This window comes from Jatropha curcas, chromosome 1 (genome assembly GCF_041381405.1).
Source record: "Jatropha curcas cultivar XTBG-Jc1 chromosome 1, XTBG_Jcur_1.0, whole genome shotgun sequence".
NCBI classification, from domain to species: domain Eukaryota; kingdom Viridiplantae; phylum Streptophyta; class Magnoliopsida; order Malpighiales; family Euphorbiaceae; genus Jatropha; species Jatropha curcas.
In genome coordinates, this window is record NC_143151.1 from 4,304,104 (window position 1) to 4,376,192 (window position 72,089).

Here is a 72,089-nt window from a genome sequence, read left to right on the forward strand (position 1 = left end):
TAACTCTAGCTTGACTGGGTTGCCTTTTTAGTGGTCATAAGTGGTATTTAAACAATAGAGATTTATAGATCAGTGAGGCTATCTCCCTATTTTAAAATCTAAAAGTGTGCTGAGATATTGATATGCTCTCAGGCAAAATATTTTAAGCATTTGTAGTTGAGATTTATGATGTTGATAAGCTTTGTTTATCTATTTTATTTCCATGGCAAGGTCCTATGTGCTACAGTATACTGCAAATTGATTGAAGATTTTAATCTTCCAATTGCACTATGAATAAAAAATATTTTAAAGCTATCTTCAATTATAGAAAGAAATATCAACCCTCCTCCAATTGGACGTAACTACCAACTCTCTCTTTCTTTTTCCCTCGCTCAAGCAATTTTTAGCATCTTGTTGGTTTGTATTTGACTGGATAAAAAGACTCAGGTGTGACCTTAGAAACCAAGAGATCCCAGGTTTTGTTTCCACTCTTAATTGGTTTCCAAATATTTGTGTGTGAGTAGAGCACATAGAAACAAAAATAATTGAGTAGTTTTCTGGTAGGTCTTATGCTAACAGTCGTCTACCTGATTTCATCTATCTAGCCTACTGATATGGTAATGGATGGTGATTTTAACTTTCATCAGTAAGTATATTGTTAAAAGTTGGAATTCTTCAAAATGAGTGAAGTGGAGGAATTATCAGATTGCAAATCAGTTTTGGTGGTTTCAATTGACAATGGATTCGCTCCAACATTTAAAAATTCATTAATTCATAACGACACATATATACTTAATGTCCTGCCAAAGAAAGAAACCCAGGTACTAATTAAAAATCTTGAACTTGGCACCTTTAGCTGTTGCCTGATTGATGTTTGGATGGATGGCTGCGAACTGGTCAAGGTTTTGAAGAAGAGTGGGAAAATATTGGAATAAAATTTCGGGCTCTGTTAGAGGATATGAGAATAAAACTGGGGAGTTTTGCAGCTGGAGAGTGGGAGGATGATATGTTTGTATTTGAAGTTTAAGGCGGAGATTTTTTTTTCCTAGCTGGCCATGTCTGAAGAATCCGGACTGAAATGCCAGTGCGGGTTAAATTGTCTTTCATATATAGGATCTTTGTCCTACTTGCTAGAAAGTTTTGTTTCTACCTTTTGGGTTTGATTATGATATTATAATTGTCTGAAGATTTTGAATTTGTTTTCCTTGTTTTTTGCAGTCGCCCCACTGCATTGCAGGATAGGACAAGAGATAGTGATGAGGATGATCTTCATGATAGAGATTATGATGTAGCAGCTCTAGCAAATAACTTAAGCCAGGCTTTTAGATACAAAATGTATGGGAATGAGGATAATGAAGAGGTGCGCCTCGACTTTTTAATATTTTCATTATTTTCTGTGTTGTTGGGTTTGTGGATCAAGACCATATCACTTATTCTAAAAAAAACATAAAGGAACGGGTCTTTACTTATTATTATCTTGGTTGCAGGATAATGGCGGCCTTGATCGAGATGATGAGGTAACAGTTAGATTCTCATGCCCTTGCCCTATCTCTGTCTTGTGTCTGTGCATATCTTAGGTTGGGTGTCAATGTTTTTCCATATAGAAATATTAGCATTGGTAAGATGTGAAACAGAAACGTAGATAGATCAGAATAGAAAGTTTTTAAATATCTTTCAATATCAGATTAGATGTTGGATATTAAATATAGTGTTTGCGGTTTTGATATGCAGGATGTGTACTTTGATGATGAGTCTGCTGAAGTTGTTATATCATCTTTGAGGCTTGGTGATGACCAAGGGAGGTCAGTCTAAGCAATTGTGTAATTTGACTCCTATTTAATGATCGATATTTCATTGCATTTTCTTTCAACTTGGATTTTGGATTGAATAATGCTAGAGAAAGTTGAATTCAGAGTAACTAAGGATCGTCTAGTGTCTCTGTGGACTTTTGTATTTGGGTGGGGAACTGCATCTCAAATAAAGGTGTTCAAACTGAAAGTTATACATCTATTGAATGTCATGATGCTTTTTGACCTGAACAAAGACCCGTAATAAGAATTTCCCTGTTCAATGAAGCCATTTGGGAAATCTCCTGAACAAAGCAGCAGGCCCACTGTCCACATAGGGTCGCTGTATTAGCATGCCAAATTAGTGATCCATCTCTTGATGAGTGAATAACACCTAATGTTTTTCTTAATGCAGCAGTTTATTCACAAATTCCAATTGGTTTGCATTCCAAGATGACAGAGCTGGTAATGCCCCTGTGAGTACATCACCTATGGAGATGATGGATGAAATAAACTTGAAAGGAACTGCTAACGGTGGTGGTAACAGCAGCAGTGATGATGAGGTGGTAGTTGGAGAAGATGACGAGTTAACAGAGTGCAAAGAGTCCGTCAATTCTGCATCCACTTCCAACACAAACTTTGCCAATGGATTTCCTGGGGGTGTTCCTATTCCACAAAGCGAGCAGGCGACTGCTTCCGATGATATTGGATTTTTCAGATTTGATACTCCGGACAGTGAAGACTTGTTTGGAGACAGGCCTTTCCCTGAATGGGTAGGATGGGGAGAAACATCAGATTTGCAAGTAGGCGGGTCTAATTTGAATCCATTTGTAGATCATGATGACTCTGATGTCAATCTTTCCAGTCAAGCCGAGGTAGCAACACCTGATGTTAATTCCCCTTCAAGTGGTGATTCCCCACTACCAAATGGCTCATCATCCTCCAACAATTCTAGTGATGGGTCAGCGAGCAGTGATACAACCCATAAATCTGCAACCGCACCCTCATTGTTTGAAGAGGATGTCGAATTTGTTGGCGTGGAAATAGAAGGAACTGAGAAGGCAATGGAACAGGCTCTCAAGGAGGGTATAGTTGGTGAAGCAGGCCCTCTAAAGAGGAACATTATCCCAAAGGTTCCAGAAAAGGAGAATTCTAATGATAATGGGAATGGGATTAAAGAGTTCAACGATGCAAACTATTGGAGGGTTGATCAAGAAGTTGCTGTGCTGGAGTGATGGTAAGCTCATTCTGCTAACTGGCAAAAAATTGGATCCTTCAGCCACTGACCCCATTTTTGGTTGGCAAGGGCTCAGGCAGCAGACATATGTACAGTGTATTTTTGTTTCAAAATGGGGTTTGGCTGGTAGGTTGTGTTATGATTTTACTGTTATTAGTTGTTATTGTTACTCCTATTGTTGTTTATTATTCAAGGTTTTGTTTCTTCCCTGTCACTGACTCAACATTTCGCTCTCATCATATTTATATTCATATTTACATTCTGGCTTCTGTTGTCCCTTTTTTTTTCCTACCTTGACCTGATCTACTATTTTTAACTTTTTAACTATATTTAAAATATTAAAGTATTGAGTTTTGGCGAATAACAGTTGTAATTAGTTATTTGTTATGATAACTTGCTTTTTGCCTTTTGGTCTGTATTGTAGTATATGTTTTGATCTACATTGTATATTGACTTTGTGGTCTTTTATTTTGAATTTATTATTTTTTAGACTGAGAATATTTTGAACTTGCATTATTTTCTGTTCTTGGAGATTGAATTATTAATTTTAATTTCATTACTTTTAAAATTGTGATTTAAATTATATTTATGCATTTATGGGTTTTCCCTTTGCCTAATAATTAAATTATCATTTTGATAATGTACACTTTATTTAAATAAATAAAACGGCTAATTATTAATTTTGAGAAGTTTTATTTATGTACTATGGAATTTTTAAATTTTAGAAATTCTGAATAAATTTTAATATTTTTGAATCAATAAAAAATTTTATTAAAAAAAAAAATCCAGAATGAAATGGAATCAATTTCTATATTCCAAAATTCCCCTCATAAAAGGAAACACCTTCTATATTCCAAAATTATTTTGAGATTTTTTTTCATAAGAAATAAGAGGAAATTGTAGATAGACATGGGACACAATATATATATATATATATATATATATTTAAAAAGGTCTAACAATAAACTATTTATATAAAAAATTACAAAATAGAATTTTAATTAAAAGTATTCATGCACTCTTTATCTCAAAATATAAGTCGCTTAAAGTTTTTGCATAAGAATTAAAAAGACAATAAATTCTCTTAGATTAGAGTAAATTCAAGGGTAATTTAAATAAATTATCCTTTATCTCAAAACCAATAGTTACTTGTGAAAATATTTAATGCATCTAATACAAATAAAGGGAACATTGAAAAAATATCATTTATTACTACTTAAAATACTCCAATCGATTTATATTTAAAGAAAAATAATCACCCAAAAATGACTTATATTTTGGGACAGAGGGAGTAATGTATTTTAAAAATTAGATTAATAGTTGATAATGTTGATAAGATTAATTTTGATATGTTGAGACTATAGATATGCATTTAGGTTTGAGTAGGTGTTAATATTTTCTTAATATTTTAACTATCGGGAGTAAGTAAAACATAATTATTCTATTTCTAAACAAATTAAAGATCATTTTGATTATTATTTTGGAGTGTTTGATAAACATTATTTTGTCGGTTCCACTTTAATAATAATATTTGCTTTTTTTGCAAAGATTAAAAAAGACCGAAATTCATTGATATTCTAAAAATATATAATAGAATGTTTACATTACCTTTTTAAAAGTAAATATAAAAATAAATAACAACCAATAAATATAGATAAAATTGAAAAAATAATTAATATGGTTTGAAAATCTTAGATGAGCATTTAAAATATAATAAGATAAAATGACCATTTATTGCTATTAAAGTGAAACCGAATAATATTTAGAAAAAATTCCAAATGCCGATTAATTAATAATTTTACATTAATTAAGATTAACAAAATTCGAGAAAATGAGACTCGTTATTGAAACCGAATAAAAATATTGAAATTAATTGAAATCGTGATAGAATTGGCTACTTCTAGTAAAAGAGAAAAATATAACTTTTTTAAGAAAAATATAAAAAACATTTGAACTGGCTGGAATCCAGACGAAACTTCTAGACAAATTTGAGAAATTCGTTTTTTTTTTTTTTTTTTTTTTATGACCTAACAACTTCCACCACGTGTACAGTTCCGAATCTTCTAGACATGCCATGCAAAAAACGGCTTAGACTGGATATACAACAGGCCATTTTCAATCATCGCTGCGTCTGTTATCTGTGCAGAACAAGGAGAAAGAAAGATCGAGACTCGAAGAAGATGATAGAGGTGATTCTGAATGACAGGTTGGGGAAGAAAGTTCGAGTCAAATGCAACGAAGACGACAGCATCGGCGACCTTAAGAAACTAGTCGCGGCTCAGACTGGTACCCGACCTGACAAGATTCGGATCCAGAAGTGGTACACTATATACAAGGATCATATTACCCTCCAGGACTATGAAATTCACGACGGCATGGGTCTCGAGCTCTATTACAATTAGCTCCTCTGCTTCCTTCCTTTGGTATTTCTTTTCTCTCTAATTCCATGTGTTCGACATTAATAATTATATTAGAATGTGTTAATTAATAATTAATGAACTGGTATATGTACTTAATTGAAAACCTTGTTCGCTTAACAATCTTGTCTTCGTGTTTGTGTTTGTTTGCGCCATTGGAGTTGGATGTTTTCATTGAATTTCATTGATTTGCAGTCACAAACTTCAATTTGAGTGTTTAGGATTTTATCTTTACCAATAGGAATCGAAAATTTTAGCTAGAGTTTTATTACTGTGTTCTATGTTTTCAGAATCTGATAATGTGGATACTAACTTGATTATAGTATTCATTTATGATTAATGAAATTGGATTTGATTATGTTAGATTGCATAAATTTAAATATTTTTGAACCAAATATAAAAAATAACTAGGTGAAAAATGCGTTAGAATGAACTAATGTGATACGAATTTTTCAGTTCTTATTAAAGGCTAAAGCATTTGCATTTAGCTACCAAATTGGGTGTATTGGAGCATTGCCACATATAGGTCTATTGATATTTGGCTACTGAAATGTGAACTTGCAAATTGTAACGTTAGAGCTTTGTAACAGAATTTAGTATGATTATTGGACCATAGTTCATTGATCACTAGTAATGGTTACTCTTGGGAAACTAAGCCAAAAACCTTGAGGAAGTCTCACTCTATATATGTACAGTATTTGATTCTAAGGATTCGACTGATCAATATCCTTATGCCGAGTGCTATCCTGGATTTTATAATTAAATTCTATTCTGTGGCAATAATTTTGTTATTTAACTAAACAAAGATGTTCTTTTGTTAACAAGTGATCAACAATGTTGATTAGTAGTAATTGATGCTCTAAACAATCAATTATTTTCTACTCAATTTTTCATTGGAACTTTGTGAATTAATGTTCATTCATACCTTGAAAAATACCACCTTGTCTTTTCCAGTTCACATTTCTCTAAAAATTTGACATATTTAAAAGAAAAAATAAACAAGAATATTTCTAAGGACAGAAACGCCTTCTGATACTGTTGGTGATCCATGTTTCCATATCGAAATGAAAATTAGAACTAGAATAAGTTGAAGAAATCTGTAACCTATGCCACTGTTATAAGAAGCTGAAAAAAGTCATACATTAGCAATTATTTTCCCAGTTTCTATGATCATTCCTTTAAGAAGGGATGTTACCGTTGTTTGTTTTTATGTAAAATTGCTGAATCTACGTTGGTAGATTTATTTACTTCTCGTATATAGGGCAGCCCAGTGCACAACCTTCCCCTTTTTACCTTTTTTAAGAGGCTGTTTGTATGTCTCGAATCCTTAAACCACTAGCTTTATTGAACTTCTTGTATAATTGCCTGAAATCTAAAATGCTAATGTGTATTCAATTTTTGATCCTTGATGTATTTTATGTGCAGCCTTAAAGATTTTTTTTCCACATTGTTGCATAATGATAAGCTCTATGAATTTACGGTCTAGTTAAAACAAGGATAAGCTGAGTTGAAATTTACTTCCTGTGACTTAATAAAATAATACTTTTCGTTTTCTTTCATGACTTATGTTAAATAGTAAAGTTAAAGTTAATTCAAGCTGATCACATTGAAAATCAAACATATATACTTCCTTTTGCCCTATTTTTATTTTATGTTCATTTTTCAATTTATTTCAGTCTACTGATACATTTGCGAAAGCAAGTGGTGACTTTGAACAAAAAAACGAGAACAAAAATATCATTGAAGATGAACTTAGAAAAGAACTTCATTTATGCTACCCTGGATACTAAAACTTTTTATTTGTCCTATTTAAATTTTGATGTTATGGAATCTCTGTTCCAGATTTAAATTCTGATGAGATAACAGAAGGTAGACTTTCTTTATAAATAGGATTGCAATCTAAAGATTCGTTACCTTTTGGCTTAATGGCCTCTGTGAAGAGTGAAATAAGAAGTATTTCTGATGAGCAACACTACCCTTCGCTCTTACGTGGTGTTGTGATTATATGATCAACATATTTTTCTTTTCGGTGGACTGACTTCAGAAAATTTGACAACCTCATAATTATTACATTGACTGTTCTTAGTCTCCATGCAAATCAATTTTTTACACTCAAGTTTCAACGGACATCATTAGCTTGTTCATCCAGCTCAGTCGGTTTTGTGCAGCTCTGGATGTTCAATGTCTTGATTAGACTGGCGGTTAACTTTTAATAACAACCCTCAAATTTTCCATGATTAAACACTTTTAGCCTCCAACTTGTTTATGAAAAAGAACATACTTTTGGGTATATGTCCTCTGAACAATTTATTTGATGTAATTTGATTGTAATATTGAAATATTAAAATTTTAATTTACAAAATTATAAAAATATTTAGAATTAAAATTTTTCATATTTTAAAATTTTATTGTTAAATATGAGAATTGTATAAAAATAATAAATTATGCAATTTTAGTATTTAATTAGTGGTGGTTATTGATGATAACCGGAAATATTTTATTAAATTGGTTGATTTTCTTGAACACTTCAAACGGTAGAAAATCCAAAGAAAATCAAGTTATTTTTTGGATCCAAAGAAAATTCAAGTTACAAAAACTTAGTTACAAACTAAGGTGAAAAGTATAAGATTTTGAGAAATTAAAGTGTTTTATACTATAATAATTGATCGACCAATATATTATATTTTACAATTTAAGCATCTAAGGTGAAAAATTGATAATTTTATAAGATGATTAAAGTGTTGGGTCGATTAAGAAATTTTATGGATTAAAAACACTACGAAATATCAATGTGTTAATTATCGTAAATCTCGGGAGTGATGCAAATGATCCCTAGCCTAGCCCAGCGGTAAGGGTGAGGTCCCATATTCAATTATTAATAATATGCATTTAATTTTAATTTGTATTTCTCCCTTAGTATAGAGTGTAGAAAATTTATTGTATATAATAGGGAAAATTATAACCATATCCCTATATTTTATAAAAAAAAAAAAAACTTCTTTCCGCTTATTTTTTTTAAAATAAACTGTTATATCTTTATATTTTAAATTTGTTAGATTTTATATTTTTCAAAAAAATCTTATGGCCCTTTATACTTTGCAGGTCCTAATACCTCTATTTTTTTTTTTCGTATTTGATAGGTAACTCGCCACACTGGAAGTGGTGCGTGAATGTCCACGCAAATGTGAAGAGAGTGAAAGCTTGTTTAATTGCTTTGTTGTCACCTCTTTCCATTCCTCCTCATTAACCGACTGTGATGCTGTAGGAGGTGGTGGAACAAAAGGATCCCAGAAATCCTAGCTTGATGATTGAGGCGGTGGAGGTGGCAGCGATGGCAGAAGAGGAGGAGCTGATATCGATGTCCATGTGTCGGAGCTAGGACTCATTGGTTGGGGAGGAGGTGGAGGTGTGAGAGGTAAAAGTGAAGGTGATATTAAAACAGGTGCATCTCTTTCTTGCTTTGCACCTTGAAACCATTTCTTCTCTTTCTAATCTTGAGTAACAATAACTCATTTTCTTATTTTTTTGATTTTCTGGTTTAGCTTTTTTTTTTTTTTTCCCTAGTAGATCAAATTCTGCTCTTCTTTGATTTTGTGCTCTAAAGGTAGTTAACTTTCAGAAAGCAAAAGAAGGTTTGTTTTTTCTTTCTCTCAAGTTGATGGTTTTTGAAGTAGTAGAGGAAGACAGAAGAGGAGGGAGGAGGACATAGCAGCGACGGTAGTGGTGTAGGAAAGTAACAATTTCTTCACTTTTTGGGTAGTAATTGATGGAGAGAGAAAGAGGGAGAGACAATGCCCATAAGAATATTTTTTGCTAAATGCATAATTTGGATCTAATCTGATATGGCGTATGACGTGCTTATCTCTTTCTGACGTGTCATTATATTTTTGCCAGGTAATAAAATTTAAGTTGCATGTACTTTATTTGTTCAGGATAGGTACTTATTAAATACAGAAAAAATAAATAGAAGTATCTTATAGAACTCCCGCATAAATAAGGAATCATAAGATTTTTTTAAAAAAGTATAGGGTCCAAAATATGCATTTGGCCATCTGTTACACTGTATTACTCTTCCATCCAATTTTAAAGATTTTATGGTATAAGTCAAAGAAAAACTTAATAATCTAAAGAGGGAGAAAAAAAAATATTCACCAAAATATCCTCTTCATCTTCCTCTTTTTGATTATTTGATTATGCGGAAATGTAACTTTTCTGCAAAACCCATATTAATTTTCAAGAACTCAATCTGGTTTAACATTACCACTTCAATTACTACAACCACCGCAACAAGCTTTAGCTCTATCTCCTCTGAATCCGTACCTAGTAGCCAAAATGTTCATAACTACGATTATAACTCAATTCATGAATCCTACCATTCCAATGAGCTTTTTTAACTCCAATGTCCATAACTCGATTTTCAGTTTCAATCATTTGCTTCTTTGCTCATTGGCCTTTGATATCTTCATTTCCATCTCTATCTCCAATTGATTCTCTCTTCTCTCTCTTTTGTTCAAACTTCTGTTTCTCTATCTCCTTCTTCTCTTTGAGCTTTTTCATACTTTTATTTGATGCTCTGTTTCTTGGTAAGTTATTTATTTATAGATTGCATGAATTTTGATAATTCAATCTCAAGTTTGATTTTTTAATGTGTGTGCCTTTATCTTTTTTTCTTTTTTTATTGTTTAGATATGTGGAATTTAGGATTATGGGTAGAGTTCACAACTTAGATTTTCTTTTCTGGAGAATCTAGTTTTTGTTATTTTTGAGATATATGAAAATTAGGATTATAGGTAAAGTCCACAACTTGGATTTCATTTTTTGGGGAATTTAATTTTTATTTCTCAATATCTGATTTAATTTCGTTTTTATTTGCTTCTGCATATGTGTATATTGATTTCTGGGTTTGCTTGAGGAGGAGAAGAGAAGACAGCGTCAAAAGTGTCATTTTATATGCATTTAACGTTTAAAATAGCAAAAACCCAACGAAAGGACAATCTAGTGTAACAGATTCAAAATATGAGGGCATAACAGTTTATTTTAAAAAAATAAGGGTAAAATAATTTTTGTTTTATAAAATATAGGGGTATGTTTATAATTTTTTCTATATAATATGGAATGGCAAAAAAAAAAAAAAAAAAAAAAAAATCTCGGGATCGTTACAGAAATATACAGGAATTGACCCTCTGTTAATTTATGTGTTCTGTTTTTGGTCTTGCATTTCGTGTAGTTATCCTGTACGTCATCACTTTTTTTTGTAGTGGTAGTTATCCTGTATATTAACCGAGCTTGACACCAGGAGTTCATAGGTTTGTCTGTTTCCTCCTTAAAACTTACCTACACCTGGTCCATATGTGGGTGGATGAGTGGCCAGGTAAAAGGGATTTTTATGGGGTAAGGTTGGCTGCCATTGCCGGTCTGTTACTGGTGTCCTGCTCACATGAGACTATTCTGGAAATATCATTTATTTTAGTTTTGCATCGCTATCATGAGAAAAAGTGAAATTTAGTGTTTCAATTATGGTGTATTTGACTAATCCCAATATCTATTTCCACTCGGATTATTAATTAGATGATTTGCATGTGGAATACGCAATTAATTAAGGTTTAAAATCTTACTTATATTGGTGTACAGCACATTTTTCTTTTCCCTTTTCCTATACATTCCACTTGCTTTCTTCATGCAGTCTAGAAAATTGAATAAATCTCCCTCCAACTACCGTTGTCATTCTTGATTGGATGCCTAGTAATGTGTCAAGGCATCCCATCAGGGATTTTTGGTGGTTTTTGCCGTTAAAACATCCCTTTTGGCAATGGTGGTTACACTTAATCTGTCATCCACTGAGAATTGTAGCTATATATATGCTGCTTTAGATCGTGCTTTTGAAAATTTGATGATATTCTTGTTTGCTTGCTTGACTTTCAATGAAGAATGAGAACGTCAATGACATCCTTCCCCTCTTATTTTTGATTTTTATTGATGAATTATGCAGTAGATATCTTTCTTTTAGATTTTCCTTGTTTCTCTGGAGGTTTCTGATGGTTTGCGTAGAACTATGGTCGTGTTAGGTAATGTTTTGAGTTGTTTCGATCAGGTTGTGTATCGATCAAGTGGTATCTTTGAAGGAGAAGGGGAAAAGGCAGATGGCAAATGAACAAATAGAGGCAAACCCTTGTGTCCATTGACATGACAAGACAAATTACCAAATAATTCATTGAATAATACAATAATCCATGATGAGCTTATGGACATTTCCCATCTAGTATATTATGCTCTCTCACTGTTTTAGGAATTGCTTGTGGTCTTCTTATTTCTGAGAAGCCTAATAACACCACAGATGCACTCTCTTGTCATTTGTCCTTCTGGCTCTTCTTTTATCTAGGAAAACAATGTTTCTTTACTAAGAGCTAGTAGTTTCATTTTGCTGTCCCTTTCTGCATATTTCTAATGCTCAGAAGTAACAAGTCGTTTTCTGCACTGATGACTATATATACACACAAATGTGTGTATATTTGCCTAAGTTAGGTTTATGTTATATATCTTTTTCTTACATTAGTAAAATTGATGATCTAGTCAATATTGTTCACATAATGAAAGGAGGATTAAACTTGCTTAAACTCAATTTATGGTTCCACTTAAAACCAATTAACATAGAGAATTTTTAAAATTATTACATTTTTTTTTTACTGGTGAAATAGTTAAAAGTATTATCATTTCAATAAAAAAATTATTTTTAATTGATTTCCTATATGGATTGAGTCTAGACATATCAATATTATGGAAGGAGTTAGATAAGATATTTTGTTATGTGATAAAAAAAATGAAGAATAGTTACAATTTATGCTCCGTTTATTTTCGTAAAATAACTTGCAAGAAAATAACCTGCTGAAAAATATTTTCCATGGAAAACATTTTCCTTGAAAAATATTTTCCAAATGACTTATTTTTCGCTGCTTGGTTGTAATATTTAGAATTAGTTAAAAATATTAAAGTTTTTATCTCATAAGACCATAAAAAATATTAATATTAATAGAAATTTCATTGTTAAATATGAGAAGAATATAAAAAAAATATAAATTATGAAAGACACCAGTGGTCAGAAGTGGTGGTAGCTGATGGTGGTGGTTGGTGGTAAATGGCGACTGATGGTAGTGACTATAGTAATTAATAAATTAAAAAAATATAAATTTATAAGGTTTATCAATGTCCTGGAAAATGTTATACTTTTTCGAGAATGGAAAGTTATTTTTCTTAAAAAATAACGTAATTTTCCTTTAACCAATAAAATATTTTTCGTTGACTTATTTTTCTAAAAGTCCCAAATAATAAAAAATTATGAAAAAAATTTTTTTATAAATTATTTTACAGAAACAAACGAGCCTTAGTCTTTTATATTTGGAAAAACCATGCACTTAAATGTTTGCTTTTATTATGAATCCCGTGCCTCAGTCTAAAATATATTTTAGTCATAAGTTTCTAAAAGTCAACAGAGATTTTTAATGTAAAAGTGCCAAAATCATTAATTTAAAAGTAAAGGAAAAATCCTAAATTGATTGCTCTTTTCGTCCCATTTTATTTACATATTTTGATAAAATATATATTAAGAATTTAGTTAATAAAAGTTATTTTGCCTTTTTTTATTCTTAACTCATTAGGATAATAATAAAAGTCTTTCATTTAATGAATAATCATTAATATTATTATAAAAAAGATAATTGTTTACATATCTAAATTTAGAAACCTTGTAAATATTATGGAACATTCAAAAAAGAATTAATAAGTAAACAATATGAGACAAGCGAAAATATTTACTTTATTTAGTTTGTCTATTTAGAGTTAAAATTAACTTTTAGCACATAACTAAAATAAATTTTTTAAAATTTTGGTCCAGTTAAACTCAATTTTTATTTGGAAAACAAATTGTTTTATCAATAACAAAAGTATTTTTAAAAAATTATTTGTGTATTTCAAATGAATTAAAGTAAAAGGTTAAGTAATTTTTAATAGTGTAAAAGTAATTTTCTAATATAAAATATTTTGATTTTATAAATAAATATTTTAGAAAACGTTGAGTGGAAAAATTAAAAAATAATTAGTAGTCAATTTGAGCCTGTATCCAAAACTAAATAAATATAAATATGGTGATTACATTAGAATTTAAATAATTTAATGACTAATATATATAGGGTTATTGTAATCTTTTTTTTTCCACTAACTTATTGATGAGGCTACAGTTCAAGAACTAAATATGAATCCATCCATTAAAAAATAAAAAAAATTACCGTATGCATTTGGATGATAAAAATTTATAGATTCACTATGGTCAAATGAAAATTATAATTCCCCTCAAAAAAAAAAAAATCCTTTTTTTTGAGTATTGGGGAAGGAAGAATTCAAATTCAAATCTATTACTGAATTGTATATGCACTTACCACTAGACTATGCCTTGGTGTCCTCTTCTCAAAAAATTTTGATTGATATTTAAATTAATGCATGTGTCTCACTTTAATAGTACTAAGGACCCATTTGGTTTAACTGTTTATATTAGCGAACAGCTGATAGTGATTGCTAGCTGCTGATAATAATTAACTGATGAATGTTGGTGTTTTGTAAGCTTTTAATAGGGTACTATTAAAATGTAAAATGAGCATTAACGGACTTTTGGGACTTCTCCAGCTGTAAACGGATTAAAAGGCTTATCAAAAATCTACAAGCTAGTTGTGTTGAGTATGAATCAGTTATCAACTATATAAATGCTCTCTGACTTACCAAAAAAAAAAAAAAGACTGCATTGAAAAAACAAGTCTAGAATTAAAAAGGAAATGATATTTTCTTTTTGTGATTCATAAAATATAACAAAGGTCACAATAATCTTTTTTTTTTTTAAACCTTGAAATTGAAGAAAGAGGATGAGAATTTGACAATAGTTTTTATTAGATAATTGCAAGTTGAGATGGATATTGAATTTTACTCTAATTAATTGATTAACGTGCTTCTTTTTCAGATTAAAAATTGAACTTTTGATTTAGAATGCTTTAATTAATGTTAAAATTTAGTTTGAGAAGGTTCAATTACAAGTCTAATGGAATATTAATTGGCATAACCAATTATAAGTTATTAGCTACTATCATTATTTTTTCATATATTTGTTAAACATTATAAAAATAATAGGTCATCTATATATTATGTAGTTCACATGCACTTCAATTTTGCTTTCATCATTAAAAATATTGAATATGTAAATTAATAATTTAATTTAATTTATATATACTTAGACATTCTTAATTTTTAGTTTAATTTATTGAATAGTTCATCTCATAAAATTATCTATTAACATTAAACTTCAATATATTAACTCGGTCCAACAGAAGTTTTCTTAAACATTATGAAAAATTAAATATGTTTTATCCTAATCTTTAATTTAATTTATTTTGAAACATATAATTACAAACTAAAGAATAATAAAATAAAAATTCGATATATTGATTGGAATATAAAATTTTATTTTTTGTTTCCATTATATATTCTATATATCAATATTTTAAAGTTACATTCCATTTTAAAATCTGTATTCTAAAATTCCATTCTAAATTAATATTTTTGATTTGAAATTTCGGTTTGGATTAGAATATGCCCCAATCCCACATCAAAAATCATTATCCCTAACAGTACTTATAAAGTGCATTGACCTTCTCTTAATTCATTTGTTGCATAAAAGTAAATGGTTCAAGGAATTCAATTTATCTCATATAATCTAAAAAATAAACTTAAATATATTAGATATATGAAAAGTTAGATGTATCATATTTTCCCTTTAAAATTTATATGTCAGTCAATTTATGCATTTCACCTTAAAAATGATTATACATTTTGATTAAAGGATTTTTTTTTTTTTTTTTTTTTTTGGATTAAAGGATTTATTAGAAAGTGAAGATACTTCTCACATTAGAACACTAACAAGTTAAATTAGAATATTTAGAGCTTTCTAGTCAATAATGAATGGCTAAATCTATAAGTATATCCTGTACTTTATAAAAAGAAACTTTTAATTTTTATTTTGATTTATCAAACACTTAAATTTATAAAATTTAATTGATTAAGCAATTAATGAATAATTAAAAAATTAAAAGTTATTGTTCGAAAAGGTACGATAACCGTATATTAAATCAATATTTTACATATAAAATTAAATATAAATAAATTATTATTGCTAGTGTGGTGAAGTGTATAATGTTATTAAAATTCCTAACTTTAGGAGTGCAAAATTAGGATGCCATAATTTTTTTTATATAAAATATATTTCTTTGGCTAATACATAAATTTGACATTGAACTTCAATCGATTTTCCTTGTAACTCCTTAAACTTTGTAAGATTCAATTATAATCATACACTTTCACATTTTAGTAATGATTATAAGCTTCGTCAAAATAAAATAACTTCACAGAAATTGAATCATGATAATATATAGGGGTGGGCACTATATGGTTTTAACTAAATTTTTGAACCGGACCGAACCAATTCGGTCTATTTGATTCGATTTTCAAATTATTTAGTTAGGTTCGGTAAAATGTAAACATATATTTTGGTATTCGGTTATTGGTTTGGTTGCATAGTAAAAAACCTGAATAGTCCGATTAAACCGAAAAACAAAATATAACGTTTTAAGCTAAACTTATTTTATATATTCTCTTTTTTTAGATTCCATGTCTTCACATAAACTGTTCAGTCTACTAAAATTCTCTCCCACAATCTCAATTAAATACAGTCTTCGGCTTTGCGCTTCTTTTACATAACTAATATCTCACACCTATCTCCCTTTCATCTCAGTTATCTTGTTTTAAATTTCAAGTCTCCAACAACAATGCAGTTGCAAGTATTATTTTCCTAGTATTTTTATTTTTGTTTTGTTATTTGAGTTTTCTTCATAATTTTTCAGTTCCCTAACATTTGTTACGCTTTATTTGATAAAAATAAAATCAACTAGTGGAATATATATATATATATATATATATATATATATATATATATATATATATATATCCTGATTGAAAAAGTATTTTTTCTTTTGGTGTCAGTAAGAAAGAAAGGAGCAACCAAGCACGAGCTTGGTTATATATATATATATATATATATATATATATATATAATATGGCGGTTTGCACGATTTAAATTGAGCTCCTGGATTATATACTTGATGGATTAACATTTTTTTTTCATTGTTGGATTATATATGTTTTCTACTTCCTAATTCTTTATTGGATTTATGGCCATAAATTATATATTTAGACATGCAGCGAATTATCAAATTTTTATTTTTATTTTTTATGTTTCTTTATTAGACAACAAAATGATAATTCAGATTACTATGCATAACCAAATTGTCTGAATTAAACCGAATTGAATCGAACTAGTTCAGTTCGATTCAATTTCAGTTTCTATTAATTTGGTCGGGTTGATTTGCTATATTTTTAACTTTGGTTCAATAAGTTTGAGTTGATTCGATCTGATTTAAACCGAACTGTTTGAATGGCACCCCTAATCATATACTTTCACATTTAATTTTTATAAGAGGTATAGTTATTATTAAACATGAAAGTGCAAAATTAAAATGGATTTCCATAAAATTTAAGAGGCCACTAAGATAATTGCAGAAAGTATAGAGCTAAGTTTATGCATTGGGCGCTTTTTTAGCCAAATACATAAATTCTCCCTTCAACTTTATAATTTTAGTATTGTGATACCCTAAACTTTGTGAATGATCTATCGTGCACTGAAACTTGCAAATTTTGGTAACATCACACCCTTTTTCATACTAATAGCAACAAATTTTTGGAATTTTTGGCTTCCATATGCAAAATATTGAACTGATGTGATAGTTAAAATAACTTTTGGAACAGTAATTTTGACATTTTTTTACTATATAACAAGTGTTTAATTGATTTAATTTTAAAAGTTGAAATGTTTAATAGAATAATTCTGCAAGTTGAAGTGTTTAATATATGTAATTTTATAAATTAAAATATTTAATAGATCAAAGTAAAAGTCGAGGGTAAGACAACATTAAAGTTTAAAAGTAAATTTATATATTTAGCTCAATTTTTTTTAGTTTTTACTACTGTACAGATAGCAATATTCTGTTTAATACAAAATGATTATTATTTGATACATGTCTTAAGAAACCTGATGCAGTAGGTTACCCATCATGTTATCTATTTCTTATCTATATCTTTACTAATTTTATATTTTCTTTCTTCATATTTATCTCCAATCCTCTAACCTATTATATATAAAAAAAAATAATATAAAAATTAAAAATATTTTTTTCTCATTCCTAAATCTCATGATAAATATAAAATTATGTAAAAAAAATATTATAATTCAAATTTCATTTACATAAAAATTTTTCTTTCTAGTCTTATGAAATTTTTTAAAATAAAATTCCTTCTTATCATTGGGACTGTGTATATGAATATCATATAAAAGTAGTTTTACATGTATAAAAGAAAGATAGGTAAATTATTATAGACATATTTTTTAATTAAGAAACTTGTAAAATAATATATATTTATTACAAATTCTATTTTCTATTTTACAAATTGAAGGTTATAATTTCATGATATATGGATCTTTACATTATATGAGTTCGAACCAAATAAATTTTATTTACAAAGCTACATGAGTATACAAAAGTTTATTTTTGAAAAATGTAGAATAAAATTTATAACAAAAATAAGATCGATGAAGTTGAAACTTAAAGATTAGTTAATTTTAAAATAAGTATTTTATATATATGGACGTGTAATTTGATATTTTCAAAAATTAAGATATTTTAATGACTAAATATACAATATGGATTACTTTTTAAAAAATATAAATAAATTTAAGATAACAATTAAGATTAGTTAAACTACAAATTAAAAGTAACTAAGGTACAATTTATATATTATTTTATATAATTTGGATATTATAAAATGATAGGGATTTATAAGTCAAGTATTGGAGTTATATAATTTAATTTTTAATTAAAAAATATAATATAATTTAAATTACATGATACTTGATAAATTTTTTAAAAATAATAAAATAAAAATTTAAATAATTTATCTTGAATAGATGAATTTGAAGAACTAGAAAATTGTTTAAATTGAATTTTTATGTTTATAAAATTATAGTTGTGTTGAAAATAGTATTTTTTTCATGTACAAAATTAAATAGTTTTTTACATTTTAATAATAATAAATTTAATGCTCAATTTTTTGATAACCCATTCTATTAGTAACAAGTCATTTGATCAATTTTAATCTAATGGTTTATGTCTAATTAATTTAAATCTAATAGTGAAAAATAATTCTGTATTAGTAAAAAAATTTTAAATATGTATTTTAGTTCTACCCTGTTTTTTCATTTAAACAATAATGAACAGATAAATATGATAAAATTGGATAGAAAGTAGCAAGGCCAGTACTGTAGAAAAAGTTCGAGAGTTCTAATTTTCTCTTGAGAAATTAAAAATCTCATGCCGATATATCGTGGTTTATTCACCAGGGTTACCAGACTGGCAGCAACCAGCGGTTAAGTAAGACGGATATAAAATCATGAGTAACGGCCATTAACTTGGTAGACCAAAGAAAGTAATAGCACCACACGTAATATAGTGGTTTGATCTTTTACATCTTAGCCGTAACCGCTTGGTGAACCTAACTTTTTGGTTTTTAGTTCTAATTTTATTAAAAAAATCGCTAAGAAAATGCCTCATGGGGTCCACCCGCACGAACGGGTGTAGGGGCCACGTCATCAAATCTCTGTCGTTTTTCGTTTACGAATTTGTTTCGCCAGCTCACAATCAGGCTTAAGTAACTACCGGTAAAAGGCAAAAAGATAGTAAAAAGGATACGTTCACATAAAAAGGAAGAAAATAATTATTTCTCAAGACAATAATTAAATCATTATATTATTTTTTTAAAAAAAATATTATTATTATTATTTATACAAAACTCCTTTTAAATGTTTGTTTATAATTATTTTAATATTTTCACTAAATTCATAAATTTTAGTTGTTTCATAATGAAAATAGAGCTTCTTAGAGTGTTTATAATTTTATTTTGAACTCCCTCTTTGTAAATTTTAAAACAAGTGCACAGTATGTATTCGGAATTCTTGGATCTTGTGTGAGCAACAGTAACATAATTTCCTTTTGTTTTGTCCCAACTCCTCGAAACTTTTAAAAGCCATTCACTGCTCCTTGTTGGATTCAGCACTCTATGCTAATTTTCTTAGCCCTTCTATGCATTTTTTTTTTAAAAATTTTCATAATTAAATTTCTTAAATTTGGTGGTAGGTCTAAAAGCATTACTCTAAAAATCCATTTAGAAGCTCTTTAATCAAAAAAAAAAAAAAAATTGAATGATTCCCATAAAATTTGCAATTCCTCTAATATCAAATTAATTAGCTATGTTATGTATGTTAAATGAATAAAACTAGACAAAGAAAGGCCAAATAGAAAAGAGAATGTGATGTCTTAATCAAAATGTTTGGAAGAAAGTACAAAAAGGATTTATTTTCTTGATGAAAATTAGTAATTCATGGGATTTGATGTAGAAATAGTAAAACGTGAATCCCATAAATCCCATTCAAAGAAAAACCAATCCCATATTTTAAGGGTTTGGAACTGAAAAACACAAAGAAAATGGAATACAAAGTGCTTTGGTAGATGTTTTTCCCTTGATTTCACACATTTACCCCTCATTTCCACATTATTGACATACTACCACTTCATTTTAAATGGCCTAGAATCTTGAGTTTGTTGTGTGTTTCTTCTTTCAAAAATGTAAAATCAATAAAATAGTATCTCTACTTTGTTGTTATTCAACTTAATAATACTCCTTTTATTAATTTTGTTGTTAGTCCATTAAAAAAAGTCAAATAAAATATTTTTTTTTCCTCCAATTTTTCCTTTATCAAAGAAAGAATTTAATTATAAATGAACTTTTATTTATAAATTAAGATTGTTGATATCTATGATAAAATAATAAAATTTAGAGTTTGATTTCATGGCAACATGCAAAAATATTAATTTTAACCAAGGTAAAAATTGTTATTTCATTACAATTTAATAGAAAATTAATAGAATGATTATTTAATTGAACGGCAAAAAAATAAAACTATTCAATTTTAAATTAAATATTCCGATATAAAAATTTCACTAAATTATAAGTGAGTAACAGTAAATTAACTTTAAAAAAATTGATGAAATATTTCTACTAATATTAATGGAGATCAACCGCTCAAAGCTCATGTGAAATTTACAACAATAACATTGTTACAATAATAAGGATTTATTCGATAAATTTAATTATTTTGATGGATATTAACTATTTTAGCGGCGCTTAACTATTAATTATTTAAGTCATTTTTTCTGAAACAATAAGAATTAAATGTTATAAAAAAATTACGTTTAGTCACAATGATAGCGTTACTTGAAAAGTTGTTACTAGCACAGGCCAACAGTCAAAAGGATGGATAAAATTTTGTTTTAGAAAAAAAAAAAAAGAAAAAAACATAGAAGTGGGTGGGTAGCAAAAAGGCAAAGCAAGTGGGTAAAGGTGGAGTCAAATCCAAAGCCCAAGAGAGTGGACCAAAGACCAAAAGCCCGGCCACCGAAACGGCGACACAAATGGGACCTCACGTGGGCGTTGTTGTTGGGCATGGGTTCCCACTTGCACGTGTGCTTCTTTTTGTACTTACATTTTGTAAATATTTGTGGTCTCTACTCTATGCCACTCTACCCGTGAACAACAAAAACAAAAATTGGACTTGTTGGTCTTAAAATAATAAAATAATAATAATGAAAAGAAATTACAGATGTGTTTTTTTTTACTCTATTTATCTACGAATATAAATCATTTTAAAAATATTAAAAAGAAAATAATAAACTTTTTTAATTTTATCCTTATATATATTAAACAAATTAATTATTAATCTTTTGTCCACAAATAAAAGTCGATTTAGTATAGTGTTTTTGTCCATAAATATTAATCTTTTTGAGAATATTAAGGAGTATTTTTTTTTGAAGATATATTAAGGAGTATTTAATGATGATATTCTAATTTTACCCATATTTATATTAAATGCAATATTTATCTCTATAATTTTTTGAAAAACGATTTGGTCAAATTAATGAACATTTTTTTATAACTTAAGAGAATAATTACTTTCTTAATCGTTATGCAATAATCTTAAAGGACTTATAATTATAAACGGAGAGAATAATTCATCATATGATAGTACTAAATTCTGTTCGTACTAGATTACTCCACTTAAAGATGAACAGTAATAAAAATGGGGATTAGCGAGTGTTTGTTTAATATGATGTCTACAAATATAAAAATTAAATAAGGTTGGAGAGAGCAGACCAGACCCAGTTGCCGGAACGGTCAAACACTAGTCATGTTTTCAGGATATTTGCAGATCCCAAGCTTAAGACAGCCTTACTCCTCACTCCCAACTAATTTAATATCAATGGATTATTGCTTACAGAAGCACACTAATTAGTTATTTCAATCCTAATCATATTATATATTTAATCTAATTAATTACTAGTAATTATCTCCAGGCTTTCTTTTGTTTGAAATGGGAGTACGAAATAATTGTTATTATTAAAAAATAAAATAAAATAAGAGGCTAAGAAGACAACACTAACAAATGCTTTCTAAGTACAAGTCAATAGAGCAATGCCAACTAAAAGAACACCAGAATCTGCAAACAAGTGCTGTTGGAGTATATTCCAATTTATCATACACAATAAATAAATAAATAAAACCTTAATAACAAAAACCCAAGTATAATTCAAACTCATACCCCACCTATCCAAGGTGAGAGTTAAATGAGCTGCCTATAGAGCCTAAAACGTTTATATTGTGAAATCCAGCAAGTAAGTAGTAAGTGAGAATCAAAACACAGCAAATTAGGATTTTTCTTTTTTCTTTTTTCTTTTTTTTTCCCAAAAAGTACTATTCATCGTTTGTTTTCTCTTACTAATTTCACTTTAGTGATGTGATATTATTTTATTTATTATAGTCTATTTTAAAAAATCTTTATTTATTTCTTTCTATTAATTGAATAGAGTGGGTATGTTAACTATTGGTATTAGCAACCCCAACTAGTTTGAAACTAAAACATTCCTCTGAAAAAAAAATATTATGATACAGAAATAACAAGAAAATGCATCTGTCATCTCTAGCTCATGACTTACCAATCTCAATAATGCAATACACATTGTTCTCGCACTAGTTATATATAGAAACACAACATAAACATCCATTTATGCAATCAGAATAAAAACTTCACCATAAGATTTATCAGCCAGAAATATTCAGAACATACATACTAAATAAGAAAACATTTAAAGACTAGCTTTTGATAATGGATTGGAGTTTGTATACTGCTTCTCCTAACTATATAACATCCAACAACAGAAAACTCTTCCAACAGTCACTTATGCTCTTTAGCATCTACTTTCATATCCCACATTATACTATGCAAATATGCTCAAGGGACCAGTCTTATTTGAAGCCTCTAGACCATTTTCGGCCCTTCGCATCCCAGTGACCCATGGCCTGCAAGAAAGATTATAATTATAGACTTTGATAAGTGAAAATTATGAAGTTTGACTTCCAAATGCAACAGTTCCAAAAATATCAATAGACAAAAAGAGAAAAAAGAAGAAAGAACAACCAAGTTTGGTTTTATTTTTGTTTCCCACATGCTCATTTCCTCCCAAAAAATGGAAATCCTTCCTTTTCTTTTTTATTTTTTTCGTTCGGCTTACCTTCCATTGTTGTCACTGCCAGCTGGATTCATCAGAATTGTCAATCTTCTTGCAGTTTTTGTGAAGACACTGCATTGCCAACAAGAGTGAAAAGAAAGGTTTAGTAAAAATAAACATAGCAGTAATGAAGCCAGCTGCAATCTATAATCCAAAGTTTTTAGCTGTCAGATTTTTATTTTACGAAATCAAGCTATTAAAATGTGCAAGACAAAAAGATGACAGATGAGTAAATAACTTTTCTGTTTTTCATTCATGATCGTACCTGAATGGTTCTTCTCCAGTCTGTTTAACAGCACCTTTTGCATCTCGGTAGAGCACATGGCTCAACATCTCTGATCTTTCTATTCCAAACATGTTAGCCAGCTTACTGTGCAGCTCTTCATAGGAACTGAGAACAGATAGGTCAAGGGTCCGACCCACATCCTCTGATTCCAAGAAAACCTTGCAGTGACCAGCATCTAAGCCAGTTTCAGTAGAACTCTGCCATGAGAACCCAGTACTGGCCGTTTTTTCCGGTGAAGTTTGTTTCTCTGGTGCAGATCCTAAAACATCATGAATTTTTGCCTTTTCTGGACTCTCATCAGAATAAGTTTTCCCAGTAATAACTTGTGATACTGCATCAGTGGAACAGCTACAAGAAATCTGCTGCTCAGTGAGTATCGGTTGACCAAAGAGTAGAAATTGGTGCCTCTTCACATTATCTGATTTATCTGAATTTGTGTTAGAGTTCCCCATTGTCAACAAGCAAGATATATTCTCATTGCTGTTAGTTTGGCCTTTCACGAAACTTTCAGAAATTCTAGAATGTGAATTGAACCGCTGGAGACTGGATAAAAACATCCCTGACTGCAGTTTGTTGTTAAGTTGGAGATCTGATAAAGATATTCCAAATTGAGCATGCCTGGCTCCCTGTATGCCTGCAGGAGTGTTATCAGATAGACAACACAAGGGGCTGCTAGGCCCAAGGGGGTTGCCTGAAAATGACTGCCATTGTAATTGGCCGTCAAGGGGAAAGTCGAAGTGTTGCGGGACCCGCAACTTCTTTCTTGGCGGTGAAAAGGGTGATAGGTGGATTACTGGCATATTTGAAACCAATTCAACCAACCAAGGGCTGACGCGTTTTACATTTTGTAGTAAATCTGGTTCATCCCATGTCACCTGCAATGAAGATTTGCAGATATATGTAAGGACCAAAAACAAAAGAGATGGCAAATATGCATAGGAACTGAAGATTCAGTATTAAACTTGGAAATGATTCTGAATTAATAATTACCCATATAAAATCTATGAAATTGCATGCTAAAAGTACCAGATGCATTAATGTTTTTTAATTTTGGTGATCTAAGAATCATTTAAGAATCACAAAATGACAGATAGATCAAACAAGCATCAAATTTGTGCATAATGTAGTTAATCTCCAAATAATTTATATGTTCAACTGTAGATTATATATTTCTGGCAACTTACATGATAGACATAATAATTTATACATCATTTATTGAATATGCTGTGTCAGATTCTCCTATCTGTTTCCATATGGAGCTTATTAAACAATTAAAGAACAACTTTTACAATTTCTGTCAGGTAGCATACAGTATATGAGATAATAATCACCGTACAGATTGCCAAATCACAACACTCAGGTAATGCGGACCTTCTCAATCAATATGGTACAATACTACTATTTTAACATAAATGAGCAGGTCCAGTAGCCATAATGTTATCTGTTTCAACTTATAAGAATCTTCAACTAAGCACAGTTAAAAGTTCCCACCATTGATTCAAAGAAATTTACTCATTACTGCTATTTGATAACATTAACAAGCATTACTCTTAGCATATAACGTCTTCAGATATCGAACGAAAGACCCTTTTAAAACAAACAAACAGGCTGATTGTTGCAGTGTATCACTGGCCAATTCCCAGTAATAACCTAGTGACTCCGGTGATCATTAGCGGCCACTACCACTGCCGTTCGGCCACTACCACTGCACACGAGACGACTAAAACTGTCATTTTCCTAAACTGGTTCGCTTAGCAACGATCACGATAATCATTTTGGCCACTATATATTAACACAACTTATACTCATTTTTCTAAACAAATTTATAATCCCTGATTGTGCATAATACAGTTTAGCCTGGCAGACTAACAAGACTAATACTGTCATTTTTCTAAACAAATCGACAAAAGCTGATTATGACTAATAATGTCATTTTTCTAAACAAGTCTCGAGACAACAAACACGCTCAGGGTTTAGATTTGAAACAAAATAATGCAAATCTAAGCATTTAACATGCAAATAAAGATCTTAAACAGTACAAGATAGATAATAAGTAAAAAAGAAAAGTGTAGAACCTGAAGAAGCCGCCAAGGAGAATTAGGCCAGCGAATGGGATCAGCAACTTGAACAGATGCAACAGTTCCCATAAACCAACTAATCCTTGAAGAATCCTCTGTTTCAAACGCCATCTTAAACCTCATACCACAACACCACTGAATTCTCATTGCAGCCCTAACTGAAGATGCCTTAACACAAAACTCAGGCGTACTTGCTCTTGGATAATAAACCGCCTCAAACGGCTGTCCGTTGGCCGCAAGCGCCGCCGCCTCTAATACCTCTTCAGCCCTAACTCTCCCTCTCCCTCTCAACAATCCTCCTACATTTCTTTTATTCTCATCTTCTTTTAAGAACAGAGAAAACCCACCATATGGGTTTATGCAACTACCGTTGGTAGTACTAGTCCAACCGGACGGCGGCGATGAATCAAGCCCATTTCCACCAGTTCCACGCTTTGCACGGCGGATTCCGAGGCAAAGATCGCCGCTTTCTGCTCTTAAAAATACAATTGAATCTCCAGCAACTAATTTCTTTTGATTAACAAAAGTACTCCATCCAGTAGTCAATAAATGCCTTCTTGGTGTTCCCCTATAAATATGCCTGAACTTCCATACCTCGCCGTGCACATCTTTAGCAACCACTGTTTGCACTGGCGGATCCGCGGAATAATCTAACCGAGGAAATATCGTTTCTGCACAGTATCGTGGAACAGAGAAACCTCCACCATTGTTAGCATCTGATTGAGTTAATGTTTTTGCAAAAGAAGCTGGCTTTTCTGTGTTATTGCCATTATTATTATCGCAAATACCCATTTCTTCTCCAAAATTAAGCTCGTTGTTTGGTAATGGGAATAAGCTAATCTTCGCGTACACTTCATCGGTTTCTGAATCGGCTAGATATTTGACGGCGGCGACACGGCAAAGGATCAGAGCATGAATTCGCGGGGAGGAGGAGAAATCCACAGGCGATTGAGAGTGCTCGGCGTGGCCTTGTGGGAAGTAGAAGACTTTGGAGTTAATAGGAGGGATCTGTACCATACTTCCGGCGCAGGCGTGCCATAACTGCGGATCCAAGCCCTTATCCAACTCTTTCATTGCAGCGGAGTTGAGGTGGTGATGGTTGTAGTGGTGGTTGTGGTGGCGGAGAGAACTCTAAAAATACAATGAAAGAAAATCAAAATCTAAACTAAAAAAATTTAGAAAAAAAAAAACAAATCGAAAACCTTTTTATGATTATTGAAGTGAAGGAAAAACTAACACTGAACAAAATAAACTAAGCAAACAAGAAGAAACTGTTTCTCTCTGTTTTACTCTGCTCTGTTACTTCCAAAAATGGAGAACTTTCCAAACCCTCTGCCCACTGCAATCTCCTTTATGATGAATCAAATTCAAAGATTCACCATTTACTCAAACATAAAAAGAAGGAAGAAAAAGAGAACATTAAATAATTTCCTGAAAAGAAGAATTTCCAATTCCTTTTATCAAATTCAAAGGGAACCCAATTCCTATATTGAGCTTGAAACAGCTCAGTCTAATCTCTTCTTCTTAAAAAAGCAGAATTTTTGAACTACGTGACAGTATATTTCCATGCAGAGACAGACAGAGAGACATTAATCGCCGATCAGATACTTAAGCAGAAGCTAAGCTATCAATCAACAATTTTTTACCATTCAAAAACCCAAATTTAAAAATCACTAAACTCCAAAACAAAAGCAACCCTTTTACTCCTTTCTTCCTATTATTCAAATATTTTTGTTTTTATTTTTGTTGGTTTCTATCAGATCTCACAAACTCCAAACACACTCTCTCTCTCTTTATGAAAGCCTTCTCTCTCTACAGAACAGAAAGGAAACAAATAAAGAAATGTTGAATAGACACATTAAAGTAAACAACTGTTAATTTATTGAACTAGGGAATTTGTTGCCAGTTAAATTTATTTATTTATTTTTTACAATCTTTTCTATTATGTCGTGATATATAGTGGATCAAAATATCGCGATTTTTTACGCACTGAATTCACAGGACAAAATCCATAACTTAACCATGGTTTAGTTTCCTAAAATTAAGAAAAATAAAACTAAAATTAAAGTTAACAGGGCCCATTGGATTGCCGGTCCAGGTTACTGTTTTATTATTTTATGAAATATAAGCATTTAGAAATTAGAAATATGAAATATAAGCATTTAGAAGATATATATATATATATATATATATATATATATATATATATATATATATATATATATATATATTGTTTTCTATTGCAGATTTTTTGTCGGAATTGTGTACGTAGTGCTGACTCGAAGTAGGCTAAAAAATAATTCTGTATTTTTTTTTAATACTTGGAAAGTCTATAGGTTAAAATAATATTATGGGCTACACTGCTGAGGGTAGCTCTTTTCTTTCAATAGCATTTATCAAATTAGTAAAATTTTGTGATAAAAAAAAATTCAAACTCAAACCCTCTCATTCTACACATCTTCAACAAGACATGGAAAGACCAACAAAACATTAACTAATTAACAATTTTATATTTTTTCTATTAATAGGTAAATAAAACATTTGTAAAAGGACGAAGTACAATTTTGCTGAACTAATATTTCTATATTTGTATAGATTAATTTTTTTCCATATACTAGTTTTTTTTTTTTTTTCTTGGCTTGTCCGTAACACTGTAAAGTAAGTGGAATTTGTTTTCTGACATTTGAAAGGAATGCAGATCTTTTTCCCCACACACACACACACAAAAAAAAAAAAAAAGTTATCATTTTATGAGAAATGAAAAATCAACCATAAAAATTAGTGGAAGTGAAATGCATTTTCAAAAAAATTGTCTTTATAAAAGTTAGATATTTAAGATTTATCATGAATACACTTGTCCGGAAAAAATAAGCCAAATTAAAAGTAAATTATCTCTATTATGTAATGAAGAAAAAAAAATTATTTTCATAAATTAAAATTTTCAAAAATATAGATTAACATAGTTTGTACAACATTACCATGATTTTAATAAATGGTTCTAAAAATATATAAGTTAACATAGTTTGTTAAATATTGCATAATTTTGATAAAATGAATATTTTATTTTTGTCTCATATATGTATTTTTTTAAAAATAAAAAATCTTCTAATACTTCATAATAGTAATATATAACTAATTCTTTGGCTTACATGTATACCCTTTATATATGTATGCTTTATATATTATTGTGAATATTAGCCAATTAAATGTGCTATCAAGACGGCAAATTCATGCAAAGAATTGTATTACTTGTTTCGAGGTAAGGCAAAAAGAGGCCTTACATAAATATAAAACGCATTTTATTCCCAATTTCAAGATAAGGAAAATTGAATTTAACTAAATCAATTCCGTTGGATTTAATGCTAAATAGAATTTCGATTTGATTTAGTTAGAACCGAACCGATTAAATTTCCAAACTAAATATAATATATACACCGACATGACATGATAGGCATTGGACAGTGACATTACATAAATTCTTTCAATTCAAAGAGCTAAAAAAACAATTCACATTGAAGTGTCCTAACATTGTTATAATAGAATCTCTATCCTCATTTTCTCATGTTGATTGATTCAGTGACAATCTGGTCATCCGTCAACCTCTAATTACTCTATTTCTACATAATACAATTTGATTTTTTTTTTTTTTTTTTTTTATGTCCCTTCATATTCATACGTATTTGAAATAATATGCTAAAATGGAATTAAATGGATAATTCAATAGTATTTTGGTATTTGCTTATCTCATAACTGGACTTCTTTATAAGTATTTTGGTATTTGCTCAGTCGCTCAACCAGTGTAACAAAAATATAGATTTCGATTTTTTTTTTTTTTTTGCCTTTTTCTATTCAAGCTAAATTCTGGTTAGGTTCGCAATAAATCCGATTTGATTTCGACTAGACTTGTTCACCCATATCTATAGGCTCAATTAGGTTTATGTTATGTATAGAAAGGATTACGTAATTAAGTATAATTTGGGATACTTAAAAAAATTTCATGTGGCTAAGTCACTCTCTTAGTAGCATCACCATTCCAAAGTTCCCTTCCTAATTAAGCAAATTACTAAAATAATTGTGAAGCTGAAGAGAGTTCATTTTTGTTTTGTTTTAAAGAATTCAAGTTTTGTCTTTGCTTTAAGACAACTACTTCTTTCTTATCTACTTAAAGACTTGGATTGAAAGCTCAATTCAAGGGTCGAATCAAGAAAATCACACATACACATAAATGTACATATAGCTAATTGATGAAAATACGTTTTGTCAGAACATTTTCTGATAATCACAATCCTAATTATGTATTATAGAAACTTAATTATGATGATTAGCAAGAAGTACAAAAGAAAAACCCAATTAAAGAAAAGAAATTGAAAGGTTTTGGTGAAGTAACAACATCAATACCGACATTCAACATCAAGACAATCAGTTAGACAATTAAGGGCAACTTGAAAGCTTGTTCTTCTTATTAGTATATAGAGAGATAGATAGGAAATTAACCAAAAGAAATCTGTTGGTGAAAGAATCGATATCGACACAATATATATATTAATCACCAACTTCATTCAAATACCTTCTTATCTTTTATATTCATCTGCATGTTTTATTTTTATAGAGCAAAATTTATGTACGACTGTGGAGTTAAGAGTCCCGTTTTGTTTGCCGTAGCCGTCCCTCGTACAAGGTAAATGACTTTAAAAAAAAAAAAAAAAATTTAAGTTCCATTATTAGATTATTAATACCAATTATAATTAGTAAAATATTATAATCTTTAATTAAAATTAAGCTCGGATTTGCCTTGATATAATTAATAAATCTCGGTTTTGAAGTTGAATCTCGAATTGAATAATAATAAAATAAATTAATTTTATATAAATGGATTTCAACATCCATAAACTTGCAAGTCTATGTATAATGGATTTTCAACACTTATAAATCTATCTAATCCTAGTTTTTATTTGGAACTGTAGCTGTTAATCAGCGGTAGCCTCCTACTTTCATTTTTTCTTCTCGCTTCTAATATTTTATTGGCTCTTAATAAACTCAGATATATATTTTTTAACAAGTCTATTTTTTTCTTTTTTTTTTTATTATTGCTAGTTTGTCTCCATATTTGAAGTTCTTTTGTCTCTTCTTCTATGAGAGTTTAATTCCTTCTTTATGAAAGTTTGTTACTAAAATGTATGATATTTGATTTTATTCGATTGGAGAATCTAGAGCTTGTTTTATTGATGTGTATTTTCGATCAATTGAGCTTGATAATGCAGCATGTTCCTTCATTGATGTTACTAACGCTTAGTGGTATAAACTCATCCATGTACGTCATATACACCAAGTTTTTGGACCTTGTTTTACTGATGTGTATTTTCGATCAATAGAATCTAGTAGTGCAGTTTGTTCCTTCTTTGATGTTATTAACACGTAGTGGCTTGAACTCATCTATGTACGTCATATGCACCAAATTTTTGGAAAAGCTATCTAATCATAGAAGATCCGAAGAACTTATTTTATCGTCCAAATCAATTAAAAGATGAGTTACTACTATGAAGATTAATATCGGTCAAAATCTTCTTCAAGCGGAAAGGTCCAATATTATTTCTTTTAATTTTAATTTTATTATTTAAAAGAATATAAACAATTCTTTTGATTTGTATGAAAACTCACCGTACTCTCTATTAATTATAATAGTAAATTATACGTATGATCTAATTGAGTATTTACAATACTTGATTTTATTAATCTTAATTTTATCCTGGATGTTAATACACTAGCTAATTACATTATTATTCTCGTAATAAAATTTTCTTTTCTCTAATGAAAAATCAACTGCGTAGGTGTTTATGTAACAGTCTTGTCTTGATTAGTCCATTCTATGTGGGCAAAACAGTTGGGTGTTGTAATTGTAAACCTAAAAAGTTGTGACAATAATATGTTAGAGAAGCAATTGTTCATCTTTTATTACATAATAAAAGGCTAAAAGCACGCGATTTAGCCCCCATTTTTCCCTTTTTGTTTATTTTTTTTTATAGTAATAAACCTAACTTTGTTTTCTGGGTCCCACCTTTCCTCTCCTCTATAAAACGACAATCCAACTGATCCAAACTGTCGCTGCCTGATACACTTTGCAGAACATAAGCGCACGCTAATCTGATTTTCGCTAAAGTGCACCGTAAGTGCCAATAAAGTTACAGCTAGAGACAACCCGGCAGCTTTGGGTCGTACGAAAGTTGACTAGTGTGACCTGGCTAAATTATCTGACACCTGGCAGAATCATAGTGGGGATTTTGAACTTATGATGATGGGATGGGACATTGCAATGGGATTGTAGGCCAACTGCTTGAACAAGCCAGGAATCTCTGTCGTTTTGTCCTCAGATGGCACAGTAAAAGAAGAGAAAACTGCTTGACTCGGACGGGTTGACCCGGTAGTGAGGATTGTTTGAGTCGTCCTGATTGAAAACTGTGGGCTAAGGTACGAAGAAATTGAATGATGAACCAATGGACTACGTGTCAATGTCTAAATCCGCCATTTCAGAAACTAAATCATAGCCACTACAGACAAACATGCCAAAGTGGCTTTGTCTGCTTGAATGTCGCGTGACAAGCATGTGAGCTCCAATTTTTTTGTTATATGTCCTAATTTCTCAATCTTTTTTACGAGAAAATTAATTACTACATACTACCACAATTATTCCATTAATTTTAACCTTTTTTTTTAATTCCATTTATATGACACTTTTTAAAAAATTAAAACGGTATTAATTATTTTATTTTTGTTTAAATATCTCCATTAAATTTTATTTCTCTTAATTATAGAAATTAATAAGAGGTAATTAAATTACCTTTATTTTTATTCAATAATTCACTTAATTTTTGTGAAAAATCAAAATTATCAAAAGTAACAGAACCAAGATAGTAATTGTTTAAGTGATAAGTTTAAAAAAGTTGTATTTTATCACAATTATTGCCATTGGGTTATTAGAGAAGTAGTTGATTATACATCTCATAATGTAAAAGTCATAAATTTAAGCAGTTGGTAAGTGGGAAATGGATTATATCTCTAAATAAATTTTATTCGTAAGATCAAAATCTTCGATGTAAGATTACCATTATAAAAAGAACTTTTAACTGAATATCACATCTTAATTTGATATGTGTATGATTAAAAAAATTAGATATATTGGCTCCGTTCGATATCAGTTTTTTAAGATAGCTTTTAGTATTTTAACTAGATTAAAATAGTATTTTTATCCGTTATAGTGTTTGAAAATATAATTTATATAGTAGCTTTAAAAAGTTAAAAGAGAGTTTAATGAAATGTTATCCCACTCAACCTTTAGCATTTCACGGTATTTAATGGATTATTTTTTCACACTTACATCCATTACTTCTTTACAGATTAAGAAGCTTTGATGTTAATATAAAACCGTTTTCTTTGCTTTTTTACCATTTTAAATTTAACAACTTATTAAATAATTATTTTTATCGAACATTTTCACTTTAAACCCTTATATAGACAGTTAACAATTATTATAACAGTTAATATAGCGGATCAGAACCATTAAATTTCGCTTCTCTTTTTCTCTCTCCATTAAGTGAAAATTAACAATTTTTTTCTTTTTAAAGTTGTTACCCTAAATTGAAGTTTGAGTGGTCTAATTAGATTGTGGTTTAAGAGAGCATGTGATGATTAGCTATAAAATCAAATGAGTAGAAAGGGATATATTGCCAAATTTTCCAATGAAAAATTGATATTTGCATAACCAAACTAATGAAAAGGGTGCCAAATGTTTGTTGCAAGTTTGGCAGGTGAACTATAATAATATCAAACGCCTCATGATGAGAAATTCCTCAATTTTGTGTCTTCTTAGATTTTATTTTATATTCGTCATTTTATTAATTTGTTTATAAGTTATTATTTTGAATAATATTATATTGCATTTTGATATCTAAAATTTTAGAATTCAATAACACTTCAATCCTAAGTTGTCATATTAGTTTTATTTTTATGTTTTTCGTTGATAAAAATAAAGATCAAATACATAAATTCTCTTTTATATATTTTACTATAAATTTTGTGACATTTCGGACTTTATAAGAAATCAATATGTTCCTAAAATTAAGGATTTTTCTAACAATAATTGTTGGAGTTCTTGGCTTTTTATGTGCAAAATATTGATTTGCTATTTAGTTAATAACAATTTCGGAACAATAATTTTCACATTTTGAGAAGTGTTCAACAAGTCAAAATAAAAAGTTGAGGGTAACACAAAATTTTCATAAAAAATACAAAGCTAAATTTATGTGTTAACTTAAATATAAAGATGAAACTTTTATGAAATTAACCCATATATTAATACTTTTTGAGAAGTGAAGTTCACGTTGATTAATGAAAAAAAAAATTATAAATAAGTGGTTTTTGTATATAATACGAGTTTAAACAAATCATGTCATGGGTTGAGCATAATCCGTTTAATTAAGGGTAAAATGATATATATATATATATATATATATAGGGTTGTACGTGTTATACATATCCAATTTTTTTGACTCATGTACAATTCATTTAATTAAATTAATTGCATTTTTTTGATCCAATTACGATCTATTTAATTAAACGGATTACAGATATCGTATTTATGTAATTTATTTAATTTTAATATCATATTCATATTTAAATATTTGACATAATTATTAAATGGATAGTATTTATATTGACCATAATGGTATTGCATGTGAGAAAGATTCGTGATGAACTTAACATGTCAACTCATTTTGACACCCTAAAAAATTATTAAGCATGACTCTTTGCCTTTCTCTAAATTATTATTATAATCTTGGAGGAGAGATGATTTACGGGAAAGTACTGGTGAGATACCGAATACAAACGGATCAATGTTTAATTTATTGAAATTGATTGCATTGTACAATTTATCTAAAATTAAACTTTGAAATTGATTTAACTATAATTTTAATTAGAAAGACTGTGCCTATTTTTATTCTAAAAAAAAAAGTATCTATTTTATATTGATACTTATATCATCTTTCAATAAGTAGTAATGTGTTTGGGTTGGGAAAAAATATATATATTATGGGTTCTTTAATTATCTATCTCTTATGCATGTTGATCAACAAAATAAATGAACCAAATTAATCTTTTAATTGAAAATTTTCTATTAAAATCGACCTAAAAGCTCAATTTTAGCAATGGAATATCACGAAAAAAAGTTCAAAAAATAGAGTATTATCTCAGGTACAAATGATACAAAGACGATTAATTAGTTTTCAAAATAAAAATTGTGACTAATATATTTATTATGATATAAAAATTAAATAAAAAGCAAGAAGATAAAATTAAAGGATAAATACATTTAAGTCGTTAAATTATATAGTAATTAAAGCTTTTTTTCCTCTATTTTTAAAAATTATGATACCTTCTCTAACATATGCTTAAACTAACTATCAGGTTTTCTGTTCAAAATTAACATTTTTTAATAAAAAAACTGAGTATATTTCATTCAAAAAAAAAAAAAAAGTGTTTCACTTATGGTAAATTGCTGACTTCTTGGACAAAAGTACCTAATAATTAATTTAAGCAAAAACTAAAAATATTATAGTAATTTCCAAAAAATAAAGGGACAATAGTGTTAATGGATATACTTTAGCAATCCAAGTGTATTTTACTCAAAAATAAAAAAAAGTGTTAAAGTTGTCTTAGGACGGGCTCTACTGTGGTGGGCTGAAAACCGCAATACTATAATCATGTAGGAAGGCGCAGCGTCTCCTATCAGTATTTGGGATCGTGCAGCCTATGGGGATGTCTTAAAGCGGGACATTAACATATGATCGGTGGCCCGAGCCGAAGAGACAGTAACGGATACACCTAGTAATCCTTTTTTTAATTAAAAAAAAAAAAAAAAAAAAAGGAGACCAGACATACTAAGTACATGCTTTTAGACCTAACAGTAGAAAACTGGGACGATTCCAACTTCCTAGCTATATAGCATTATAGAAAGTAGAAAATGTGGTAATTTTTTCCTTTTGAGCACCAAACCACCTTTTATTTATTTGTTGTTTCAGGTTGTTCTTTTTAATTCACGCCCAATGAGTCAAAATAGTACTATGTGATGCACCTAGGGGTTAGCTATCATATTGACTTATCAAATTGGTGAAATCAATTCTGGTAAAAAAACTCGAGATCTCTCATCCCTCGTATAAACGAGAAAGACTAATAAGAGAACTACCTTTTATTTAGACAAAGAAAATGTCCACTGGGCTTAGGCTCAGGCTTTGGGCTCTTCCTATCTGGACATCTATAACAACATAGCCGATAGCCCTCTAGAACACTTGATGTTATTGCACTCATTTGCCATTCAACTAAAAAAACCTAATATGACAGAAAAAGACATTGTGTGTATTGTTTGTTTTACTAGTGTCTGTAGGAGTTGTTATGCTTAGGTATTTGCATTCAATTGTACTGAGTTAAGGATGACAAGTTAGGAAGCGTAGTACAAAGGACAAACTAGGGGAAAAATAGGCAGCATCCATCCTACAAGGACAAACCAATTGGGTTTAAAAGTTTAGAGAAGGCAATAACTTCTTCGATAAAAGTCAGATGAAATAATTATTATGCACTTGTCTTTCTCTCTCTCTCGGTTCAAAAGACAACAAGCATGCAATTAACTGCCACTGCCTAGGCTATCAAATAGCAGCTCCAACTTTATTATTTATTGACTGATAACCAAATAGACAAATCTCATTATCAGAAGCCATAAAGCTATGATTCCCAAAAAGAAAGTCAAAAAATCCGATCACTCTAAGCACAAGCAATATGTACAAATAAAAAACCATTTGATTAGTGAAACTTAACCATTTCAAGAATCAGCCTGCAAAACCAACTAGACAAAAAACAAATACAACAAAGTACAGAAGAGTCTACAAATTTGAGACCTGATATCCACTTATGTAAATAAGCAGAGAATCAAATGTTTAGCGTCACTAATGGGCATAAAGCATCAATAAACCCTACTTCTAAACATCTAAATTACATTTCTCTGCTTCACTCAGATATTCACCAAGATACTCACTACTCTACCCTTCTTTAACTTTTCGCTGCTGCCAAACATCTAATCATCTAAAGGTTCCTAGTTCTTATTTCTTTAATGTACAAAAAGAACAAACCAACCAACAGAAAATAGAAAACTGAAAATAGAGAACCGGACAGCTCCCAGCTAACAAAGCTACTTTTCCTAATTAATAATCAAACAAATAGCTATCAAAATGAATATTCTGGTACTGTTGGAAGCGATGCGTCCATTGCAGCCGTAGTTGTCATTGGCCGAGTAGTCTTCTTTCTCATCTCGACGACCTTCCTGTGGGAGTTAGAGTGCAATGATGGAACAAAGGTCGGACTAGCGGCAGGACGGTACTCTGGGAAGAGACGGCCCGACCTGTAACGAACCCCACAAGCATTGCAAAGCGTTTTTGGCCCCATAGGCCCTTCTCTCCATTGTGGAGTCTTGGTTACCTCACAATGTGTGCATTTTCTGATTTCAATAGGTTGTTGTGTCGATGATTTCTTCATCTCTACAGTACAAGACAACAGCATTAGATTCCTTTTCTTCTTCTGTTTTCTCTTGGCAACGTTCAACATTTTCTCATCAGGACAGGATTCTGTTTCCGATTCAGAACCCAAAGGATGATATTGTTTTGGAGCATATGAGATGAATGGGAATGTACGCCGATGGGGATGTGGGCGCTTGCTTCGAGGGCGCTTGCTTCGAGGGCGCTTCACTGGGATGACAAATTTGGGATGTTGGACTACTGCATTTTCTGCTGAGGAAGAGCTGCTGCTGCTTTCAAGGACAGAAACTGGACTGGAGGTCCAGAAAAGGCGTGAATATTTAGCCTCTGAAGAGTCATAATTAAGGGGAATGCCTCTGCCAGAGGATGCTTCAGCAGTGCTGGGCCACTGTTTTGGCTGAGAAGATTCATCATGCTGAGCATCAAATAAAAATTCAATTAAAAAATTATTACAAAGATGAAGTTTCTAATGTCTTCCACAGAATTACAAAACAAAAGGAGAGGTTGAACACCTAAAAGCATATTTAAGTATGATATCAGCACACTTTCAAGAGCAGTGACCAAACAATATCTTGATACACATGTGTGAACACCTTGGGGCCTCACACCATGCTTCAAAATTGTTTCAATCAGTTTCAATGTCATTTCCATGTGGCCTTGCTTGTGGCCAAAAGCCCTTAAAGATTTTATCTAAAAGGAGAATAGATTATTCAACCGAGATTGGAAAATCAACCCAAAAAATAACAATTATATATATTACTAAATCAATTAATATGAATAATCAGCAGCACCGTCGACAGGAAGCAGTTTACTTCAACCAAGAATGTAACTGTAAGAAAATGTAATCACAACATAAAGCTTCTAAACTTTAGCCAGATATTCTCAGGTAACTCTGAGCCAATAAGCAGTTCCAAATTGTTCAAATTATAAAACTGGATTTTGTAAAGTCTCAATAGTTCCTAAAAGGTCTATTAGATCAACTTAGCACCTACTTGTTGCTAGTGTCTGATGAATTCAAGCTTCATCCTGGGTATTCCATCTTTATCTCAAGACATGGTGTGAAAAATGGTAATTGCCATCAAGGATCAACACTACCTCTCAGCATAAATGTTTGCTTCCCACTATCAATCTAAAGGTAAAAAAAATGACAAAAAAAAGATCGCCATCCTGAGCTTATATAATGTGATCTTCCAGCAATTCAATCATACTTCATTTTCATCAATGACACTTCAACTACAGGGCAAGAAGTAGGCTGGACCATGTTGGACAGATGTCCTTGTTATGCTATATACAGTTGAATCCAACAATCTACATGGGCCCATCATGGTTGGTATTTTCATTTCTCAGGAGCTACTTAAACTACACACAACATACCAAATCATAGTATTGTTATTTTAATTCCTCTTCCCATCTTCTATGACACCACCAACCACTTTAGAACAAATTCAGACTTCTAATTGCTTAATACTTCAAAGGCTTCATGATTATAAGGCTTCCTTAATTAACACTGTAAAAGTACGATGAACAGTTGCCATGACATAATACTAACATGCTTTACCAAACATCCCAGTGATTCTTTTAGCTTCTTCAATATCCTACCAGTCATGTTGTGTAGTGGAACAACAGCTTCTCATTAGATTATATTAACTATTCTTAATTTCTTCTGGTTGTCCAATGGATGTTCATTTGGTTTCTCCTTTTTCCTCAATGGTCTCCAAAGCTATTTGAAATACAGTTCCCATTCAATGCAGTAATTCAGAGTTGTCTTCCATCTTGGTATTGTTTGTTCAAATTACAAATTACAAAAATCAAGCATCCGGACTTCAGGATAGCAATGACTACTATGTAACAGAACATATGTTCACACTTTTTTCAAACTAGCCAAGATATATTTCATTCAATAACTAAATGCAAATGCATTTATATGATTATGTACAAAGATATAAGAACAATCACATATTGGAAACTTTTCAACAAACCATGCCAAATAAATGTCGAGCCAGAGAGTCACCACAGATGGATACTGCCACAGAGAACCTATACCTTCCAATATGTGATTGTTCTTATCTCTTTTGTCATAATCATAAAAATGTCGAGCCAGAGAGTCACCACAGATGGACACTGCCACAGAGAACCTATACCATAAAAATTGAGTTCAAAAAAGGAACACAGATATCATGGAGCAGTACCATCTCCTTCAATGTAGAATAATGCAAGCATAAGCATTCATAACTCCACATATAATGAGACAAACATGCTTTATACAAATCATTCTTCTAACTGAACGGTAAATAGATAAAAGTCCATTTATTGGCCACGTTACAGTTTAAGGAAATCTTCCCGAAAGCAGAATCCACATTTACCAGGGACTCTAACTGAGGGCACAATTTCAACTCTCTAACTATGAAATGACTAAATTCATAATCCATACAAAGATAGACAATTTCCACACATGTAACAAACAAAATTTATAAAACTCACCAAAACTGAAGAGCTTTTCTTTACTTTCAAAATGTCATTGCCATTTTCACCACAAAGACCAGCCAAAACATTTGATGGTGGTGGCACCAACTGTTGAAATTTAACTTCCCAATCTTCGCCTAAATCATTCAATTCTACGTTCTCCAATGGAAAATCAAGGAGCTCCATGGCATCATCGAAAAAATCATCCGGCACGCCATTAAAGTTTTCGTCAAAAAACCAAGAACCATTCGTATTCGTATTCGCATTCATATTATTACCCTGTGCATCACAAGGCAAAAAGAAGAATAAAAAAACCAGGAAACTGCTATTCAACTTCATAAATGCACTCCCTGCAAAGTGGGTAATGCGTTTTGGATACAAAAACATAAATGCAGCGTTCCTCTTTCAAAATTTTTAACATTTGCTCATACATGAAGAGGTTAATACCTCGGAACTCAGTTTGTTCTAGATGTCCAACAAAGGTACGTACGTTAAGTGTGATATGTGTTTGACGTGGGTACGTTAGGTTCATCTTCACGAATGCGTTACTGTAAATTGATTAGTATAGCGAAGTGGGTTCAAAGGCCATACCCGTATATACTTCACTAGAGATAAAAGAAAGAGCATTCCAATTCAATTATATTCAGATAATTACTAATTGTTGTTGAACGGTTGAAGAACGTATATTTATCTGATAATTAAACTACCATTCTTTTTAATTTGAATAAAGATTTATTTATACACACAAAATCCTTAAATTTAGAGTACAAATTAAAAAACAAATGTAATTACGTAATCCAAAATGCAACAAAATTTTGGTAATAATTCGTGTAAAAAAAAATCAAAAACAACAGTAATAAACGAAACAGAAATGAGTTACAGCAAAGGACTCTTACAATCTTAGAAGATTCGTCTATTTATTATTTATAATAATCTTAACTATTTGAAGACAAATTAAAAAAAAAAAAAGAAAAGGCAACATCATTTTCAAACCAGATACGCGGTCGTTTTCTTTACGGTTATGACTTCAATTTGAACCAATTAAGAAAAGCTAGTGAAAATAAGCTAATATATTATTATAATTAGATAATCCTTCTAGGCTTGTTTGTTTACCGAGAAAATGCATGCAGGAGAAGAGGAAAAAAAATGTTCAATTTTGAACTATTGCAGAGAACAAATAGAAAAAGGCAACTTTGTGAGCTATTATTTATATCATTTCTAATTTTTAATATTAGAAATGATGTCTAACAGACTGTTGAAACGCTTCTAAGACCATTTTCCCTCATTTCCCCTTCATTCTCTCGCGAACCAAGCAGAAAAGTTGAAACAAAGCGCCATAGAGAGAATGCAACTCAAGAATTAAAAACAAAAAGTCGGAAAAAACAAAAATGAAGAATTTAAGAGGAAAAAAGTAGACAAACCTTAAAGAAGAAACCCTAAATGGGACCAAAGTAAGTCATGAATTGAACTTATCCACATCAAAACCCTAGCTAGAGAGAGAGAAAGCGGGCTCTGCACATAATTTAGACCTATAAAACGGCGTCGTTTCAGTGAGTGAGAATGGACATTGTAAATTTCCTGCTTAGAGCAGAGGGAAGGAGAGAGAGCGAAGAGAGGGGAGAGAAGATGATAACAGTGGATTGAGAGATTCCTTTTGAATCTCTCTTGTCTGAGATTGGGATTTTTAGGTTTCTTATGGTGTGAGAGGAGTAACAATAAACTACATGCTTGTTTATTGAACTTAATATGGACCATGGTTTGATCTGCGTCCATCTAGCATCCCTTTTCTGGAAACACTGTGATTTACGGAAATGTTTTTATATATATATATATATAAATGGTTATCACGTGCATAATTAGGAAATGTTTTAGATTTTCTTTTTTAATATTTAGTGTCTAATGAGGCTCTGGAGATGAATGCCGGGAATATGATTATTTACTACAAAACCGCGTGGATATCTTTTCTTTTTCTTTTTCTTTTTCTTTTTTTGGTAATTACTGTTTATCCTGTTGAAATAGTGGAATTATCTTTGAATATGAAAATTTTATTAAAAAAAAAAAGTTTCAGCTAAGGTACTGCTAAAATTATCAAAAAAAGCACTAATTATTCTTTAAATTTTAATTTTGTTTTTAGTATCTAGGTAAAAATTAATTAATATTCCCACATTCATCATTTTTGTCCTACTCTCCTTTTTCATCCATCAAATTGCTGTCCTAATTCATTTCTTAGAAATTTATTTTTGTAAATATTAAAATAAGAGTATATTAGGAAAAATAAATAAATAAAAATTATAATTTAACTATATTAATTAAATTTTCTTAATTTACATGCAAATCAAATCATAATACAAATTATGGGATAGAGAAAGTAATCAATTATGAATATTTTTGCTAAAATTAAAATTGTTTAATGAATTCCTTAATTTTTATTTAATAATTTTAAATAATTGTAAAGGGCTTTCTATTTTCTAATTGGATTGAAATCTTGAGTCTACGATTAAGATGGCTTTATTTAAATACTATTCTACCGCCTAAAAATATATATTAATGAAAAAAAAGACTATTCTTCAATATATATATTAGGTGAATTGTTTTATTTCTATATATAAATATTTGTTTAACTTTCTTTATAAATATATGTTTGTCCCTATTCAAATTCAACTAAAGGAAATAATATTTTTTTCCTAATAATATAAAATTAATTTTGTTGTGCCAAGTGTAATTAATTAAAGAAATTTTATTTTTAGCTAATCACGCATGGTCTGATAAATTTTCATATATTATATGAAAATGAAATGTCTGAATTTGAAATCTCTCGATCACAAAGTTCTAATTAATTTGATGAGTATTTGGCACATCTCCTCTCGCTCACAAAATTATTATTAATTTGATGAGTAAAGGAACATATTATCCAAATTCGACCCATTAAGCCTCCAAATCAATAATAAAAAAAAAAACACTTTTGTAATTTTTTTTTTTAATTTGATTGGACTCACATTGAATTCAAAATCTCATAAACTAAAAATCATTTTAGTGTGAATAACAGAAGAATTATTTTAACATCATCAAGTAAAGTTTATGAATAAAACTAAATAATATATAAATAAATTTAAAAATGAAAGATGAAACTGATATGTTTAGTTACTTACAAATAATAACAAAATAAACGTGTTTTTTACTCAAATTTAAGAAATTGATGGACATATAAGTTAAGTCGGTCACATTAATTAATTATTATATTTTACAAATTAAACTTACCTTAAATCTGATAATCACAAAGGTGAGAATATAAATCAATATTTGGAAAATACATTTATATGGTTGTCAAAAACGTTCATGCGCTGCAAAGAAATTAACATCTCCTTTTTTTTCCAAAAAAAAAAAAAAAAAAGAAAGTAATTAAATGAGAAATGAAATACTACTAATAAGGATGGTTTAAGAGCATGTGGTATGATATTATTAGGAGACATGAAAAATCCAAAATAATATAAAAAATAAGATCATAACGTGTGACCAATCAAGTGGCGGTGGGTGGAGAGGTGTACCGAAGTATTATGTATGGGCAAAGTATTGCAAGATTTGAGAGAGCACCGACGATAGAGAGAGAGAGAGAGAGAAGCTGTCATCAATTTCTTTGCTGTTGAAAATAGGCCCCACCAATCAAAGGTCTCTAAGACTTAACTTAAGCATGATAATAATTTATCAATTTTGATTTTAATTTTAATTTTTTGGTTTAGGTAAGTAATTCGATCATTTCTGCCAATAAGGAAGAAAAGATCATGTGCTGTCACATGCAAATTCAACCTACAAAACCAAAATTATAATCATACTATAACATTTTAGGGAATATTAGATCCATTCATTTCATTTGCCAATTTGGATTTGGATCTCTTTTTTATATATATAATTATTATTATTAATTACCATTTGATCTAACATATTTTAGGGGACAGAATATAATTAATACAAGCTTATATTATATAAATTATCATTATATGCAAACATGATACAACATAAGAAGATACTACTATACAACTCTGTCTCATTAATCCATAGTCATCCCATTTATTATTTATTTCAGTATAATTCCTAAGCTTCAATTTGTTTGTAATAACCAAAATACTAAAAATTCTTGCCCTAGCTTTTGCGAGTCAGATGAAACGCAAAGGTTCTTAGTACTCCCAGAAAGTGTTTTTTTTTTTTTTTTTTTTTTTTTCAGAATTTAAATTTATATTTTTACATAAAGATAATAGTTGTTCACCATCTCACCAACACATTATTAATAGTATGGTAGGACGTCTTTTACCAACACATTATTAGTAGTTTGTTAAGTTGTTTTTTACCAGCATATTATTTGTAGTTTGGTAAGTGTAAAATGACTGTATCACTTGAAAGTAGGTGTGAACATTCAGTCAACCAAATTGAATTAAATCAAATTAACTCAATTTTGGTTTATCTAAATATATTTTTATAGTATCCAAATCTGAAATCAAATAATATAATAAATTGGATCCAAATGGAATTAAATCGGTTTAATTCGATTTGATTTAAAATAAATTCAGATAGTTATATATAGTAATTGAACCAAAAATTAAAAATCAAATGGTTTTCTATATCCAAACTAATTGATAACCAAATTTCTAAAACAATTATCCAAATCTGACGGAATTGAGCCAATTTCATTCGATTCTCAGTTAGAAATCAAGAATTACTCCCCCCTGATTACAGTTGGAAGCTCAAATAATTCCACGGGGGAGGGACTAGGTAGACCACTGACGGTGATATTCAAATTGAATAAGTATATTTAGCAAATTAGGTGGCATAATTTGCCTCGTCATATTTCACTTTCATCATACAACTTTCTTAGTTGGGCTTTGCCGATTATACCACATTCTGCCTTACCAATGCGTCATCTGAAGATTGTTACCGTGTCACCATCTTGACAATTTTAGAAGATGATTTCTCAACAAACAATTCCTACAGCCATCTAAATATACTGCTTGCTACTTTGTTGCCTATCAATCAATATTTATACCATATAATTTTATCACCTTGCTTTCTGTTCTGTTCTATTAATGTTTCACCAGACATAATGCAAGTATTGAGACTTTGATTTTGATTATCAGTGCCAGACACTTCTTCGATACAATTCGAGATATTTTTCCGACACAACACAAGCTAAATATTTTAGAAAAAGTTCTATAGTACTACGTATGTTGCCGTGTTTGTGGCACATAGCTACGAACTGAAGAAAGAACTTTCAATTAGCAGAGGCAAATTTGGCACGAGGATGCCAACACAGAACTGAAACGCCAAATAGAATAGAATAATGCTAATAATACATTCAATATCAGAAGGTTACAGAAACAGACTCCTGAGACTTCAATCTTATCAGGAATGCGATCCCTACCAAAAAATGAATCGGTTCATGAATAAATTAAGCATAGGCATCCACCAAAAATTGGAATCAGGTCGATCCCTACTTTCCTATCCACTATATAACTTTTCTCTGCATGTGATACCCTACAACTTGCTTGTAAACAAAATAACATTCATATCTAACTTTTCCCCATATCTGATTAGAGAGATATTCATATTTTAACTTTTGCTGTTCTTCTTTTTGCATTTACAAACATAACCAGGATTACAAGAAGTAAGATAAAGGACACGACCAGAGAATAGGGTTTCCACAATAAGACACCGCCTGAATTGTTGAACAAGCCCTCCAATCCTTCCTGCAGCATCAGATAAAAAGTGCCACTTGCTTCATGCAATCACATTGCCAAGACAAAAAGGGTAAATTGTTATGGTCCTATTTTTCAACTCTCAGGAATTTAAACACAACCACAAATACAACGCAGGCAAAACTTTCCAAAAGGGAACAACGACAGATTTCAGAACTACTAAAGCCATTCAGATGTGTTATGGAATTGTATTAGAAAATGTTTTAAACAAGCTACAGTTTTCACGCAAAGCATTTCTAGCGACTGTTTTGTGTCTTCTCACTCTTGAACAAATACTGGAAAGTTCCAAAGGCACCATTTTGTTGCTTTTCCTAAGTTGCAAGTATGTAATTGAGATTTTTATATCAATCCATGAAATGCACTTTGGACCATAGAATGATTTCATGTAGTCAGGCAATCATCTGAGTATTCCATGTGTATTCAAAACACACACTTCAGAAGTAATGCAAGATGACGTGCAATTTGTCTTAGCAACACATCATATAATTTTATTCGCTGATGCATCCACCAGCAGAAGAGGCACCGGTGCCAGCATAATCACTAAACAAAAATCATGTCCTTGTCAGATATATACTTACCGTACTGGCCAACTTTTGTGTTGTGCGTTTGTGTTGCTTTGCATATATGTCTTGAGCATATTTATAAAGCTCCAGGTCAAGATTGTTGAGTGATCTTATCTGCTCAAGAACTACCTTGGGAACATGATGACGATCCTGGTGAAGTTTCACATATTCAAACGTTAGCTACAACAGGGGAAGAAATTACCCTATTATATCCAAATTCATAAGGGAAATCCTAATAAATCCAATACCGATATGGTAATGTTGAAAGGGTTTCGATTCAACAAGTAAAGGCGAGGTGTTTAATCACCTGCTTTCCAAAATGAGCCTCAAATGAGAGTGCATGACTTCATTATGTTTTACATCAATGATAAAACTGAGACTTTCAGAAATAGACCAAGACAACATGATTATAACTAGAGGAAGAAATTGTAATAAGAAAAATGAACTTCCAGTTGTTAGGAAGACAATAGTAAAAGGATGCCACAGAACTAAACAAGCAAAATGAGCAGCCCGGATCATCATATAACTTCAGGAGAAATGACTGATGATACCCAACAAATAAATAGCACATGCAGCTTAGATGGAGTCAAATAGCATTCAAACAATTGAAGAAGGCACAAAAAAACTAGAAAGACTCATTCCAACAAGAACAATAAAGAGAAACGTCAACACATTATCATAAAAAGGAAATGACTGAGACATTTCCTATGCTATGATGGATATGGACAAAACCTTCTGATTTAAAAGTTTGTGCATCGATGTCTTTGAAAATTAAAATTTGTCTAGGTTGAAAATACGCCGACTATTCCAGTCTCCTTAAATAAATAAAAAGAAATAGAAATTTCAAATGCTATATATGAATACCAAAATCAAATTCCACTCCAACCATGGGAAACTCGACAAAAATTGTTAATACTAGGAGTCCAATAAAAGAGTTTCCAATCCAGAGTTCATGACCCTCCACTTCAACCATGAGAAACTAAATGTTTGACTACTCAAAATCCAACAATCCTGGTTGATGACCCTTTCTTTAAGTAGTGATTCCAACATATTGGATGACATAAAATTCCATCCAATGCAATGTTGGTAAACTCCATAAAACAGATACTTCTGAGGGTGCAAGCAACTTAAAATTCCATCCAATGCAATGTTGGTAAACTCCATAAAACAGATACTTCTGAGGGTGCAAGCAACTGTCAATTACTCTAAATCCCTTCAAAATCTCCAATAGATCACACACTTTTTACTCAACACGATCTAAAAACATACCATTGCCTAAAAGTAATGATGAAAATAATTTCTGTCGCAATGTGATCTGTTATTGCACTAGATCAATTCAATTATATTATCTGATAATTTAACAAATATCTAAAGAAGCATTGAGAAAATTCAAAGTTTATGACTTGGTCAAAAAAAAAAAAATTCAAAGTTCATGTGCACTTTAAAAAATTTGGAATCAGATCAGCATATGCAGTGTACTCAAAACTTATTTACATGAGATACAAAATGGGAAAAGAAATGTAGAGTACAAGACCAGTCAAGAGAAAAGATTATGGAAGCATACCTCCTTTGAAAAGTTTGCTGGAGCTATTCTCTTCAGAGAATTGGTACGGCGACGTGCCTGGGCCTTCCGCAAATTAGAAATGCAATCTTCATAAGCTTCCATAAGTGTCTTTACAGTCATCTAACATGAAGGACAAGAAAATCCAAGTCAAAACTTTACCCATTTTATAGCAAAAGAACCATCCATACATCCATGTACAAAGTGTCTTACATTTCCTTTCTTCCTCTCCAGATTTTCTGGAGAAGCAATTTCACTTGCCTTTTGGTCTGAGGTGCTATTCTGCTGTCCAGGAAAAGCAATAAAATGACCAGCCACTGGAGTTGGTATCCAGTTATCAAGTCTTATACCACATTCAAGAAAAGGATAGACTACCACTCACCTGATGATCCTCACTTTCAGGCTCAGAATCTGAAACTGAGGAGCTCTGCTCTGTACCACAAGTGAAAAATGAATTTGAATGGGAATGGAATAGATAATTAAATACTATTATTGACAGTGCAAAATGGGCCTGTCTAACCTGATGGATTATCAGCTGCATTCTCCATGCTAGAGTTTGATGATAATCCCTGGGAAATTACCTGTGCACCAACCACATTTGCAAACATTGTTGCAGATTCTCTATGGTCCTCTGTAAGACCAACATATAACATCTCATCCAACCTCTTCTGCAAGATTTACAAGTATCTAACATGAAAAGAGCCATGAGGGGAAAAAAATCAGAGGAACATTATAACGATAATGCATTGCTAAAAAATATGGAAAACTTATCGTGATTACCTTTGCAACTTGCAGTACGTGTTCACCAAGAGTCTTAAATTTCTGTACGCAATGGCGCACTTCATGTGATTCCGCAAAATAAGAGTTGTTTGTTAATCCTGCAACCTGTTGATCAAAACAGTCAAAAGATAAAAAGAATGAAAAATTAGACAAGCAGGAAAAAACAAAACCGACAACAACAACAAACTGCAACATACTGTGAGACTAAATTAGACAAGTACCTGGAATGTTGCTCCATTGTGGATGATATCATGAGCTATAGGGTCACTGATGTATTCATGTAATGGCATAACCATTTCCTCCATGTTGTATGGATCTTTGCTCTTAACATGATTTGAGCCCCTAAGTTTCCTGGCATCCCTCTGTCATAAAAGTAAAAAAATAAACATGCAAAGAACCAATAGTCCAGCCCTTCCACCATGAACTGTCAACTAATAGTAGTCACGTATTCTTGGATCCCCCTATATTATCATGCAGGATATGCATATAGATTTATGCAATTAGAGATAAATGATACAAGGAACAAAAACTCTCTCAAAATGGTCAAGCAGATGAATATTTAAAACATTAAACATCACAAGGTTCTCTCTCAAGATATGTTTCTCAAAGAGAAAACAATGTATGCAAATAGTTTTCGGAATAATGCATCTGTGGCAAGAAAATATGTTCAAATGATTATGAAACAGCAAATTAAGAAAATGAAATAAGAGTCCAAAGACTAAATAAAAGTAAGAGAGACATGAGACATCCAACAGCAGCTTACAAGCTGACCTACCCTATTAAATAGGTCTTCCCTCATCCATGGAACCAAATACTTCCATGGCCATATATTCAGCGTACTAATTCCACCATTCCTAGGACGCAACTGGCCAGCCATTTTTGTAGCCGAAGTTAAGTTAGGATGCACCAAAAACCTAGCCGCCACTTCAACCGAAAATTCGTAAGTACTAAATACGCGGTCAACTGGGTTCCTAAGTATGGTCACCACTGAAGTTTTCTCCTTGGGAAGCTTAGACATCATGCTATAGTCATCATGCGTAACCAACAACCTGCACTTCTGTTTGCTGCACAAATGCAAAACTATAAATAAAGATGTCATACAAAACAGTGCCAGAATAATATCCAAACCTACATAATGCAACGGAAGCAATCACATACAGCCCCCCACCTCCCTCCCCTTTCCTTTTTTTTTTTTTTTTTTTTCTGGAATTACAGTATACACATGCTGTTACATATGATTAAAGGTCAAAAGTAGCATGCCTTTGCATTACTCCCTAGATTTACAGAAAAAAATTTACTAAATCAGATGTGAATCTGTGGTACTTGGGTACAGTAGTATCCATGGTTCCACCAGAAAGGAAACACCCTGTAAATCAGTGTTAGAAGTAGAAATTTCCTTTATAAAAGGAAAAATGGATTTCTGGAAACATTCAGCTCAAGAAGATATCCAAATCTACTCATCCACATTATCCATACAAGAACACATTTTAGTTGAATAAAAACTAATATCTAGTGATTTTTAAAAAATGTCAGTTCAGATAGAGAGAAATTCATTAGTCCACAAACATGCAAACATAAAGAGGAATACATAAACCTACAATACCTTGGATCAAACCTCAACTTATCATATGAACGGGGACATTCCTCCGAATTATGGTACAACTTTCTCAAGAAACTGCATGTACAACATACGGCAGAAATTACTATGGTTGTAAGAAATGGTTAGCTCTATCTTCAAGTGATTGTACTGTGCAAATGGAGAATTACCAATGAAAGTAAGTGCGCCCTCCTGTTCTGGGGACATGAAGGAAAAATAACAAATCTCGAAGCACGTGTTTGTCATGTTTAACTTCTTGTTCAAGAGAGGCAACAGCCCAGTTTTTGACAATTTTTTCACAATGGCTAAAATCATTTTTGATGGGAGAGGCACTTACTAATACAGAAACAAGAAGAATCGCAAAAAGAATGTTATCAGCCAAAATTCCAATTAAATTTTTTTGGGAGATTAAAATTAAGCTAAAACTAAAACCCGGAGATACGTACCCAGGACAAGAAGCACCAAAAGCAAAACGAACAGCAGAGTAGGATCCTTCCGCATATTTCCTACTACAAAACCTGCCAAAGCGGACAATGTCAAGCATGGAAGAAGGCATCAACAATAAAATAACATGGAGAAATAAGCTAAACAACAAAATCACTTCTCTTAATTTTTATTACATTTCTGCCTCATTTAGATTAATAACAGCAAATATTTCTCCAAATAATAAAATAAAGAGCCAAAAATATCTTTCCTTTCCTAACAAAATCTACCTAATGATTCAATAAATGTTACCCATTTCTTCTCAATCAACTTTCTCATTTTTTCCCTCCAATTAAACTTAACAGCACACGGTAAAGAGCTTAAAATTGGAGCAAAACAAAGGCAATTATACATTACAAACCAGAAATGGAAAAAAAGCACCAGCGACCAAAAACCCTAATCAGAACGAAGAAAATAAACTTACACGAAAGACAAACAGAAACAGAAACCAAAATAAATAAATAAATAGACATTAATTATAATTTTAAAAAAAGAAAACAACGATTAGTGGGCTACCTGTATCGAGTTTAGGGATCTCGTGCTCATAAATTGGTTTCAAGTCAGTGTTGGAACTCTACCAGACAACACTCGAAATCCGTTAGGCCCCACACCAAACAAAATCACAATTTTCCAGATACGGTTGCTCGGAATTGTCTCGCCATCCAAACAGAAAAAGGATACTTTTTTCCAAGGAAGGCAGAAATTTTTCCCTCGGCTATGCTATGTTGAATTCTACCTTGTAATTGAATCATACACAGATTCAAGGAATTGTTTATGAGTAATTAGAGAAAATGATTAAAAAGTTATCATTGCAATTTGCAAGTCAAAGCGAATGGTTAATTTGTTAAACTCTAATATAATTAGTGGGATTTTGTTGTAATCGGAAGGTCAAATAATTTAATTAGTCTTTGTTTATTTATAATATTTAAATACAAATGATAAAAATATTTTAAAAAATAATTTAATTGTCAACCAAAAAAAAATGATGCATGATCTCCTTTTCTTTTTAAAGTTAATTGCCAAAACTTATTTTTAAAAAAGTTTAAAATTAGGAAAGAAAATTTATTTTAAAATATAACAATAATTATAAAGAAATTACATTGTCATATCTTTGATTGGAAAAATAATTAAATATAATATTTGGTTCTTAAGCCAAAATCACTTGTGTACTATTAGATTTAATAATTACAATATTAATCATTATTTGTTTTGGTCAATTCTTAAGTTTCATATCAATCTATCATTTCAAACAGAAATTTTAAATATATGGCAAAACTAAATTGGACAATCAGCTCTAACTTGAAGTGGCATCTTTACAAAGATTTGGCTATCAAATCTAATGATATTTACAACATAATACATTGTCAATTTCATTGAATAAAAGAATGAATTTCCATGGTTGAGCTGAGCCTCTAAAGGAAATGACATAGACAGTGACAATCATGAGTTCAGTAAAACTGCTTTGGAAGCATCCAAATGGTTAAGCCGGCAAGTTCCGAGCAGATACTCCGGAAGCTCCTCCGAAGTATTTCCCTACAAGAGAGAGATTGGAAGATCATCAAGAAATGTGACATTGGACTAAGAAGCTATAGGACACGACATGCACAGGCCTAAATGTGTATCGTCCAAAAATTTAGCATATGATACACATGTCTGTCTAACACATATCCTATGGTGTCAAGGAAGTGAGAGGTACAAACATTCACACATAAGTAGGGAAAGAAGCGGGGCGGGTACCCGAAATTTTAAGCTACCCATTTTCGTAAATGTTTAAAATTTTATCATTTATACCTAAATATCTATTTAAGTACCTATATTCGAACTCATTTAAGTTGACTACCTATACCCATCTAAAGCCCGTTTAAAATACCTCTTAAACGGATAGGATATCCACAAATCTTAAACTAGCTAAATGTAGACTTATTTAAACCACATTTCTTTTGCAGTAAAAATGATATGGATATGTATTTTGTAATTATCCATATCATTTTTAAATGCATCGGAGCTGGGCGGGTACCCTAAAATACATGTACTGCTTCCATCCCTACCCACAAGTGAAGCCCAGGTGTTTCGTATGTAACAAGTCACTAGTATTGGTATTTTAAGGGAAAACACACTCATTTTCCCCACAGAATCTTGCTTAGGTTCAGAGACTATTGATATTGAAGAGCGAGGATATTTGTTGGTTTGTGATCAAAATCAGAAAAGAATTAACAATTCAACATTGTTTATTTGTGCCCTTGTCTGAGAATTTAATTTGTATTACCTGTACTAAAAATGCCATTTCAATAACCAAATTGCTGAGGTAACCGAGAACGAGACTGACCACTCCCCTTGCAACCGTTGATGACCCAATATCGACTCCAAGCTGAAATGATGTTAAGATTCAGAAATTAGCTGAATAAAAAAGATCAATGACAGATATATGTTGGATCAAAGCACACATGATTACAGTTTATTTGAAACAGCAAGGAGAATCTGGTACACCTGACAATTTCAATGTTACTACTACAAATTATATAGATAATTATTCTAGCAAGTTTACCTCCAGGTAGTTATTTCCACGAAAATAATTAATTTCCAGTGCTTGGCCAATCAGGCAAGCTTTCTTTCCTACACTCTGCTTGACTATCCATGAACCCTGAGAAAATAAATGGAAATTGACATAAGCAAACCATAACGTCTTATCTTGTGGAAAATATATAAGAAGAATAATTGCAATGCATGACTATATATTATGCTTTCATCAAAAGTTGCCGCATAAATAAGGATCATGGCAGACCTCAGGTTTAAGTATTTTTACAAATAAAATGATATCAAATGCACATGCAAGATGAAAGGGATAACCCAAGTCATTGTACCATTTAAATCAACAATTAAAACCCAGTAGAAAGGAAGGTAAAAGAGAAACACTTTTGGTTTTCTTACTGAAAAAGATAAACAAGAGAAAGTATCACTATAAGAATATTTCTGAAACATGGGTCAGAGAAAGGCCCCCTTTTACAGTAGATGTATCACAATAGCTCAGTTGTTCTAAAGCGACAATGATTTTATTCGTAATGAATGAACAGGTGCTCGGTCATAGAAACAAAGCAAGTTTATGCCCAGAGCTACTAACCTTGGATATGTAAGGTATGAGCTTAAACCTTGAATTTCTATATGCATCATCCCCCTTGACAAATCTCTCCAGCAACGGTGCCTTTTCCAAAGGTATAGTCATCATATAGTATAGGGCAAGGCTATATGTAGTTGAACCTGGTACCTGTTTCATATTCAAAAATTGAATCTTTCCAATGATAAATGATAGATATGAGTAGTCGTTGGGATGATGGTCTGGCTGAGTATAACAGAATACCAAACTTACTTGTATGTTTATAATGAAGAAGAACTCTGGTCCGCCCTGTGCAGCATATTTCTGCAAAAAAAATCTTGTTAAGTTTATTTCTAGTTACAAATGTCATGATGCAGATGCAGGAGGGGACAGCTCAGCTATACATGATCAAAACTAGACAAAATTAATCACAAGGAACTAAAATATTACCTGAACAATGCTCCCTGGACGACCTGCAAGATCATCTTCTCTCTTGTCAGATCTTAGCCAGTCTGCAGCAACCATTTGCATCAAAGTGCCTTTTGCCTTAACCTGGAAAAAACAACAAAGCAGAGCAACTCTATAAGATTCAACTCTTAAAATCACCTCCTCAATTTGGGAAGGAAGCCCAAACCTGAACAATTGCCAAAACCTGCACAGATTTTGACAAGGACAAAGCTGGATTGAGAAATTAAAAGACTGCCAAGCAGCATGAATGTATTATTTATAGAGAAGTAAAAAAAAATTTGACATTTCCTAGGCCATGGAGCATGTGACTTGAATACTATGATTGACATACTATACACATGAGAAAGTCGAAATATATAAGCCTTGAATAACGTTAAGGCCAATTCAATTAGTGGCCACGATCATCATGTTTGGCTAAACATTTCAGCATTTTGTGATCAACAAATAGTGCTTGGTACCTTTTTCTGGTCTTCAAGGTAATTCTTTCCACGGATTAAAAAGCTAGAAGGATCAGCTGCTGTCCAACTGGAAGGCATAGTACAAGCTGGGTCTTTCGGAAGAGTAGTTCCATAGCAGCACGAGATACTGTCTTCCCTTGCCATCTCTTGCAAGTCCACATAACCCCTCTTTTGAACTGCAGCATACATGAGTCTCTAAATGTCATGAAATTGCACAACAACAAAGCAAACCCATCCGACAGAAATAATTAAGATTTGCAATTAATTTATTAAGCTCTGCATTGATCACAAAAACCAAGTTTACCAGCAAGATCATGCAATTTCTTCACAAAACCAGCAGCAGTGGATAACCTGGGTTGACGTATCTCCTGCTTTCAAAGTCATAAGAGACATGAGAATCAAAATAAGCAACATCTGAATTTGTTTAATGAAGAATACTGATATGAAGCAAAGAAAGGAAAGAATATTTTTGCCTTCATTAGCCCACACTAGCAATTAAAATGAGAAATATAGAAACTAAAACAATAAATCTGTGTTGTGAGTCATGTGCTATAATATAAGATGAAAAACTATACGGGTGTGAAAAATTAAATTATCAAACGGTTGAATACATAAAGTTGCCCCTAAACTTTACAAATTTAACCTTGTGGCCCCTTGGACTTTGTAAATGACCTATTTTGTACTTGAACTTGGAAATTTTGGTAGAACTACAGAATTTTCCACATTAACATTAATAATTTTTAAGGTTTTTGGCTTTCATATGTAAAAAATATTTATTTGATATGTAGTTAGCATAGTTTTTGGAATAATAATTTTCATATTATTCAACTTTTTCATAGGTGTTTAATTGATCAAATTTTGCAAGTTGAAGTGTTTAATAAAATAATTTTACAAATTGAAGTGTTTAATTAGTGTAATTTTATAAGTTGAAGTGTTTGTTACTTTAACCTTATGACACACTTTACTTTTGTTTTGACTCATCAAAAGTAAAGGGTGTCGTAAGGTTAAAGTAACAGAGTTTAGGGTGAAATTATGTCTTTAGCTGTACAATAAGATCAAAAACTAATTGCATGCATGAGTTTAGACATCCTTGACAAGATAGATATCGACAAGAAAGTCCCTTAGCTACCAATTCTAGGTACCCCTTCCATGAAATAATTATGAATAAATTTGTTGCAAATGCTACCTGGGTGTATGTTTCATGACCAAAATCATAGCTCCACCCATTTTCTGATAATTCATGATCTGTGGGTTCTGGAACATCAAAAAACTCATCAGCAGCATCATCAAGGCCCACTAGGCTGGCATGTTCTGATGGTGTCTTCTCTACTTCTTCACTTTGATACCCCTTAATCTTCCCATCTTCAACCATAGTATCCTCTTCACCCAGATGCAACTTAACATTTCTTGTCAACTCTCCTGATGAGAAATCAGAGGAAGGGCAATTTCCCAATTTTGCTCTGAACAACTCTCGCAAAGCTGCAAATGCCAGGGAATCATAATATGTGAAGAACACAGGAAATGAAAGAAAGAGAAATCTTGTAATATTTGAAGATTACCAGCAACTCTCCCAAGCATTCTGATAGTAATAGATCGAGCTGAAGAAGTTCGTAGATATGATTTCCAGAACTTCCAGTCAATAGCAAGCATGTGCTTCACCACAGATCGTTTCCCTTGGTTTACAGGAGATATGACATATCCTCCACCTGCAAGAGAATGAAAGAGTGTTATCATCTAACTGATTTTGACTTTGGCCATCCACCAACCCCCCAGTGGGCAACCAAGTGGAACAGAAGAGGGGTATAAAGGAGGGGGAAGAGAGACAAAGAGATCAAGGTGCCAGCAATCACCAGAAGATCAGAACACATGACATGTAACACATTCCATACAATAACTTTTACTAGCAAGATATTGATTGTAAATCATGACAAGCCAGCAGAACCATCAGTGAATCTTGCAGTCTCAGTAACTAATGAAACAGTACTATATGTCAAATTGCTCTTCAGGGGAAAAAAAGGAATACAAGATAAGGATACACAATTCAGATTTTCCAAGTACCATAACTATAAGAACTACTCATACTGTCTTAATTAGTTTTCATCCAAGTATTAGAAAGATGAAGATGATATGGATAATGATTGCAGATCCATCCAGCATTATCTATCCATATTAGCACTGAAAACAAAAAACTTCAAAAGATCTATCCAGGAAATTAATTTTTAAGCTTCCAAATATATAAGCATACATTACTTTTAAGGCAGGAACGAACATAGCCTTTCTGGGGTGGACACTTCTTGTGAAACACAGAATGGTAGAGAATAACTGCAGCAGAAGAAAGTGAATCAAAAGTTTTTTTCTTTCAAACAGCATTGTAGCAAAAAAATAATCCATGAAATTTCACTACACAGCATTCTTACCATACGTTCCATCATCTTCCCTTCTCCAATAACGTCGCAACAAAAGATCTCTTCTTTTCATCCCCCTGAAATTTATGATGGCAAAGACAGATTCAGGATCTTAAACTGTTGCAGTTTAAGGAAAAAGATAGTTAGATATGACTAAAGGTATTGATCTGACCAAGGCAACCAATCATTATACAGCATCTTGTGAATAATATCAGTATGACCATCAAGGTGCTCCACCACACTACCCTTGTAGAAACAGAAGTCCCATCTACAGGTCAATTAGCAAAATGTATTTCAGTACTTTAACAATCAGATTTTGATATATAGATTTATACAGTTAAAGAGAAATATTGAGTGTGTTTTTGTCTGGATGCAGTATTGGAAAAAGAAGAAAAGAATCCCTAATAATGTAAATGCTGCAACCACATTCTAGACAAATAGGGCACCTGATAGAAAAATATATCTATTTTTATTCCATTAAATATCCAGGTGTCTCATTGTGCAAGATTACAACATATTCAGTTGGATAAGCTCTCCGCAAAGTTGATGACTTTGCTTGTCTTTGTTCATGAACATAGGGAAACCTTGTCAATTTTCTCTTACTATAAATATTTGTTGCACTTCAATGATGATATTGACTCGTAAAAACCATTGATGTTCAGAAGTGCCAATTAAAAGCTTCCATGTATAACATACTCTGATCTTGAAGGACCAAGAGACATAAGAGTCTGAAAAATAGCTTCTGAGGTTCCATCAACCACACCCACAGCCATTATTGCAGGATGATCATCCCACTGCAAAGAAAAGGAACATTGAAATAACAGAAATATGATTAATTACTAATAAATTCTGAAAAGGAAAATTTACCAACCTTTCCATGAGAATCCCTGTCTTTTGCTTCTTTAAACAGACGTAAACCTACAGAGACCCATGTTAGCAAGTATGGAACTTAGTCATCTGACACAGACTGTTACAAACTTTTATTCTTACCATTCTGACAACCAAAGATTGTCCAAGTTGAAGGTGCAATAACATCCGTCACTGAATCACTGTGAGTGAGTGAACAAAGAGTCCAGTCTATAGGTTTGTTGTGACTTACGCGACTGGAACCACTCAATCTGAGAGCATAAACATTTAGAAAGCTTGAAAAGAATCACAAGATATGAATTTGAGAAGTAAAATATAAATGTTATACAAGGCTAATTTTGACTTTTATATCTTTGCCAAACAAATTCAATAATCTATTTCCACGAGCAAGATCCATATGAACTGAAAATATGCATCCAATAATTGCCCAACACAGGGTAAGTTAGCTGAAGTCAAGGGTTTCAGTAATAGAAAACAGGTAAACAGAATAAGTACTAGATAGTGTTACTCATACTTAAAGGACTGCCAGCTGCTCTTTGAACATCCAACAACATTCTGACCACCCTGCACATACATACAGGAATTAGTCCTTCTCCAACACATAGCAGCCTCATATGAATTAATGCACTCAAGTAATACGGAACCTTCAGAGCCGCTTCTTGAATGGAATGAATCCACCTTGCTGCTTCTTCAGGACTGCTTGCTCCCAGCTATAGTGTTTAGATTCCATAAGTTAAACATGAAATGTTTGTATAGAAACAAAAACCTTTTACAGAACAGTCGCCTCACCTTAAGTTGATCATTGTGATTGGAAGTATTATAAAGTGTAAATATGAAGAATACCTGCAAGTACACAAGTCACTGTCCTTATGTAGATATGATGCCATAAAGGGAGAAAAAGAACAAACATATAGAAGAAAAACACGGAAAAGATAGTAGTTTTTGTCCATACTTTTCTGTGAATGCTCTCTCTCCCATTGTCTGTGACCCGAATGCAGGAATCTACAATTGCACTTCTAACAGGATCCTGGAAGGCAAATCAGGTTAAACCATATGAAGATATGAACACAGGAATGTGTATGCTCTTATTGAATCCCTAAACAGACAACGAAACTAGAACAAAGCAAATTTCATAATGAAATATAAGGCAGGAGTATGTCAAACAGACTGCAAAACTAATAATAAAGAACCATACCATTCAAATGAAATATGAAATTCAATAATTGCCCATTCAGTTTGTCCACGTAATTACTTTACCAGCAATTGGGCAAACAAGAAATTTACCACTCATATTATCATCTTATGGATATGTTTAAATATGTATTTACACGATGCTTCTTAATTTTATTCAGTCATTTTACCTGCTTCTGAATTCATTAAGATGCAAATCATTTAGTGTTTGTCATACTAAACTTTTTCTGTCTTTGGAATTTTAGATCATATCTTTACATCCCGCTTCGAGGCATTGGTTAGTTTTGGCCAGAGATTAATTTTTCAACAATAGGTAAGTTGCTTCACATTATAAATCCGCTGTCCACTATCATAAGCATAATCAGAATCCAACAAAAAAAAAAAAAAAAAATTAAAGTTGATATCATGATATTCATCTAATTTATGGACTAAAGAGCTATAAATAACGATGTATAATGCCAAAGCAGAAATATTCCTGACATGGAAAAGAGTTGTGCAGAGACCAGAATATATTGAGATTGGCTTTGGCTTTGCGGCAAGAGTGCAAACATCCTTGTTCAAATACAAGCACCTCTAATTTGGGTAAATGGCTCATGAAAAGTAAATGACCAGGAAAAGAAAAAGTTAAAAATAGCAAAGCTGTCACCAAGAAATACTTTTACTTTCATTAAGGCTACATCGCAATCAATGAAAATTGTCCAGATAAAGTTTGTAGTGGCATGATTGCCGAAACAACCGGAGGCTGATACACAACTCAACTACCAGCTTAACGGACCACTGAATCTATTTTGCATAGTTCTAGAAGACTAAAACGATAAAACGTTTCTTTTGCGCAAAGAAAATGAAGCTTACATACTGCTTCAGTTTAAAGCCCACTACACCATATTTCTTCAGTTGCCGCAGAATGACACTATGAGCTTACTTAAACGAAAGAAAACCCAGAAAACTTCAAAATGATAATCAACCCAAAAAAAAAAAAAAAAAAAGGAATCTATCTCAAATTTTAAAAAGAAAAAACCGCGTCCGCAATCAAGAAATATCTAAAACTTCATGTCATACCAAATCAATATGCTTAATGCAAAAAATAATCAATTGGAGAAGTATAAATTCAGAATTGAATTATTTCTCAATGTAGCACCTAGTATGACAATAATAACGAAAAGAAAATTAAAAATACTGTTAAAAAAAAAAAACTAAGAACTATAATTACTCCATGGAGACACAGAAAACAATTGATCTCTAAGTACATTAATCGAAACCCAAAACTAGAATCTGAACTCAAAAAAATAACAGCATGAACAAATAAAAGCACACATAATATAAAGCATAAAAACGCAAAAAATACGATCCATCAAAGGACTAACACACTATGTTTAAAAATAGAAAGAAATAGAAGAAATAACCTCATCTTTAGAAGCAGGAGCAGACTTAAAGCTCTTAAGAACATGATCTTCAAGAACAAAGTACCGTTTCCTGGAGTACTGTAAACCAATCCGATTTGAGCGAATTAGATACAACCAGCCTTCCATTATTTCTTTGTTTTCTGAAATATCCATCAATCTTCAATTCTCAACTAAAATACAATTCAAAGTTTCCACCGAGTAAGTGCAACTATATATATAGAGAGAGAGAATCAAGAAATGGCGTGCGAGTTACGATCCTCTACTCCGCTCCCTGTGAAAGGGATACAGAGGAAGAGAAAGAATTCGAAAGGGCAAGAAATCAAATTCCAGGAATTGAAGTGGGAATTATATATTGGAATTGAAAATGAAAAATGAAATTTTTTGGTATTGGTTTTTCCTCTCTCTTTCTCTCTGGTTGCTTCTCTGTTTCTCTGCTTTGTTTTTGTTTCCTCTCTGTTAAAGTAACTGAAATTGAATTGGTGGTGCGTATAATGAGACAAAGATTCACAGAACGCGAATATTATATGCTTTAAATGACCTTTTTGCCCTTGTTTGTTTCTTATAGTATAATTGTTTTGATTATTTATTTATATTTTTATATAATCTAATAAATATTATATTATATTAATAATATTTATTCAAGTTTAGGGTTCACTATTAGATGGGACTGGGGATAGAGGTAGCTGGGTTGGGTAGGGAGGGAAATGATTCAAATAGGTTACTATAATCATGCCACTTGCCTTTACTTGCAAGTTTAAAAGCAATTCTTTTTTATATTTCTTCTTCTTTTATATAGTAATTTTTTTTTAATTAGCATTATTATTCTACCAAGACACACTGAACTTGTCAATGAAGTTTTGATGAACTAATCTTTGTTTTCTCAAACTATAGAGTCTATGTTGATGATACAAGACAATTTATATTTAGATTTTTTTCTTTTACTAGGAGTTCTTAGATTTTAAATTTTTAATTAATACAAGTATTTTGCATCAAATCTAGCAAAAATTAAGTTGTCTTGTTTTAGATATTTAGTATATTAGATTTGTCCTTATTTGATAGATCTCGAGTTTTTTCGGTTCACGCTTAATCGAGTTTTATTGTATTTTCTATTTTCGAAATTGTTTGTTGTTGAGTTTTTTTATGTCCACTCTCAAGTTTGAGTAATGATCTTCCATCAATGATGTCTGTGCATCTTATTCTTCTATTAATATTTGATATTTTAAACTATTTTGTACATGTTAAAATTTAGACATAATAAGTTTCTAAAAGAATAAAAATCATACAAAGTCTCTTTTGTCATTTATTAGAAAAATAATTAGTTGTTACTTGAAAGATTAATTTCTTTTGTCCGTGGCACAATTCATTTTCATGATGACTCATATTATGATTTGGATTATCATAAAACTTCTGAAACTTGTAATAAATATAATTTATCATTGTTCCATCCTATAAATTGAAATCAAAACTAAGGTCAAATCCATAATTATAATGACATGTATTCGCAGTATGGATCCTATAACACATTTGACCTAATAATAAACTTTTACAGTTTATTTATTACTCCCTCGATTCTTTTATATAAATAAATTTTTTTATTTTGGTTGTTTCATGTAAATAGACAAAGTTACTCAATTTACACTATGACTAGTGTCCGAAGTCCAAATTTCCCTTTATTTTCTTTATAAATAGCACCAAGTTTTTAGAAAAATAAAAAAGTGATAGACAAATTTCCCTTTATTTTCTTCATCGTGATTTGTAGTCATGTGTGTTCTTCTGCATGTGAATCGATCAAGTTAAGTCAGTGTGAGTCATTTTCTGAAATCGTGGGCTAATCAATCCTTGAATATCTTAAGGAGGAGCCAATCCTCTATTATGGCGAATGAGTTAATTTCCCATTAACGATCGAGAAGCTTATTCCTATACGATACTCGTATTCCATAACAGTCACTTCTGACTTCCCTAATAACAACTTAACAAGACTACAAGAGCCAACTCTTCGTTAGTGGCCGAAGAGCCAATCCTCCGGATATCATAATATCATTATTATACTTTTGTATGTTAGGCATTGAAAAAAAAAAAAATGAACCTTTTAACCTAACATATAATTTTTTTAACATATAAATAAAATTAATTGATATTAAATGTTTACATTCATTAACTTTTTCTTTTTTGAAAGATACATTCATTATCTTTTAAATATTATGGAATGAACAAATTTTAAATGAATTTGTATAAATTAATCTTTTATTACGAAATACTTTATAAATTTAATTAATCATTTCTTACCTTCCATTTTATTATACTTTTGTCAGTTTTAATTTTCTCTTTCCTTCTCTTAAAATTTCCATAATAGGGATCGATTTAAATTTTTTTTATTAAAAATCCTAACCCTAATCTTTTTTTTTTTTTTTTGAGTATTTAACCCTAATCAATTTTTAAGATACTAATGTATTTGAGTTTTAAATAAGTGCACCCAAATGATAAAGGGGTGATTTTGCAATAAGTTGATAAGTCTTGTGTATTTATGTAGTTTAAGCCAAATTCATTTCAAACAAATTTCATCCAAAATTTATTTGTAAATTAGTTTTTATATTATATTTTATGATAAGTTTGTAAAATGTAGAACTGAATCGAATTTCAGTCATTTATATTTGGTATAAATTTACAATTCAGTTTAGTATGTATATATATAAAAATAATTTATTTTACATTTTAACAGTAAACCGCTACCAAAACTTTATCGAACACTAATATTTATTAGCTAACCACTGTCAGCCACCAGTTATTAGCTATTAGCTGGTATAAACCGTTAAACCAAACAGACTCTTCATCAAACTTTGCTCACCCCTTAAAAGAATAGGAAGAAAAAAAAAAACATGAGAAAAAGAAATGGTCATTTTCATTCAAAATTTGAAATGGATAAAATTTTTAATAGAATTTGATATAATTATTCAGTTTCACGTAATTAAATTCTTAAAATTGAAATAAATATTTTGTTAATATACAAACATTTATGTCATATTCGGTAAAATTAATTATTAGCTATTTCAATAGTTGTCAACTATTTTGTTAGCATTTTGTCAAACATTAAAAGAGTAATATTTCATAATCCGTTTTCTCAAACACTAAAAACTAGTGTAAATGATTAGAACGCTCACTATTAAACATTATAAATAATAGAAATTAAATGTGTTTTGATTTGGATAAAAAATAAAATATTGTATGAAAAATGATTGCCGAATAAGGCCTTAAAATAAAAACTCAACTGAATTTCATAAGGTTTTATGGAATTTATTTATAACAAATAATAAAAAAGGGGGGACAATAAAAAAATATTACTATTCATTTTCCTTTCTTATTTTTCTCCCCATGTTTGGTTTGGAAAGAAAATGTCATTCTTATAAACTTAAAATTTTTGTAATTCCTTACAAATAGTAGAATTTTCCCTCAATTTTCATCATTTTCTCTCAAATTTGAAGAGATTAAGAAATAGACGGCCTGACAGGAAAATATTGAAAATTATCTTTCTCCCTCCCTCCAAATTTTCTCACTTGCTCCAAATAAGGGAAAGTGAGAATTTCAAAGCATTTTTCACCTATATTTTCTTTCCTCCCACAAAATCACCTCTTCCCAAAAAATAGTGCAAGTGAAAGTTAGAGTGTCAAGTGAAGCCTATAAAAAGAATGCATCAGGCTGAAGTCGTGCAATTTACATATTGGATTACTAATATTTTTCCAAATGGAGGTTCAATATGTATACAACATCCATTAGCATTATTATTATTGGGATTGATTTGAGTGAAAAAGGGTAAAATAAAAATAATTTTTTTAAAATTTTTATTTTTATTATTTTGATCCATGGGTGTTAATCCTATTATTCGTCTATAACTAATTAGGGGTGAGTATTCGGTTTAATCAAATTGGGCCAAACCGAACAGATTTTATGATGATCAACTCAAAGAGTGTGAAAATCAATTCGGTACCAAATTGAATCAGATCAGTTTGGATATGATTTATTTCAAACAGAATCATCTATTTTGGGCGTAAATATAGATTCAATTAACTATACAAATGACCAAATCAAAAATGGAAACCATTCGATTATCATTATTTGAACCGAATAGTAACTAAAGTCTTAAAATACTGATTAAAACAAACCAAAATGAGTTGGTTCAGTTTGATTATTCCGTCCGGACTAAATACTGATCCCTAATCCCAACCTTATTGTTCTTTCCATTTTTGCTTTAGTTGTTTCCTACAATTTTATCTCTTGCTCTATCAATTCTTAAACTTTTATTTTATGTAATCAGTGAATACAATTTGTTTTAAGCAATGATCATTAAGTTGAAAATTTAACGATAAAATTCCATAATTATCTTATTATTCGCTGCTAACTTGGGTAAAAGTATTCCCCTAAAAATTGGGTAAATAAATTAAAAATAAAAATACTGAAAAATAAAAATAAAAATTTAATAGGATAAAAAAGCAAAAAGGGGATACAATAGACTTTTCCTTTTTTTTTTTTTTTTTTTTTTCTGGAGAAGACACAATAGACATTTTCCCAGTGTCAGATGAAAATTTCAAATTCATGCGCTGGCTGTGCCAAACTTGAACGATACGCTACTACTATTCCATGCGAACGCGGGTATATTAGTAAAACCAATTTTCAGATGAAATTTTCTCTCTCTCTTTTTTTTTTCTTCAAAGTATCTCTGCATGTCTATTAAATTCAAGCTTACTACAAAAGTACATATTTTAATACCAAAGTGTTAGTATTTCTTAATTATTATTATCAAAAGTCAATTTTGGAAAAAACAATTCAAACATGCTCTCATATATTAGGAAGGTGGTCCTAAAAATTAACGCATTAAATTCTGTTCGTACTAATCAGCCCACTAAGGAGTGAAGTGCTTCATTTATAAGGATTGAACTTTTAATCTCACTTGGAGAGAAGAGTGTCAAACTATTCATCCCAACACTCATCGGTTGTATTTTATTTTTTTATTTGAATGTTACGGTTAGACATTAATGTCCAATAAAATTTGATGAACTATGATTTTCTTTTAGAAATTGAATATTTTAGCATAAAATAAATTAATGTGGAAAACAATTACAAACTTTAATTGGTGAATTTAAAAGATTTATAGTCTCAAATGGTAAATTCTCGTTGTTTTCAATGACAAGTCTTAATACAATAAGTAAAGTTGAAGTATTAATTTAAAAAAAAAGAGAGAATAATATATATATATATATATGTATATATATATATATATATATATATATATAATCTTTATAGTTTTAAAAGGTGAATCAAATATGAAAAATATAGAAATAATATATATTGTAATAATATATTCACAAAACTAAACAAAATTGAATGAGGGAAAATGAAATGAACTTGTAAATTAGAAAATAGAATATATATTATATAAAAAAGAGGATTTAAATTGTTATCATGGACAAATTGGTAATTAAATAGTACCTTGCTTATCCCATAATTCAAAATTGTTGTTTACTCTCCAATAATCAAGAGGAGAAAACTCATTTTATCCACAAACACAAGAAATTATAGTTTGATGATTAATTGAAGACAAGTAATCAATATACAGTAAAATAAAATTCCTCATGGAAAAGAAAAGTTACATTTGATTTTTTTTTTTCTTAGACTGTGGATTTGTCATTTTTAACCTTTAAATGAAAGCATTTGACCATGAAATTAATAACTAAATTAATAATATATGGTTGATCTTACCCATCTACTGATACTAACCAGTTTGAGAAAATAATTTGTTTTAAAAATACTTGTTACATTTATGATTTCAAGAAGAAATAAATATTTTTTTTTCATGTTTAATGATTTTTTTATTACTTCAATTTATGGTTTCAAGGAGTAATAAATAGTTTGTATATGACCGATAATTATTACTTCAATTTAATTATTTTTTTAGAGAATTAGTATTAAATTAAGGACAATATAGTCAATTTACTCAATAATTTATTGTAACTTAGATAAATTTAATAGGAATACATGTATCCACATGCATGTGTGCAATTATTTAGCATAAAAAATGTGATAAAGAGTGGTGAAAGAAATGTACTTTCTACTAGTTTTCTAAAATTGTGAAATTTGTGTCGTGAATTCATACATCTCAATCAGGCATTTAAAGAAATTAATTATAGACAGCAAAATAATATTTAGACATGACATTCACATAAGATAGATAAGCTTCCATTATTATATGATAATAGAGAACAACTCTCACCCTTACGTGTTCCACTTAACATTTTCTACAATTTATTTATCATTGGAGTTGAATAAAGAAGAATAAAGAAAATGTATCTAAAATATTTTAGATGCTTTTTAGAAAAGATATATTTTTTTATTACAATATTAATTAGAATTTATCGAAATTTGTTTTTAAAATACATTTTCATATATTATAATCTTAAAAATTTTAATATGTTTAAACAATATTTTAAATCTATTTCAGTTTTACATAACATATTGTAAGATTTAAATTAATATTTTGAGAAGAAGTCTTTTGAAACCACACCTAATTTGAACTGATATCAATCGATCCTTTATTGCTCAGAAATATATAATAGCCAGGAGACTAAAAAAAAGAAAAGAAAGCGGTTCTTTATCTATTTTAGAATTTTCAGAAGCAAAATTTCCATGAAATTAAATAAATATTTTAGATAATATTCAGTCAATATTTTAATTTTTTTTTCATATAAAAATAAATTATTAATTTTCATATAAAAAGGAAGAAAAATTCAAAAAAAAAAAAAAAGAAACAGATTACACATTTTCTAAAGTATGATCTATTACAGATATCATGAAAATAACCAATAATTAATTTTCCAACGAGGATCTTTTATGTAGCGAATAGACTGATTAATAATAATAATAATTGATTAATTATTTGTTAAGAATAATTGATGTATATTTCTAAAAATAAAAATTCTCTACTAATAACAAGTAATTACGGTTAAACTTTTTTTTTTTTTTTTTTTTGACAAAAAGAAGAACATAACGAGCTGTGATTTATAATCGATTAATAATATAATATAAAAAATGATTAAAAATGAATTTAGAGGAGAGAAAGAAATAAGCTGTTTGCATATGGAAGTGCGAAAGAAAGAAGCCAACTTTCGGCTCTGAAGCAACCACGTGGTCGGCGTTACTAACCATTCCCGCGTTTTCGCTAACTATTCCCATGATGCAATTTGCATTTCCTGCATCTCGTCTCACGTTTCTATTGTCCTCATTACTCTTATTTTCTTTTTCTTTTTTTAAAATTCTGCTTTTTAATTATATTTTTAAAATTAAATAGATTGTTTATTTTTTTATAACTAGAAATTATGGATGATCATGGATCAGATTTCGATGGATTATGGAAAATTCCACGTCTGATCCACGAAGATATTCATATATCTATATCTATATCCATATCTACTCCGCTCGAATTCGAATCGGATCATATGTTAGAGCGGATTGGGTCGGATTAGATATTATTCATTTTTATTATATTTAAAACAAAAATAAAAATAAAACAATAATTTAATAAAAATTCATATTATTTTATGCTTAAAAATACAAAAATTCTTAATAATAATGGAAATATTATATACTATGACAATTAGAAGAGACTTTGAGAATTATTAAGCACAAAAAATAAATAATGCTAGTGGTCATAATGTTCGACTTATATTCTTTTGTTTAAGTAGAGATTAAAAAAATGTGAAAATGGTGAAAGAGGAGGTAATGATTTAAAATATAAATGGAAAAGAAAGAAGGAAGAGAAGAATAAAGGCAATTGTACATTTAGAATTATAATTGACAATTTTAAAAATATAAGAAAAAAATGAAATTCACTTTTACGGATCGAATTATGTTATATTCGTATACGATCCATATTCGCGCGTATTTTATTTTAAAAATCTATATCCAATCCATCACTATTCGAATCGGATTTTAAAAATCTATATCTGATCCACTCCATTCGAATCAATGCGGAATGGATATCCAACGGATCAGGTCATTTGATCATCCCCACTAGAAACCACTTCTCTTTAAAAAAAAAAAATCAAAATGGAGTGAGAAGTATCTTAAAATTTGGATTGTAAATAAACCAAGTCACTTATAAGTTATCCAAGGCTTTGACTCAAAATGAACTCATTGTGTAAATGTAATAATTCAAGCTTAGAGTTTGGACGTATTTATTGAGCTCGTTTAATAAATAGATCAAACTCGAATTCAAGTTTAAATATGCGAAGATGCAGTTTCTAAAAATATAAATTGTGAATGAACGAGTTTAAATTTCAGATATATCTTTATTGAACAGAGCTCATCTGACATTAATCGTTTATAAATCCAATTAAAATAAAATGTAATTAGCCCTTTATTTATATTTTAACTATAAAAATATGATTAAAATAGTTTGTTAGGGTTTCTAACTCCATTAACAAATAACTACAAGTAATTAACCAAATTAAATTTCTATGAAGAAAAATAATGCAAGAATTTCTTCTGATTGCCTGAGGTGTCTTGTAAGCATATACTGTTTTATGTTGTAGACATTTCTTTATTTTATTACCAAAGAAAGGGAAGGGACAAAATAGGAAACTTAGTCTTCAACTTTTTGTTCCATTACTTTTTTGCAATTGCAACTATGACTTCATAAAGTTCACATGTTAATAGGAATTGGTAATTGGTCAATTTTAGAAAATAAAATAAGAAAACAAATTAGTCTCGAAATTGCAATCAAATTAAATGTACGAGGACTTATATTTTCTAAGGTTCTTAGACATTATGACAACCAAAAGATGGTATTTTAGTTCAAAAAAAAAAAAAAATACTCCTTTTATTCTATTTATATAGAAAATGTCAAAATTTCTGTAGGATTAAGGAATTGGTCTTTTGTGAAGTTCTTCTTAATTTATTTCTCAAAAGATATTAAAGTGGTTCCCAATTTTAAATAAAAGGTGATAAGTGATGAAAGAAAAGATATGTTGTTTAAATAAGATGTTTTATTTGTTTACATTTCCAATAACAAAAAAATGTGGGATGTTTAATTACAACTACGCACTATATCAATATCAAATTTGGATTGAAAAAATTTGCGTGAAAGTTGAAAGAAAGTTTGGAGCCAAAATTTTCAACCTCAAATTCTTTCTTTTGCTTCTCCAAATTTAAACGTAAAAAAAATGAAATTTGAAGTCAAAATTTAATTAATTTAGATAGGGATGAGTTCACAACTGTAAAATTTAATCCACAAACGCTATAGACACAATACTTCCTTTTGATTTGAATACAATCCTCAAAATTTGCTTACAACTTCAGAAGATGTGCTCATACTTAACAATCAACTTTAGACTTGATCCCCTTGCCATCCACTGAACAACCGCCTTTTGTAGAATCTAAAATCACACCATTTCCAAGTAACATTCCAGAAGAGGCTCGAAAAGACACAAAAGGAAAAAAATGCTAAAGATGTAAACAATACAATTTATATGTTACTGTTTTCTGAAACTGAAAAGGGTAAGTCAAATGCTCGCAGTATTCGTAAAGTTTGCAGACAGTTTATCCATATATACTAAGACAATTTATAGAATTTGACATAATGCAAAAAATGAGCATAACTATTTTTATTTAAGCAATGAAATTAAAATCTGTATCTCTCTCTTTAGCCATTTAAGAAGTTCATCAGAGTAAATATAAATTGGCACAACTATTTTTATTTAAGCACTGTTGTTTGGAGGGAAATTTTCTTCAGTTCAGAATTTATTAGAGTTCTAAATAAATTTCACTATATGTGCACAATTAAATGTGAAGCATAAGCTTCTCGGTGAAATTTAATCTGTGCACATAATGTGCTTGAATTTCATATTTTCTTCATGAACGATTTAGTTATTTTTTGAACATTAAATGCCAATCACTATAATATCTGTCATTTTCTTGAAATACTCCCCAAGTCAATGTTTAATCTATAAACCAAAGCAATAGCATATTGGATCTTTTGCTTTGGCACTAGTCCCAAAGTTGTAATATTAGGAAATTTTCTCTATATAAATAGAACGCCCAAAAAGGAAATGCTCTAAATAAATAGAACTATAAAGTATTATTAACGAAATCACACTTTAAAAATCTCGTAATTAGAGTTTGAAAATAGAGCTCCTCATGTATTAATTTGACTATAATACTAATTTTTTATTTTTTATTTCCAAAAAGTAAAACTCATCCATGACTACATCTCAAAAACTCAAGTTATGGTTAAATTTTAATGAAGCAAAACCTTGTTCAAAAATTTGATTGGTACAAATGCCCTTCTTAAACTTGTTAACTAATTTATATTTTTATTTTAATATAAATAAAAAAATATTTAATTATAATTTTAGACTTTATAAAATTGAATATCTCAAACCTAAGTTGATAGTATCACACATGAATTTAAACTCAATGAAGGTATAAAACTAGTAGAACTACAGAATTTTAATAAAAAATGAAAGTTAGTAAAGTTATAAATTTAAAATAATTCCACCTTTAACACTTATGTAATGCTTATAATTCATTTTATTTGCAAGAAATTTCATCAATTAAGACACTCTAAAGGTCATATTCGTTGATAAAATGCTTGTTCCATGAATTACACAATTTTTTTTTTTGCAAAATTTCAAATGTTTTTTTATTTTATGAAATCTATTTGCAAATGAAATGACTTTTACATTTATTCATTCTAAAAACTATTTAAATTCATTGGCATAAATATAAATTTTATATCTTAATTTAAATATAATGATGATAGAGAAATATAGCTATAGGCTATGGCAGAAAATTTGTAACCAAACAATTAAAGTTGAAGAAATAAGACAAAACCACTAAACACTCATTCTTAAATAAATAAATAAAACAAATTAAACACTAAACGCTTGCCTCTTGGAAGTTTGAAGCATCAATAATTATCCATCGGCTCATCAATTGTCTCCTCCTACCACAAAGTAGAAACTTATTTAAAAAAAAAAATTAGGAAAATCCTCTCAAATGTCTCCATGTTTTCCTAGAATAATGTTATTTTCAAAAGGGTGTGAAAATACTTATTAAAAAATCCAAAAATAAAAATAAAAGCAAAACCAAACTGCATTTCACATTCCACGTTTCACATCCACACCTAAATTAGGTAGATAGGCTGAGTAAAAAGATAATATTGTTTTAAGATCTTCCTTTGGGGGCCAGGACGACAAATGATGCAATTCAATGAATTTGAAAGGAAAAAACAGAATTAGTGATTCAATACCATGAATTAGAATATCTGCTAAGTATCCGTTTGTTTCCGTAAAATAACTCGTAGGAAAATATTTTCTATAATTTTTGTTATTAGGAACGCTCAGAAAAATAAGTCAACAGAAAATATTTTTCTGATCAAAGAAAAATTAAGTCATTTTTTAAGAAAAACAAGTTTCCATTTTCGAGAGAGTAAAATATTTTTCGACATTGGCAAATCTTATAAATCTATATTTTTTAATTTATTAATCATCATAATTACTACCACTAATCACCATTAATCACCGGCCACCGGCGGCTTTCACAATTTATATATATATATTTTTGCATTCTTTTCATATTTAACATTAAAATTTTTAAATTATAAAATATCTATTATTATTAATATTTTTTATGGTCTTATGAAATAAAACTTTAATATTTTTAACCAATTTTCAATATTACAATCAAACAACAGAAAATAAGTTATTTGGAAAATATTTTTCAAGGACAATGTTTTTCATAAACATATTTTTGAACAAATTATTTTACGGAAACAAACGGAACCTAA

General features: G+C 30.4%; 6 protein-coding genes and 1 long non-coding RNA gene across 12 annotated transcripts in view; 3 read left to right on the plus strand and 4 right to left on the minus strand.

The window, feature by feature from the left end:
• LOC105628085 (uncharacterized) overlaps positions 1–3,272 on the plus strand; it is an 8,787-nt gene extending 5,515 nt beyond the window's left edge. The window contains exons 16-19 of one of the 2 annotated variants that reach the window (XM_012209422.4): positions 1,198–1,339; positions 1,467–1,496; positions 1,711–1,781; positions 2,182–3,272. In XM_012209422.4, the coding sequence (XP_012064812.1) occupies positions 1,198–1,339; positions 1,467–1,496; positions 1,711–1,781; positions 2,182–3,001 (1,063 nt within the window). In that variant the 3' untranslated portion in view covers positions 3,002–3,272. The remainder of the gene's footprint in view (positions 1–1,197; positions 1,340–1,466; positions 1,497–1,710; positions 1,782–2,181) is intronic. The other variant, XM_012209423.4, reaches the window with a different exon arrangement.
• Positions 3,273–5,081: 1,809 nt separating this feature from the next.
• Positions 5,082–5,543, plus strand: LOC105628084 (ubiquitin-like protein 5). The gene has a single exon (XM_012209420.4). The coding sequence runs from the start codon at positions 5,184–5,186 to the stop codon at positions 5,403–5,405; it is 222 nt and encodes a 73-aa protein (XP_012064810.3). The 5' UTR covers positions 5,082–5,183; the 3' UTR covers positions 5,406–5,543.
• Positions 5,544–8,108: 2,565 nt separating this feature from the next.
• On the plus strand, positions 8,109–11,894 carry LOC110008830 (uncharacterized). The gene is made up of 2 exons (XR_002283629.3): positions 8,109–8,862; positions 11,512–11,894. It is a non-coding gene; the product is annotated as an uncharacterized LOC110008830 (long non-coding RNA).
• A 10,843-nt stretch (positions 11,895–22,737) lies between these two features.
• On the minus strand, positions 22,738–27,450 carry ARF10 (auxin response factor 10). Its single transcript, XM_012209419.4, has 5 exons — positions 26,844–27,450; positions 25,604–26,737; positions 23,508–24,403; positions 23,246–23,314; positions 22,738–23,033 (listed from the first exon to the last, which is right to left on the minus strand). The coding sequence occupies exons 2-5, from the start codon at positions 26,678–26,680 to the stop codon at positions 22,952–22,954; spliced, it is 2,124 nt and encodes a 707-aa protein (XP_012064809.2). The 5' UTR covers positions 26,681–26,737; positions 26,844–27,450; the 3' UTR covers positions 22,738–22,951.
• A 9,021-nt stretch (positions 27,451–36,471) lies between these two features.
• GATA13 (GATA transcription factor 13) lies at positions 36,472–41,352 on the minus strand. Its single transcript, XM_012209418.3, has 3 exons — positions 41,067–41,352; positions 39,664–39,924; positions 36,472–37,597 (listed from the first exon to the last, which is right to left on the minus strand). Exons 2-3 carry the CDS (start codon positions 39,913–39,915, stop codon positions 36,875–36,877), a joined length of 975 nt encoding a protein of 324 aa, XP_012064808.1. The 5' UTR covers positions 39,916–39,924; positions 41,067–41,352; the 3' UTR covers positions 36,472–36,874.
• A 3,594-nt stretch (positions 41,353–44,946) lies between these two features.
• On the minus strand, positions 44,947–51,258 carry TPST (tyrosylprotein sulfotransferase). Of its 5 annotated transcripts, none has more exons than XM_012209415.3 (13): positions 50,890–51,258; positions 50,337–50,408; positions 50,061–50,226; positions 49,897–49,968; positions 49,069–49,357; positions 48,515–48,655; positions 48,294–48,398; positions 48,034–48,181; positions 47,896–47,945; positions 47,727–47,798; positions 47,517–47,636; positions 45,968–46,102; positions 44,947–45,380 (listed from the first exon to the last, which is right to left on the minus strand). In XM_012209415.3, exons 2-13 carry the CDS (start codon positions 50,389–50,391, stop codon positions 45,237–45,239), a joined length of 1,497 nt encoding a protein of 498 aa, XP_012064805.1. In that variant the 5' UTR covers positions 50,392–50,408; positions 50,890–51,258; the 3' UTR covers positions 44,947–45,236. The 5 variants fall into 5 exon arrangements, with proteins under 5 accessions (XP_012064805.1, XP_020532613.2, XP_089582145.1 ...); XM_020676954.2 differs by lacking the exon at positions 50,890–51,258 and adding an exon at positions 50,735–50,793; XM_089726019.1 differs by lacking the exon at positions 50,890–51,258 and adding an exon at positions 50,604–50,667 and having other exon boundaries at positions 47,727–47,795.
• Positions 51,259–51,629: 371 nt separating this feature from the next.
• Positions 51,630–60,728, minus strand: LOC105628079 (Pleckstrin homology (PH) and lipid-binding START domains-containing protein). Its single transcript, XM_012209414.4, has 21 exons — positions 60,257–60,728; positions 58,615–58,689; positions 58,452–58,505; positions 58,307–58,372; positions 58,177–58,226; positions 57,786–57,913; positions 57,667–57,713; positions 57,492–57,589; positions 56,968–57,063; positions 56,808–56,872; positions 56,641–56,712; positions 55,950–56,096; positions 55,577–55,869; positions 54,695–54,758; positions 54,391–54,566; positions 53,915–54,016; positions 53,738–53,788; positions 53,492–53,635; positions 52,919–53,014; positions 52,640–52,741; positions 51,630–51,906 (listed from the first exon to the last, which is right to left on the minus strand). The coding sequence occupies exons 1-21, from the start codon at positions 60,407–60,409 to the stop codon at positions 51,814–51,816; spliced, it is 2,172 nt and encodes a 723-aa protein (XP_012064804.1). The 5' UTR covers positions 60,410–60,728; the 3' UTR covers positions 51,630–51,813.
• Between the last annotated feature and the right edge of the window lie 11,361 nt (positions 60,729–72,089).

What these genes read in the sequence shown, in the direction of transcription:
- LOC105628084 (XM_012209420.4), top strand. Translation starts at nt 5,184, where the DNA reads ATGATAGAGGTGATTCTGAATGACAGGTTGGGGAAGAAAGTTCGAGTC.
- ARF10 (XM_012209419.4), bottom strand. Translation starts at nt 26,680, where the DNA reads ATGAAAGAGTTGGATAAGGGCTTGGATCCGCAGTTATGGCACGCCTGC. An exon ending in CTCCTTGGCGGCTTCTTCAG is followed by an intron (nt 24,404 to 25,603) that starts GTTCTACACTTT and finishes TCTTCATTGCAG; the next exon opens with GTGACATGGGATGAACCAGA. An exon ending in GGCAGTGACAACAATGGAAG is followed by an intron (nt 23,034 to 23,245) that starts GTAAGCCGAACG and finishes TCTTTCTTGCAG; the next exon opens with GCCATGGGTCACTGGGATGC.
- GATA13 (XM_012209418.3), bottom strand. Translation starts at nt 39,915, where the DNA reads ATGAATGCGAATACGAATACGAATGGTTCTTGGTTTTTTGACGAAAAC. An exon ending in AGAAAAGCTCTTCAGTTTTG is followed by an intron (nt 37,598 to 39,663) that starts GTGAGTTTTATA and finishes TTTGATGCTCAG; the next exon opens with CATGATGAATCTTCTCAGCC.
- TPST (XM_089726019.1), bottom strand. Translation starts at nt 50,652, where the DNA reads ATGAGAAAGTTGATTGAGAAGAAATGGGTAACATTTATTGAATCATTA. An exon ending in GGGCGCACTTACTTTCATTG is followed by an intron (nt 49,969 to 50,060) that starts GTAATTCTCCAT and finishes TTGTACATGCAG; the next exon opens with TTTCTTGAGAAAGTTGTACC. An exon ending in TGCAGCTGATAATCCATCAG is followed by an intron (nt 47,946 to 48,033) that starts GTTAGACAGGCC and finishes CTTGTGGTACAG; the next exon opens with AGCAGAGCTCCTCAGTTTCA.
- LOC105628079 (XM_012209414.4), bottom strand. Translation starts at nt 60,409, where the DNA reads ATGGATATTTCAGAAAACAAAGAAATAATGGAAGGCTGGTTGTATCTA. An exon ending in TTCAAGAAGCGGCTCTGAAG is followed by an intron (nt 58,227 to 58,306) that starts GTTCCGTATTAC and finishes ATGTATGTGCAG; the next exon opens with GGTGGTCAGAATGTTGTTGG. An exon ending in GTGGAAATAACTACCTGGAG is followed by an intron (nt 52,742 to 52,918) that starts GTAAACTTGCTA and finishes ACATCATTTCAG; the next exon opens with CTTGGAGTCGATATTGGGTC.